The 72,089-nt window shown below is 35.1% G+C and overlaps 3 protein-coding genes, 4 long non-coding RNA genes and 1 pseudogene across 11 annotated transcripts; 5 read left to right on the top strand and 3 right to left on the bottom strand.

The window, feature by feature from the left end:
• Nucleotides 1-4,876: 4,876 nt before the first annotated feature.
• On the bottom strand, nt 4,877-5,680 carry LOC110701539. Its single transcript, XR_002507358.1, has 2 exons — nt 5,331-5,680; nt 4,877-5,233 (listed from the first exon to the last, which is right to left on the bottom strand). It is a non-coding gene; the product is annotated as an uncharacterized LOC110701539 (long non-coding RNA).
• A 3,765-nt stretch (nt 5,681-9,445) lies between these two features.
• Nucleotides 9,446-14,380, top strand: LOC110703105. Of its 3 annotated transcripts, none has more exons than XR_002507648.1 (4): nt 9,446-9,576; nt 12,235-12,287; nt 13,896-14,088; nt 14,233-14,380. It is a non-coding gene; the product is annotated as an uncharacterized LOC110703105 (long non-coding RNA). The 3 variants fall into 3 exon arrangements; XR_002507646.1 differs by lacking the exon at nt 9,446-9,576 and adding an exon at nt 10,038-10,180; XR_002507647.1 differs by lacking the exon at nt 9,446-9,576 and adding an exon at nt 10,038-10,180 and having other exon boundaries at nt 12,235-12,301.
• Nucleotides 12,558-15,382, bottom strand: LOC110703096 (zinc finger protein CONSTANS-LIKE 2-like). Of its 2 annotated transcripts, XM_021880858.1 has the most exons (3): nt 14,154-15,382; nt 13,861-14,063; nt 12,558-13,097 (listed from the first exon to the last, which is right to left on the bottom strand). In XM_021880858.1, the coding sequence occupies exons 1-3, from the start codon at nt 14,602-14,604 to the stop codon at nt 12,738-12,740; spliced, it is 1,014 nt and encodes a 337-aa protein (XP_021736550.1). In that variant the 5' UTR covers nt 14,605-15,382; the 3' UTR covers nt 12,558-12,737. The 2 variants fall into 2 exon arrangements, with proteins under 2 accessions (XP_021736550.1, XP_021736546.1); XM_021880854.1 differs by having other exon boundaries at nt 13,861-15,380.
• Nucleotides 14,500-15,778, top strand: LOC110703112. Its single transcript, XR_002507649.1, has 2 exons — nt 14,500-14,585; nt 15,402-15,778. It is a non-coding gene; the product is annotated as an uncharacterized LOC110703112 (long non-coding RNA).
• Nucleotides 15,779-27,886: 12,108 nt separating this feature from the next.
• On the top strand, nt 27,887-36,827 carry LOC110703075 (annotated as a pseudogene).
• A 158-nt stretch (nt 36,828-36,985) lies between these two features.
• On the top strand, nt 36,986-45,568 carry LOC110703085 (F-box/FBD/LRR-repeat protein At1g13570-like). Of its 2 annotated transcripts, XM_021880847.1 has the most exons (4): nt 36,986-39,236; nt 43,855-44,723; nt 44,837-44,911; nt 45,023-45,568. In XM_021880847.1, the coding sequence occupies exons 2-4, from the start codon at nt 43,866-43,868 to the stop codon at nt 45,191-45,193; spliced, it is 1,104 nt and encodes a 367-aa protein (XP_021736539.1). In that variant the 5' UTR covers nt 36,986-39,236; nt 43,855-43,865; the 3' UTR covers nt 45,194-45,568. The 2 variants fall into 2 exon arrangements, with proteins under 2 accessions (XP_021736539.1, XP_021736536.1); XM_021880844.1 differs by lacking the exon at nt 36,986-39,236 and having other exon boundaries at nt 42,899-44,723.
• A 428-nt stretch (nt 45,569-45,996) lies between these two features.
• On the top strand, nt 45,997-55,963 carry LOC110703067. The gene is made up of 6 exons (XR_002507645.1): nt 45,997-46,261; nt 47,555-47,674; nt 47,763-47,887; nt 54,112-54,969; nt 55,098-55,256; nt 55,345-55,963. It is a non-coding gene; the product is annotated as an uncharacterized LOC110703067 (long non-coding RNA).
• A 5,832-nt stretch (nt 55,964-61,795) lies between these two features.
• LOC110703059 (pentatricopeptide repeat-containing protein At3g02490, mitochondrial-like) lies at nt 61,796-64,121 on the bottom strand. The gene has a single exon (XM_021880822.1). The coding sequence runs from the start codon at nt 63,990-63,992 to the stop codon at nt 62,076-62,078; it is 1,917 nt and encodes a 638-aa protein (XP_021736514.1). The 5' UTR covers nt 63,993-64,121; the 3' UTR covers nt 61,796-62,075.
• Between the last annotated feature and the right edge of the window lie 7,968 nt (nt 64,122-72,089).

Raw genomic sequence — 72,089 nt, 5'->3', positions numbered from 1 at the left:
GTCCGCCACGTGTCACCTTGTGAGAGGTCCAAGGTGGACTAATCAGGCCACGACACGTGGCACACAGATAGCCCATCAGGAAAATGGCCTTCTACGGCCAAAATTCCTAGGCAAAGCCTAGGCAACCCTAGGTTTACTAAAACCTAGTATTGGGCACGTTTTCCAACACCCTATAAAAAGGAGATGTTTCCCTTTGAGGAACATCATTCAGAAACATTTAATTCACATTAACTCACAATCGGAGAAAGTCAGACACCTGACACCTCGAACTGAGCAATTTCACATTGCAGATAACTCTCTTGGAATCCAAGAGAGACCCTTTACTTTCCGCACTTTACTCCTCATACACGTTCTAACTTGATCGTCGGAGGTGGAACTCCCACCCACCGGAGTCTCCGTTGTTTTGCAGGTACAGGTTTCCAGAGGTCAGTCTTGGAATTGTAACTCTCCCGCAGGACATCAAAAAACCCCGAAACAGGTGGTATATTAGAATATGGTCAGCTTTTGCACATTACTTCTGCTATCAAGTTGGCTCCTCTTATTGTTGCAGCTGTAGGAATCTTTGTGGAGTATTAATTTTTGCTACCTGGTCTCTCTTTTGAGAATTGATTATTTTCAAGCGGTGGAATATAATCTTTTCTTGCGCAATTTTATTTGTTTTTCTTCAACTGTGATTTCCCGTAGTAATGTAGTGTCTTCTTCCCGATGATGGTTTGATCCCTTAGCTTCTTCTTCTCTGGATCTACAACTTGGCCCGAGTATATGCGCGACTCTTCTCCTTCTCCGTCATCCGGCCTAGCAGCGCTTATCTCTACTCAATGTAGGTCGTGGTTGTTGCTTCTCATCGTCGTCACCGACACACGTCTACGACTACTCTTTGATCATGGGTTACCGTACTATCCTTACCGTTCGATGCATGATTCAGATCCATTATGAGCATCTGATTTTTTTCCCGCTCCGACTGTGGGGGTGTGATAGAGAATATCCATAGAATATTCTCGTCCTAGGTTTAGGATATTTTTGTATAAGAATATATTTATGATATCTTTACATATCTTGTTAGTTACCTAATATGATTAGGACTCTCATTGTAATCCTATAAATATTGATCAATGGAAATCACTCTAATCAAGGAGTTTTATATTATCTGACACAAATATATATACACTAAACATGGTGATGTATTTTTTAGTATCAATTAAAAAAAAAATTAATGTTCTTTCTTTTAGTATGAAATGTCTTTTCATTTTATATATATAGAGGGATAATATTTCATGTTATTTTTAAGGGTAATAACATATATATAGCCCTAAATATTAAATATACTTCCTAAAATGTCTTTTTAAATGCATTATATTCCGTATCTTCCTTTATTGTGAATTGTGTTTTTCCAGGAGCATATGATGGGTGCATTTAACCATATGCAACACCAATGTGGCCCATTAATATGTATAATGTAAATATGCTTTTTTGATCAATAAACTACTCCCTCCGTCTCTAATTTTTTGCCCCATTTGACTTTTCGCGGTCTCCAACAAGCGTCTTAAAATGGTTATATCTCCATTTTCACGCGTGTAAAAATTATAAAAACTAAATATCAATAAAATGTACAATGAGACGTATCTAACAAGATCTCACATGATTATATTATCACTTATAGATTAAGAGTATTTAATGGTCAAAGTTTATAAAATTTGACCCAAATATTTGCAATGGGGCAAAAATTTAGGGACAGAGGGAGTAATACGGAGGAGTATTACTCTCTATAATTTTCAATATAATTTCAAAAAGCTACCAATTCTTTGAAAATCTAGATATTAAGTTTTTTTTTTTTTTTTTAAAGATTCGTGTTCTATTCGATTATCTATCATTTCAAAACCTCCACTTGGCTTACCCTCACCTCTCCAATTCAACTAAATAGATAGATAAAATAAATTAAATCATTCATTTAGACTATATGTATATGAAATATTTAGAATAACGGCATAAGATACGTACACTTCAGCTTAACTTTTGTTATGTTGCACCAAATAGATGTATTTGTTTAAAATAAAATGTCTCCTAGAATTAGAAAAAGGCAACTACTAAAAAAATATTGTCTTCTTGATGGATTTTAAGGACAAAAGAATCCACCTTAGTTTCTTGTATTGGTGTTGAGAAATTACTAATCTAATTACTAACAAACAACGTACCTTAGCTTTTATCAAAAGCCGTTGCTACTTTCTACCACAATTTCCATATATAAATATGATGCTTTTTATTACTTTGTATTTAATAATAATGTATCGGATCATATCATATACACTTATTCTTAATTAAAGCTTCCATTCTTCTTTTCTTAGAAATAATAAAGCTTCTATTCTCATTGTGTATCTTTTAATAATGCATATGTCAATGCCCAAGCTAAGGATCGAAGATTCTATTAAGTCCGAACTATAAAATTTCATTAATTATAGACTTTGTTTTAAAATCCTTATTTTGTTGTAGAGAATCGTTTCTTTAAATTACCAAATAATTTTAATCTTAATGGTGATCTATCCATCAAGTATCTATTCTCACATTATCGACAATGGCATACACCTCATAATTAAGGATAAATGCATAATTTTACAAAATAGATAATCAATGCCATTTTGCATGTAAATTTAATATTTAATAAGTGATGTAATATATGCAAAATGTTCACAATTTCGCATTAATTTCTATAATGGAGATTAATGACTTAATAATAATAATTTACTAAAGCAACTCACATCACAATTTCTTATAGTAGAATAAGATGTACGTAATAAAACAAAAGTAAAACATAAATTATCTTAGTATGAGATATATAAGTCTTATAGCTAATCATAGTTTGTAGAACATTGAGGAATTAACTACATATAATAACCTAGGTTTAAGGCTTAATTATGCATGAGTTAACTTCAAACTATAGTGAGATATCTTTTGTGGTGGCAAACCCGCTACCACGCACTTTTCCACTAGCCTCTATAAATTTAAAGTAAGATGGTGATTTTAAAGTCCAAATAATCCACTCAATTAATAAAATCATCTCCGAGTTGCTACATCTATATCAATAATTGTACCTAATCCTTCCATTATAAATATAAAATAATTAATATCGAATGCCACCAAAGTGATGGACCAATGGTGCAATTAAGTAGAAAAAAGTCATCATTTCTAGGAATTTAATTTGTTGGCTTTTTTTGATGGAAAATTGACCCTATCACGTACTTGGAGTACAACTTTGTACACACTAATAGACCAATGGTACATATCAAGGTGTTGACTTCTTCATAGCATTGAAACATGTTCCTTGTTCATTGTGTGTAAGCATATACAAGGATTACAAGCTACTTAATTATTTTTGTTAATTTTTTTTTTTAAGATAAAGGATCCTATTTAACTGGATCCTATTTAACTAGCACCTCTCACAAGCCAGCTACACTGGTCAACTTTTGAGAGTAGAGGGGGGAGGTGAGGTAAGGAAATCCCTCACTCTTAATTAATTGTAGTTGACGGGGTTTGAATTTGTGTGACCTCCAACTCCACCAAGCATGCTACTCCAAATTCACTTGGTTAATAAGTTAAAAAATACAGGTTAGCTACATGTTGCTTTGCTTTAATATATTCTTCTAACTCAACATTATACTTTCATTTTTTATTTTTACATGTAGAAACCTTTAATTTAGCTTACTTATCATGCGTTTGAGGAAATTTTTGAAAAAGATCAAATAAACCTCCTTAAGTCTGAAGTATTGTGCGCGTAGTCCTATAAGAGCTAGATGTTTTACAAATTAACCTTACTAGTGTGTATGTGAAATACAAATCGCAATATGTTAGTCCTTTAATCAATCCATCATAGTAGTGTTTGGACTTTGGACCATAAAATTTACAATGAAGCAATGTGTTCGCAATCCCAAATAAAGCCAAATTTGTCGACCAAACCAAATAAACTTTGGCGTCAAAGGGACTTGGACCTATTTTCCAAGTACGCGGCGTAACTTGAGCGTCAGATATATAATTTGCGAACTTCTTACTTAATGTTTACATATAATAAAATTAATATGCTGCCAGCTCGTAGCCTCGTAGTGCACGTATGACCAACGTCTTGATCTGCCTCCGCTCAAAAGAACACTCACCTTGATTAACGTGTGAGTGTATATGTCGTATTGTTTTTTTTTAAAACTAATTATGTCGTATTATTGTTACATTAGGAATTCCCCCGTGAGAAGGGTTTTCTAATGTTTATTTTTCTTACGTTTTAAGAAAAAAAAGTCGGTATTGTCGTTATACCTTTTGTTACACACTAAGTCTACTAACCCTTATTTAATTTTCCATGTTCAAATAATTTTTTTAAAAAATATTTTAAAAAAAATGCCACCGATATTTTATCTGCTAGGAATATTTTGTTGTACATTTATTTTAATTCATGTAATAGTCGAAAATGATATCTGTAATCTGTCAGCATTATTATCTCTAATAAATGTTCCAGCTAGCTAGTGAGTCAATACTCACAATTTCAAAGTAGAAATAATCTGAATGCAATTGCTAATAATAACTTTACTCTTTTTGGTTAAATTCCAGCTGTGTTGCTATGTGTAGTTGCCCTAGCTAGTTGTTTTCTAGAGTTAATCCTTTCTTGGGCCTCAATCATTCTCTTTATCTCGTATATCAACATATCGTTATAAACTAGGTCACTTTCGAACCACATACATACATGGTCATATACTCATATCTCATACTTCATATTAATTAATTAATTTATAATAACTAAGTTAGCTAGTTATATTCACATTATTTCACCTATAGCTATTACACATAATTGTCGAAAATAATTTTAAAGGTGCACATAATATTTGTAATGGAAACAATCTACTACACGTAATGCTCAAATTTATATCAAAGAATGAATACTCCACAAGTGAACATATAATTAAAATTTTTGTTTACATTATACATTACTCATCTAAATCACTATTCTCCTAAACCCTAAGGCTAATAAATAAACACGACGCACTTACGTCGTTACACTCTCCCTAAAACAATGTGTTGATTGCTAGAATAAGGAATAATCATAGGAGAAGGAAGAGGCTTAGCAAAGTAACTAGGGTTATCATCACCGGCCATAATCACAACAAATTTAGACTCATTTTGGCTAGCCGGGGCCGGTAAATTCGACGTCGTTTTTCGAGTTCCATCAACATTGTTGCCATTTGAGGAAGAATATTTTCTGAAAGAACAAGCTAAGATAAGTAAAGCCATAGCAATAAGACATAACATAAGTGCTAAACCACCAAATAGAAATGGTACGGGGTTGTTCCACGAACGTTGTATGGCCATCGCGGCGTCATTTACCGTGGTGTTGTTGGCCTTAGGGGTCGTCATGGTTGCATCCTTCATTATCATTGTCGTTCTCTTCCCTTTCTTAATCGTCTTAATTTTTTTTTTCTCTAATTAATGTGAATAATAAGATGGTATTTTAGGAGAAATGATGATTTTTTTTTTTATGTAATCAAAATGATTTGTTGATGATTACTTTGCTAGCTTTTTATAGAGGGTTTATTTTTAGAATGTTGTACACGTATTATAGACGTGATTATTTATGAGAATTACTAAATTGCCCTTGTATACATGTAAGATCAGATTAATAAGGAAAGGATGATACTTACTTGGGCACTACTCATTCTTTGAAATTAACGACCCAAGGAAATTTCTAGGCAGTTGCCACATTTAATGAATACTTTGAAAAATAATTATCATGCATTTGCAAAAACATGATCGTATCGCCACATTTCTTGTAATATTTTTAGGAATTTATTGTATGGAAAAACACTTAATATGAAGTGTATAATTAATAATAACTATATATTAAAGGCGAAACCTGAAATGACACTTGTCATTTTCTGGTTAAAAAATTTTCCATCTTTTTTTTTCTTTGTTTTTTTTATTTGCCACTTTTTTATGAAATTCATTTTACAACCTATAATAATAGTTATTTCTATTTTGACAACATATTTAATCCAATTATACTCAATTTTTTGGTACATATATTTTATATACTAGAAAACTTTTAGCTACAAAAATACTAACATGGATTAAAAATAAGGTATTGTAATATATTATATTCCAAGATTATTATAGTATTATCAATATCAATTTTTTTCTCCAACTTATCATTTGACAATAAAATTTATTTTAATTAAAAAAAGTAAAATCATTTTGGTAGCATACTTTGTATAAATCTTAAAATTACATAAAGTTGATAAGAACAAAATCGTTTAATTATAATATTCATAATATATATTGGAAAATTAAATCTAATTACTCTAAATATTTATGTGATTATTTTAAAAATAAAAACCTCTACTACTCACTAAAAATATATTTAAAAAAGTTGATTCGGAATACTAATTATCCTAAACTAAAATAAAATCAATTAAATTTTCATATTATGCCGGTCAAAGTGTGTCAAAAATTTAAGGATAAATGTATATGAGTTCGTATGTGGGTACTAACCTAAGCTAATATTTTAATTTTCTTATATAAAACTACCTTATAGCTTCTAAATTTCTATTACTATATATATATATATATATTTTTTTATACAATCCAATTCAATAACCTTTACATATTTGGTATTAGTATAAACTAAAATTCAAGTTATTTTATTATAAATAATATTTTTGGATAAATTATTGGTGAATTAACACCATTATTTATAATTTATTTGTTGTAAAATTAAATTTAATTATGACCGTGCATGGCATGGGACTTAACCTAGTTACGGACTAAATATATGTCTGATTTTTGAAAAGAAAAAAGAAAAAAAAAATCCTTTGTAAGTCAATATTACTCATACTATGGAGTATTAATTATGTGAGACGTATTTAATCAAGATAATACAAAGTACTACTAAAATCTACCAATTTGTGTTTTAAAAAAAAAAAAAAAAAAAAAAAAATCTACCAATTTGACCTTTCTATTTTGTCAATTGATTAACAATTAATATCAATTTAGATTTATCTTAATTATCTCAATCGCTAAACCACGCTCTCAAAAAGTTTATGAAATGTATGTATTTAAAGAGTGCTATATATTTAGCAACTTACTATAATCAGAGATTTATAATTTAACAACCTCAATAATTACAATATATGATACTAACATGAACGGACATTTTTATTATGTCTTGCATGTCATGTGTTTAATACGTCAATTACATTAACCTAACCATTCCGTAGATATTATCTAATTGTATGTTAATTAATTAAGAATGAAAGAAATTTCATGTTGCAAAAAACCAACGGAAAATAATAAAGAGGAATCAAGTATGAATAAATTTTAATGAGGTTCCTAAAAAGTCTAAGAAGCTTGTAGAATTTGCTTTAACCTATACATATCCAAATTAATTGGACCCACTAGACGTGTTTTATGGGTCGAAGCATATAATTTCATGTTGCTTTGCTTACGCAAATGATTTGATTCAATTTTAGATTATAATCCATTTTACAATTCACTACGGAGTACTAGTTTTATAGCACTAAAAGGTATCTTTCATTTTCAATTCCTCAATTTAACACCATAATCGATGTCTTATAATGACAACCCAATTAATTGTTGAAGTTCATTAGATAAGATCATGATAAATTTTAAGTTGAATTATTGTTGAGCTTATCTAATCGAAAAATGAATTAAAAAATGTAACTAATCAATTAAAAAAACTTTTATTTTGACAGTAAAAGCGTATAATAACTTAATAATAATAGGTTTTATATCGACTAGTTAGTAGCTTGGAACATAGATAAACAAATTTGATTTGAGATATTTCTAGGGATTAGTTTTTTGATTTATTTGGCCTTTTGATGGAGTTAATATAATGAAGAAAGATCAACGTAGTAAAATAAATATCTTTTAATATCAAATCCTTAATAACCAAGCTATACTCGACTTATTATAGTAAGATATATGAGGTCTAATTTAATTATATGGCACACAACACCCGCTTTCCGATGATAAATTACGTTAATATCTCAAACAAATATCTATAGCCAAAAGATTGTGCATTTGTTGGTTTTATGGAATCCGTTTTTCATCTTTACTAAAGATGACTTTGAGTATAAGTTTATGCAATATATAGAACAATTAATTGGTGCTCCCATGGGAAAATTGTTGGCCGAAAGTAGACAAGTTGACAATAAAATTAGAGCCTATGATGAACAACAATTATTTGAGTGGAAAAGTGCGTAGGATTTGGGATAAGGATGAACAGATTGATGAAGGTTCAAAAAAGAAAGAATGAAAGTTTTAATTATGATCACCAATTGTAACAATTATAAGTGAGATAATGAGAGTTATTGGATGAGCCCAATATACAATAGGCATATGATTATTTGTTGGGCCACCAGGCACCAACATAGCCATTGCCCATTGCACTAGGTTAGGCTAGCTTAAAGACAATAAAAAATTTGATCATCTAAGAAAGGATCAAAATTTTGGTGAGCACGCATGGGATGACTAATGGATGCATATTTTGTTACACGTTTAGCTTCTTGGTATATATGACCGGAGTTTACTTAAACCTGTTTAATGGTTTATTACGCTAGGTTAGTTTTGATTACCATCATCGAATTAAATTAAATTTTTACTCCAAGATTCATCATATCTTCCTAATCAATCACTTTAGATGTGCGTATCTTTGTCCTTAATTTCCATTATACTTTGTGATATTCTAAAAATAAATAAGAATTTTCAATTATGGAGTACACTACATTGTAAATTTCATAAATAACATACTCCTTATTTAGTATGATTGTGTCTCTTGTATATGGCCTACTTGCATTATTTTGCAATAATATGATAACATAATAGATAGAGCCTATGATAATTCCTCGAATATTAGAGGCTTGAAAGACCCTTTTGGTATTAGTTGAAAGAGCAAGAGTAGTCGAGCAAGTACGAAATGTGCCACAAGAATGAGATAATAACAATATACGGAGTTAAAAGCATGAACGAGACCAAATAAAAGAAGTCGGTCGAGATTAAATAAATTAGGGTATAAGATTGAAAAATAATCCTAAAGTTAATGAAAGAATAATTCAATGAGAGTGAAAGTAAGGCCCTATTCACTTCACCTTAAAAAATAATATTAAGTAAAAATAATTTCAGTTAAGTAAAAATAATTTCAGTTCAGTAAAAATAATTTCATTTCAGTAAAAATAAGTTCATTTCAGTAAAAATAATTTCACTTCAGTAAAATTCAGTAAATTTAAAGAATAAATATAATAAAAAATCAGAAAAAATAATTTCAGTTCAGCAAAAATAATTTCAGTTCAATAAAAATAATTTAGGTTCAGCAAAAATAAGGTGAAGTGAACAAGCCTAAATTCCTAAAACGATGAATTGATGATTACTCATTAAGTCATTAGTCATTTATAATGTGGACAAACCCGCAAACGTATTGTGCATGAACAGCATGACCGATGACTCAGAGTATTCTGAAGGTACTTGCTGATTAAAATTACAATCAAACATTCACAATTCACGAAATCTGAAAAATTCCCTGAAACCCTAAAGGTAAAATCTTTGATCCATTGCTTACTCCAATTTGCATAATCCATGTTTTAGCGATGGTATGTGGAAGTATGAGCAAATTTATACTCAATTGGCCAAAAAAAATAGCTAATTTACTGATTCTGTACTACTCTGATGAGAATTAGATTAAATTTTGTAGAAATTTATGGTTTCTTGGTACTAATCTGTGTTTTTAGATGAAAATTTCAAATGAATCAGCAGCCTCTTAACTGGGTTTGGTTTATTAAATTGTGGGAAATGATTTATATTACATGGGTATTTGTTTATTTATCTAGGGTTTTGGTATTTTATACTTGTATAATCATATTTATTATGTTTGTCGATTAGAATGTTGATGAACTAATTGAGAAATTGGAAGAAATTTGGTAAATTTCTGTTACAAAGTAAGGGGAATAATCTAGTAAGTTGCTATTTAAGGGGGAAAAGAAGTCATAATGATAATGTCAAGCTCAAAGTTTCAAACTCAAAGAAGAAGGGGGTTGATATGATCAGGGTTACTGAAGGGAGCAACTTGATTCCCCTGATGATAACGAATGCAAATTGGAGCGCGTTGAGATCATATATCCGATTTTATATGCTACCTTGTGTAAGATTTTCTTCAGTTTTCAACTTGAAATCATTCATGTTTGATCGATGTTAATTAATGTTTTGAATAGGTAATTTGGTAATAGGAACTAGAAATAGTGGTGGTAGCTTGCTAGCTTGAGATTATTTGCATGTATGGCTCATAGAAGAATAACTTATTCAAAAAAAAAAAAAAAAAGAATAACTTATTCACTATAGTGTTAATTGATGTTTTCAAATAGGTAATTTGGCAATATGAACTAGAAATTGTGGTGTTAGAGTGCTAGTTTGAATTTATTTGTCTGTACAGCTCATAGAAGCATAACTTATTCACTATAATGTTAATGAAGAGCCGCTCCTAAGTTGCAGGAGCAAGCTGTATAATGTCTACATTTGACCTCCTTAAAGTGAGAAGTAAAGAGTCATTGTGGATGATAATCATATTGTATGATATAATCCATACCAGTGAAGAGTGATTGAATTTAGCCATTGCATTTGTGAATAACTTGACAATGAGAAGAATGAATGCTTTTAGAGTTAAACCATTTGTGCTTGAATTTGACATTGACAAGGTTGGATGCGATCTCCCTCAAATTAAAGCAATTTTAATGTTTCCTTTGTGTCTTAGCCAGTTCTTTAATCATGCTTTTTGTTTGCTCGAAATTGGTAAAACCAATCCTGTTATGGCTATCCTCAATTATATATACATGTGCTGCTCCAGTGACCTAGAATGGCTCAGGAATAATTTTGGTAGATAGAGAATAAGAACTTCCCAAATAACACAAGTTTAGTTAAACAATTATCCTTACAGCATATGGGCTAGCAGGATATTAAGTTTGAACTGGTAGTAATGTTTTGTGTATAGATGAAGTTGTCAATGGATGTCCATCTTTAGGCACAGTAGTGGTGAACTTAACTTTAAATTTGCCTCTTTGGTGCATCATCGGTTTTGGATTTCTGCTGTTTTTCCCTTTTGTGGATATTATTCCATCTAGCTTACATATCACTTTGGTTTTGGTATAAAGTTCCCTTTCTTTTCAACTCCTGCCACTTGCTGTAATTGACGGTTCGTATCTTGTTCACCACTGAAAAAAGCCATTGTCCAAAGGCCGGTCACCTGATGGAAAAGTGTATGCCACTTCACAGGTATTTGAGTAAGTTGGTTGCATTGGATGTCCTGGATCTCAAGGATCCTGAATGATTTCCAGCGGCATAAACTTGGTGACTAGGGTGAATATGGGAGCTTAAATGCTCAAGTTGCAAAGTCTGACAGATTGTACGGGTCTATCAGATGGCGATAAAATGCCCTTTATCCATTGCAGTTGACAAAGTTTGAAGTTTGCAAAGCTTAAGCAGCCTTCATATTTTTCGAAAAGAAACATTTTAGTGGAGCATATAGCCTCACCAATTCACCATTCATGCAGATTCTCATCTTCTATACACACTGAAATTGATGCAGCAGTTAATGGTTCTTCTGAAGTCATCCTGGATGTCTGCGACAATATCAGATAGCTTCTGTAGTTTGCTTGACTTGGAAATGCATGCATTGACATATTCTTTTACTATTGTTAGCTAAAGAGGATGGATGCAAATATATTTTCCCCAAACTAGAGTAAGAACTAAGTAAAAGTAAAGTAAAGTGGCCTTAGATTTTCTTGAGGAGGGCATTTGGTGGTTAAAACTTAAAAGCCAAATTTTACAGAAAAGGAAGTCATTATTCCACTGGTTACAGTGAGATGTTTAGCATTATACCTTATCTCCACTGAGTTGTGGATTTTTGTTCCTTTGGATAGTTTTTGGTCATTTGCATTTGCTTCTATTCTGAACATTGATATTGATTATTCTGTAAAATTCAGTAGCAAGTTTTCATAGTGCACGTTATTCTTAAAGCTAATTTATGGCTGTAGGGGGTTAACATGTTTTCTGTAATACCTCTGCTTCTGTTCTCAGTCTTCTCACACTAGTTATTGTCACTTGGGCACTATCTGTTTTAAGACACATATTTTTTTATCAAAGCATTTCTGTACCAATGAAAGAAGAAATTAAATGTAATTAGGTTTATCTGATTCATTGCAGGGGTCTAATATTGAAGGCCTGTTCAGTATGAAGTTTCTTCCGAGCTGTGAAAGGTACGGAGTAATATGTAAGTGAATTATTTCAAGTGCTGCGCTTGTTAATTTTGTAAACATCAACATTAAATTACACCAATTACTCTGGAAGGGGAGTGAAGCGCATGCACACATCCTTACCTCTGCGATAACATCAACACACTCTTCACAACCCTGAATTTAAAAGTAAATATTTCAGGACTCGTAGCTTCATGTATATTGCTGTCAATTAATCCTTTAACTTACTGTCATAACCTAGCTATTGCTTATTCTGTGGCTCCTCTTGAGTGATTGATTTAATGAAGAAAGCATGTTATATATACTTGTTTTGTACAATTTTACACAAAAAAAGACGTAAGGATAACAAGACAACATTTTAGTAACTAAGAACATATAGGTCAAGACTGATAAAAAATAATGAAGATTTAACTGTAGCACAACCAACTCCATTTAAAACATCACCTAGATTGATCAGAAGGATGGCACAATGCCATATCCACCGTCTGACATCAATGAGTTGGTGAACATCTGGTCCATCTCTGCTTCAACATCTGTTCTCTTTGCGAACCTGCCTTTGATCCGAGGTCTAGTCTCTGCATAGGCCTTTCTTGAAGCATAACGGATAGTCTTCTCAAACTTTCTATTCTTCTTCTTTTCTCTGTATCTCATGACCCTGGCCTCTCTGTCCAGTGGTGATAATTGAGTTGGCACTTGCATTGGAGGGCTAGAAAATAGGTCGATTGTTCCTTTGGGGGGCCTTGGATGTGACACAGACATATCACTCATGGTGGATTCTGGTACGACACCCACATCTAGTGAGGAAACTGAAACCTGCAAGTCATAAAATTCTTGGTCAGATTACTGAGAAGTGAAAACTAGCGTCTGTATCTCATGTGAGGAATACAAGGAAATTCTTATTCTAGAGATAAATTCTACTTTGGCTGATTTCTGATGCATTACAATTCATCTTTAATCAAGTTAACAACTAACATAAACTCGTAAAGATCAAGAAGATGCGGGGAGCTGTAACTACTGACTAGTGATATCCTTTTATTAGATCTATTAAGTTTTTATCTTTGAGTTGGAGATATTGACTTAACCCTTTTGTAACTACAGAATATTCTTTTAAAACATCAAATTTGAACTCAGTATTGACACTGAATCTTTCATATGACAGATGTATTCAACACTTGTAAGACTGTCACAAACAACACATAGAGTATGCCTAATTGACCAGTTAGATTATTTCTGCAAGATGTGTTCCTTCAAAGGAACTACAGTGATCAAGCATAATCCTTATCGTGGCTCAAAAAGTAGGATATAAAACAAGATACAGCAGTTCTGTTGACGCTCTATCTTATTTCGTTTAATTAATTGTTTCTCATCTTTTACCTTCTGTGTAATATAATAATTTTATGGTCAGAGCTAATTCTTTTAACTTTCTGTAATATACTTTTAAGGTTGACATATAACATAATGAGTTAAAGACATAATTTTATAATAGAATAATGCTAATGTTAGAAGTTGACTATATATAGATGGCAGGATTTGCAGAAAATGGAAAGCTTTCTATTTAAGCAGAGAATCTACTTACACTGTGACTACTTGGTGTGTTGTAATTATACTCAGATTTGGTCTCACATTCCATCCCAAACAAAAAGTTCTGGTACTGTATTTGGTGATCTTTTCCTTCTCTACACTGAACTGGTACGACGCTGTCGCCTTCACAGCTCTTCTCAGGGACACTGAATTCCTGCTGCTGGTTATACTGCTCGCAGAACTGATTATCTGCAGCACCTGAATTATACTCAAAGAGGTCCAGGTACTCATCAACCTCTCCTCTTCCAGTTAAAAACCCATTTGTAGTTTGGTTGTTGCTGTTCTTACCTGGATTAAGTAGCAACCATGAAGCAGCTTCATCCTCGTCCCCTTCATGATCAGTGGTCTGATCATCTCCCTCTGCCAGGTCCAGGAATCCGTCCTCAGACATCCTTCCATCTGAGGGACCATATGTGCAACCGACAGGCATAATTGGGACCCGGTGGTGGCGGCGAGCCAATGGGTTAGCTGAGTGAATGTCAGCATCACAGGTAGCACAGAGTGATGCTGCATCAGCCTTGCACAAGAAGGCTGCTGGTGCACGTTCACACGCTTCACACACCCAAACCCGCTCGTGCCTTGAAGCCAACTGATTGGCAGCGTGGATCCGTGCGTCGCAGCTGGTGCAAAGGTATGCAGAGTCTGCTTTGCAGTACACCGTGCACGGTGCTGAACGGCACGTGTCACAAGCACGTGCCCAGCTATTGGTATCCCCTCCTGGTATTTCCTTCTTCATCATCTCTCTGTCTCTCTTGCCCTTTTTTTTTTTCCTTCTCTTTATTTGCTTGTTATCCCTGTTGTGAATTCTAAGCAAATGTGTTTAGCTAGAAAAGAGGGGGGGAAGAGACTGTTATGCAATGACTCAAGTGGGAAGGGGAGAATCCAGCAAGCGACACGTGGCGAGTACGTAGTGGCGGTAGAAAGCTGTTGCTTTATCTTGTGGCTGGCTATGCTTTAAGTGGGAGTCACAGGTGTTGGTGTTCATAAGGTCCTACAATTTTGCTAGTATGGCCTGCCTTGTGGAACTATTTGATTATATGAGGACCACAAAAGGCATACTTAAGGGCATGAAAGATGCAATGCTTTATTTTTTCTTTTCCCCTTTAAGTGTGTCTCTTGGACCCTTTGGACTGACACAAGGATTCCTCTTTGTTTGTAGGCAGCTGACTGCCCATACCATATCCTGCATATTGACACTCTCTTACCACGTGGTGTTTAAGGTTTTTGTGTCAGTCGCACTGTAGGTTGCTAGGAAAGTTATGTTAGTTGGACTAAATTTGGTTAAAACTATAATTTTTTAGTTCAATTATTGGAACTTTAGTTGTATTTCTACAATGGTTTGCTTGCAGCACTCATTTCCTCTTCTATCTTTTCCTCTGCAGCATATCTGGTTGTTTGCTGTAAACGGATTGTGTCATAGCTTTTCGAACACATTTATGACTGTTTTGGCCTAATTGATGATCTTTGAATATATATGTATATACACACAGCTAGAATGTTTATTTTTGATCCATATGAATCTCTGTCATGTCACAGGTGAATAATAGATGGTTTCCATAACACGTCTTCAAGCTATGGAGACCGACCTTGTTAGAGAATCTCATCAAATGTTCGAATGGATTGTGGCACATGAGTTCTCATACTACCGGCCTAAAATATAGCCAGGTACACTGTTTCGGGCCAAGACATGATGTCCTTTGTTGGCCGCGGCCTAGTCCATGATCAGCTCTTAAACGTATGTAAGAACTTGGATTTTCTGATTCCGGTCTATGGAATGTCTTATATGATTATATGTACTCAACTCTGCTTCTAATCAGTCACAATTTGTTAAGAGACAATTTTTGTGGTGGAGATTTCTTCTATGAACTTACTGAATGTGATTTACTTTAAGAAAGATGAATTTAATGATTATCTTGAATGGCAACTACCAGATTTTGAAGTTTATGCTGAATTGCTGACAACCTGCAGTTAACCTTCAACAATCACAGGAATTGAGTGGGAATGACTGTTAAGATACAGTTAGTTCTGCAAGTGTTAAAATGAAATAAAAAGTGAGTCAGAAAAGTAAAATAAAGGGACTTAGCTTTTCCAAAAATATGTATGATTTTTATTTTTTTAAAATTTATTTGATTGGAAAAAAAAAGTGTGATTTTTGATACCGACACGACATACTTTTTCCAAATTTGTTATGGAGTAATTTTTTTTTTTTTTTTTTAGTTTTATAAAATTTGTTTGATTAAAAAAAGAGAATATAATAGTGGGATTCGGCAATTTTCTATAACTAACTAGTGCTACTTTGAACATGATAGGTTGTACGGTAAATATCCTTGCAAATTGACAAATAAAAGCGAATTAAATTTTAATAAATAGAGTAGGTGTTGAAAGAATTGCCGAGTCAGACAATTTACTTGGACAAGAGAGGTTTAAAACTAATATTATCATGCCATGTAGGCAACTACAAGATTAGGATTCTTTCTTACCACAAGTTTGTTCATCATACTTTGATATTGACATTCATGTTTATCACATACCCTACCTCTTCTTGACAGCCTGGATAATCATAAATCATTTATCACATTTTTGTTTTTTCTATTTCTATTCCACTTTTCTTTTCTTTTTTTGATTTTTTTTTTTTTTTTTTGGACATAGAAATTTGGTGGTAAATTCACTGATTAATCAATTCTGTAACTCATGATTATTAGGAGTCTATGATATTAAGAAGGTAATTTCCTTGCAAAAAGGGTGAAAAAGGTGATGAATGACTAATCTAACATTTTTGAATAATATTCTTAATTTTAAAATGGAATCTAATTTACATCCATTCTTCAGAAAAATACTCTCATAAGCTAACTAATCTTTACTATCATTTCCTTTTTTGAATAGACATGATTTATCCTTTCAAAAAAAAAAAAAAAAAAAAAAAAAAAAAAAAAAAAATAGACATGATTTATAAATAAAACTATTAGTTCGTATTTATTAATATTATCAATATAATTCATCTGAATTGTTGCCTTCAATAAACGCCAAGCTTGAAAGCTACAACTACAAGCTAAGCATACAACCACATTTTATTAAAGTTCAAAGAAAACGAATTAAATTAATTAAAACATTCATGGAGCTCCTTGTTAATCAAGTAATTAGCTTAATTGACTCCATAATTTGTGAAAAAACTATAAACTTCATATCTCCTAGGCACAAGTTTTGGACTTTTCTTTTTTTCATCTTATTTTATACAAGTCTACAAAAGAGGGAAGATATCTAATTTCATTATCTTTGAGTCAATTTAAGGGAGTTTTGTTTTATTAACACCTGCAAAAAAAGACATGAAAACATGACATTGATAATTGAATCATTTTCATCCATAAACCAGATATTATTACAGTGTAAATTGATAGATTTCTAACCCAGAAAATCAACAACTTGGGAGGTGATTTTTAGACCACAAATATATTTGGATAAGGCTTTCAACCTAAGTTTGATTGCTTGGCACACAATTACCTGGATGGGGTTTTTCATACTTCTATTTATGCTATTGTCAAGTCATGTGGCGTATTAGGATAAGGATCATCCGATCATATAACTTACTTAGAAAAAAAAATGACATACTTTTTTTAGTCGGTAAAATCACGGAATGTCATTGGAGGTGACACACAAAATAAATAGATTCAATTTGTTTTGAGACGGCTCAAGTCATACTTTGTTTATTATCAATTAACGAACCGAATTAAGTAGTTAATTAAATTTCTAATTAGATTAGCTGAGGTCAGTTCAATACGACTGAGAATTAAATCATATAAATTCAAGTTTAATTTAATATTAATTTGAACAATTTTCGAGGTTTAAGGTGGTACCTTTAATTTAAGATTGAATTATGTTCCCACACACTCATTTGTAAGAATCAAAGAATAAAATAGGTACATATTTCTTTCGTTTGGATAATTCATTGTTCCTTGATGCTTCTAATTAATTATAATATATTATTGTGGCATGCACATTAACATAAGTATATGCTTAATCATCTTATATATGCTGGAAATTGTGGAAAAATTACGGTTCATAAAGCTGACAATTACATAACAAAAGAACCATATCACTAAGATAGGCAAGATCTAACCAAAGCTAATTGACCAAAAAGGAACAGAATAAAAAAATTCGAATAGTATTTGTTTTACAATTTTACAATACATGATAAAAGTAAAATGAAACTTCAACTCATGATAAAGGATCCTCAACAAATTAAACTAATTTTATACAGAAAAATTACGAGTAATTTAATAAAAACTCAAAACATAAAATAATTTGTACATATAAATAAGAAATGATACGAGTAATTTAGTCAAAAACTCAAAACATATGAAAATTAAAATCGATTCTAGCTTTTACTCAACAAAATTGAATCTTAGTTTAAAACTACTCCATCTGTTAAGCTTAAGCGTAATTAATGCACCATTTAATATGAATTCTTATGATTTTTAAGTTGATATTCAAAGCAATTATTGTTGTTGAAGTAAATTCTAGTTCTTGTTTCTAGATTAGATCTTTTGTAGTGTTTTCTGCTTTTCTTTGTAGATTATAGTAGGAATGTTATGATATAGGATCTATACATCAATGGTTGAGGTCATATCACTCCTATGCCTCATATATTGCTATCTCTTTATTGTACACATCATCTAGTAAAAAAAAAAAAAAGAAAAAAGAAAGACACAAAAATGAGATAAAATTGAATAACCTTATTGAGGTTGCTACACATTGAATCATCATTCGTATCTTTCTCCTTTTGATTCCCTATTTTTCTTTTGAGAAAGACCATGTAATTCTTACCTCAAATCTCAGAGATAAAGGGTTCAAATTTTTATCAAGTGAGGGTGCTTAGGGATAGAAATTTCCTTACCTTCCCCTTTTACTAAAAAATGTCTAGCCTAAAAATACCAAACCAAAGACCTTGAGAAGGTTGATATCTTGTCATGGCCATTTTCCTTAGCATTAAGAAAATGTGCTTAATTGACATATGGGTATAGTCTAAATATCACTTTCATTCAAGCCTTGCATTTTTATAATCAACTCATAGAAAGATGCTTCGTTGTTTAAAGAGTTTTAGGTATCCAACATGTTAAATGTTTAAAACTTGTCCTATTTTATTACGTACTCGTATTTGATTAAGGCTTCCTTACAATTAGTCAAGGAGGTCGATTGAATAATTGCCAAGTTAAGTTATGAACCTAGAATTATAGTGCAAAAGTATGTGAATTAGATCTACTCTACTATAATTTGCATGGTGTTGTTGGAGCTAGATAGTAAGCTCATAAATTTTCTGTAGAAAATTGGGCCTTGTACGTTGCTGGCCCGAGAAAGTTGCAACCTTACTTTTTTTTTTTGAACTGCTAAACATCGCCCGCAAATTTCCACATAAAGCCCACAAATTAGAAGTGAAATGACACTTTTGCCCTCACACTAAAAAACACACCTTTATCTTCTCTCCACTCCCTACTCTAGTAAAAAACACACTTTCATCTTCCCTCAACTCTCTACTCTCATTTTCTCTCTCTAAAATTATTTTAAAAAATGTCGAGGCGGCAAGGCAAAGAAGTGGCGGCACCGGTGGCCGGAGCAAGGGTGTCTCGAGGTGGAAAGGTGTGTCATTTATTTTTTGAAAAAAAAAAAAAAAAAAAAAAAACCGGAAAAGGTGGCTGGACGTGGCGGCGGCGCCTAGCCCAGACGCCACTGCCATGGTGGTGGCGCCTGGGTCAGACGCCAGTACCACCGAGGTAGCGCTTGGACCAGACGCCACACCCACGGCGGCGGCGCTTGGCCAGGACGCCACTACCACGGTTGCGGCGTCCAAGTTGGACGCCACCACCGTGGTAATGGCGTCCTGCCCAGGCGCCGCCACCGTAGCTATGGCGTCTGGGCTAGACGCCACTCATTTTAATTTTTTTTTTTTTCCGGTTTATTTGTTAATTTTTTTTTTTTAATTTTTTTTCCCAATTATTTTTTTTTTGTATTTGTTTTTCATTTCTTTTTTCAATTTTTTTTGTTTTTTTATTTATTAGGTTATTAAATTTGTTATTGATTAGGTTGTTAATATTTTGTAATGTTTATAATTTTTTTTTTTCCGTTATTTGTATATTGTTTTTATTTATTTATTTTTAATTACTTTTTTTATGTTTATATTGTATGTTTTGATATTTTTTTTTTTGTTTTTGTGTGTATTTTCAATTCTTTAAATTTTTATTTCGATATTGTGTATTTTTTTTTGTAATGTCAATTTGTTAGTATGTTTTTGGTTTATTTGATATTTTTGTTGTTGATATTTTTGAAAATAGATTATTAATATAAATAATAATAATAACAATTGCTATTATTTCTCGTTATTTAAATGGAGTTAGGCATCGTATTTTCGTGCTGGGGCTGGGAAGAGTATGGACATTATGAGAAGTACGATCAACTCAACGGAGAGCTCGGGGCCCAGACACGTTAGATCACGTGGTATTTCGGCCTCGACTCGTAGAGAACGGGTGCACTATTCTGAAGATGATGATGATGGTGATGAGGAGGAGGAGGAGGAGGAGGAGGAGGAGGAGGAGGAGGATGTGGTTGGGGATGTGGACGATCAGAGTGGACCATATGATGATTACGGTCCATTCAGTCAGAGGCTTGATGATATGTATGAGACGCATAGGGTAGATGTGCGTAAGGGTAGAGATGGTAGATTTGTTAGTAGATCTGGCACATCATCTGCGTCCACTGTGTCTGGGGTTAGCAGAAAACGGTCGAGGGCCGTTAATGATTCTTGGGTGGTGAGGGGTGAGGTGGCTGGGGGACCTATAGACGGGAGTGTGATTCCTAGATTTCTAGGACACATCGCTACCCGTATCTGGGAGGACCAGGAGAGGGCTTTGGATAGAGGCATTTTGAAATGCCAAACCCGGGAAAAGACTTGTAGCTTTTTGTGTAGTTAGGCTGATGCTTGGCCGGAGGAGAGAGAGATGGTCGGCCGATTGAGGGGCACTAGAGTGAGTCACCTTCCTGCCACCATGCACGAAAGGATTGACTCGACGCTGATCACGGCTTTCGTTGAGCGATGGCAGCCGGACACGAACTCTTTCCACCTTCCGTTCGGTGAGATGACGATCATGTTGCATGACGTCGAGGCCATCCTTGGGATTCCCGTAGAGGGAAACCGAGCATCTGTTGTCACAGATGCGGATCAGGCAGATTTACTTGCGGAACTGTTGGCGGTAGATAGGGCTGCGCTGTACACAGCGGCACTTGGTGTGTGGGATCACAGCGGTGTTAAGATCGCAGCCGTTTTGCAGCGATGTTTGCACCCCACTTCACGTAGGACGCAGGACACACAGCTGGCTGCATATGTTTTTCTTCTTCTCGGGTGTACCTTGTTTCCGGATAAGAGCGGAAACAAGCTCAGGCCACGCGACATAGTTGACGCGTGTGAGCCCGACAGAGTAGGCCAGTTTTCTTGGGGGTCGGCTACGTTGGTGTATATGTATCGCCAGTTAGGATTCTCGAGTCGGGCTGATGCGGCAGGTATCACTGGATGTCTGACGTTGTTACAGACCTGGATATACGAGTATTTTCCTGCGTTTCGACCACACCGCGACCCGGTGCCATCCACGTGCCTGTGCGTGGAGTCCGCGTGTCGAGAAGAAGTCCATTGACCGCCTGCGATCGATACGGTTATCGCTTGACAGGATGTCCCCATTAGAGGTAACGTGTTAAAATTATTTATATTTTTGTAGTTTGATGCGTTTATTGTATGAATCTTACTAATTTTAAAAAATGTGTAGGTTAACTGGCTGCCTTTCGGCCAGAACCCTAGTAATAGGGTACCCAGGACCCTCTACACGGGACTGATTCAGTATCGTGAGATCGTAGAGGCGTACATGCCGCAGCGCTGTCTTCGCCAGCTTGGATTTGTCCAAGTTGTTCCTCCTCCACCAGCATGGCCTAGTAAGGCGGTCCGATCTGCGTCGTCGAAGGAGTACGTCGTCCAATGGCCGACAAGCATGATTGCCACGTGGGAGTAGTTTCTGATGGTGGTCCGCATATGGATTGAGCAGCTGCAGCGGCCGCCAACTGGGGTGACTGCCATGTGTGACCAGCACTACATGGAGTGGTACAATCGGCACTCGCACCCGAGGTTGATCAGAGACCTCCACGACGCTGATGATGATGATGTGCCACCGCCCACTGCCGTGGATGCGGTATGTCTCAAAAAACACTTGCTGTTGTGTATTTTTTATATATAATACGTCGTTATTGTATTTCATGGTTTTTCTTTGTTTGTAGTGGATGGGAAAGATGACGCAGGTGGCACACAGAATTTTTGAAAAGAGAGACAGCATGACGGATGCAGCAGGCAGAGCGGTTATTGATGATCTGGAACAGGCCCTTGAGCAGTGGCAGTGGGCGTCACAGAGAGATTACTGAGCAGTGCCCTATCACATTTTGTACATTATGTTAGTTGTTTGTAAGATTTGACATTATCTTTGTAGTTTGTAACATTTGAAATTATTATTTTAAGTTTTTAAAATTTAACATCATCTTTTTAGTTTTTATAATTATTATTTTAAGTTCTAATTAGTGTGCATGCAAGATATAAATTACAATAATAAAATTAAATAAATGGAAAAAAAATAGCAATAACAATACAAGGTTATATAGAAAAGGTTGGTGTACACGAGAAATACTACATGGCAACTAGATTGTTCCACTGGTCCACCCGGGCATGATACAGCGCATCCCAACCCTCTACGCTTGTTGTACGAATAGTGTACCACTTTGGTATGATCGGTGGGACCGGAAAATCGGGTGAAAGGTCCAATCGGATGAAATGTCTGTATGACGGCCCCAGAAATCCAATAGCAACCTCTCTTACCGGTCTGGTGACGGTCTCACGCGAACACCAAGGCAGAACCGTGGTACATGGATAATAAGCTCGACCGCTTCAGGTTCCTCATGATCCACGAACGACGAATTGAACATGTCATGAAGTACATGGGTAGCACTACGAATGACTGAAGGGTGGCTGGATGACACTTGGTCAAACATCGAACGAAACTGCTCCAACTCCTCCTGTTCACGATGGACCGTCTGTGGAACAGCATGCTCTCCGATAACGAGCGTCCGCCAGAATGGATGAATCTGATCAACATGTAACGACGCCCTATCTTGCGTAATTACGCGGTGAATGGTGCATGCACAAGGTAGTCCATGGGTCACTGATATAGCACATCCGCACCGAATAACCACTTCATCACCCAAATCCCTCATCCTGTTGTGCTCGCTCAGAATCAACCCTAAGCAGTAGTGTGACACACGACCATGGAGAATCTTAAATATGAAATGGCCATACATCATGCCATGTCGCCGTCTAGAGTCCTCGAGAGAGTTCTTGATGTCATTCCTCTGAGTGTCAATAGCCTTGTGTATTCTCTCGAACAGTGTATCCAGAGCAGAGGTGGAAGAATCAATCCAGTCCTTCAAAGCTCTATGAGCGCTCTCAACTCTACATGTTGTAGTGTTTCCAAAATGAAGAACTTGGTTTGTCCAGTATTTGACAAACTTTTCCCTCTGAGGTACCCACTGCTGCATCACATAGTTTACGATTGCCGGGCACCATTGGTACGCATCCTTGAAGTTATCCAAGGCTCGATCGTACTCTGCCTCCGTGGTAGCTTGCAGGATCTTCCGCCACTTACCATTCACCAATCTCTCTGCTGAATCTAAATTCTTGTTGAAAAGGTTGTAAGCTTTGACTTTCACACAGTTGTTGATGTGCCATGTGCACAGTAAATAGCTCGACTCCGGAAACAGCTCCGCTATGGGGGCAAAGAGACCTCCCTCACAATCACTGACGATGGCCGATGGCTGAACATTTGGGCCGATGTAGTTTCTCAACTTCTCCAACACCCAACGGTAACTCGCAGCCGTCTCATCCTTCATGACTGCATAACCAATCAGAAAGTTCTGGTTCGTTGGAGCCATCCCAACCATCTCAACCAGTGGGAACTTGTACTTGTTTGTCTTGTACGTTGAATCGATCAAAATCACAGATGGCCAAGACGTGATCATATCAGCACAATCAGGATGCACAAGGAACAAATGAGTCACCTCCGATGTGTCTTCATCAGATTCAAACCAGTACAGGTAACCACGTGCTTGTGCCTGGTGTAGAAGCTGCTGTATAGGGTTCCTTCCCTCTGACCGTTCAAACCTCAATTTCTGTCTGACGTTGTAGATGTGTCTTCGGTTTGGCTGATCTTCAGGAAATTTCTCTAACACAGATGCTAATATTTTAGCAGGCTTCACTTGAGCATCATTCATTTCTTTTACAACTAGTTTCGTAGCAGGACTTAGGTCGCTTAACTGTCGATGACCCACTTTATATACTATCATCTCATGGTTGTGATACCCCCACTTACCGTAACCCTTCACTTCCCAACCGTCACGACTTTGCTGTTGTCGAACCTTTACTTTGAATTGACACCCACAACCTTTCCGCTTTGTATCTAACCGAATCGCTTGACTGTAATCTCGTTCCTCCCTTTTGCGATAACGGTCGCATCTCAAAATGCGATCCATTCTACCATCCCGTTGAGATTTATGACTTGCTACCACTAAACAAAAACCTGATCTAATTGCAACCTGTTTTGCCCAATCAATTGCTTGTTGAGCATCTTCGAACAGACCATCATGTACAAAAATCCCACCGTAATCATTTCCGTCTCCACCATAATCCTTCAACAATGACATATATATATAAATTACATAAGGATTTAATTAATACAATTGACACAAAATTAACACAGAAGTAATTTCTAAATTTTAAATTTCTAAATTTCATTTCTATATTTAACGCATAATACATTTAATATCTAAAATTACACATAATTAACACAAAATTAACACGTAATAATTATATATAAAAGGATTCAAACATACAAATTAAAACATAAATTTGTTTATTTTTTGAAATTATTAACACATATTAAAACACAATTTCAAAAAAACTACATCGGCCTTTTTTTAATAAATTATTCACACATAATTCAAACATAATTTCAAATTAAATTTTGTTTTTTTTTTAAAACAAGTTATTAACACGTATTTAATTTAAATATGTCAAAATTAAATTGAACGTAATTCAAATACATCAAAATTTAAAATAAAAAAAAAAACCACAAAAAAAATTAAAAAAATAAACACTAAAATAAAATTAAAAAAGCAAAAAAAAAAAAAAAAAAAAAAACGGAGGTGGCGCCTGGCAGGGAAGCCACCACCGTGGCTGCGGCGCCTGGCCAGGACGCCACCACCATGGTGGCGGCGTCCTGTCCAGACGCCTCAACCATGGTGGTGGCGTCTCGGCCAGGCGCCACCGCCTCGGCGGCGGCGTCCCAGCCAGGCGCCCGCCATCATTCCGCCGTTTTACAAGGGTACGTACCTCGTTTTCCGGCGACGATGGCGGCTCTCCAGTGCATCTCGCCGACGATGACGGCTCTTCGGTGTCCCGGGGCGATCCAGTGCTGCTCCACATTTTTGGTGAGAGAAAATTTCGTTTTCGGAAGAAATTAAAACAAGGGCAAGAATGTCAAACTTTTACAAAATGTGGGCTTTATATAGAGATTTGTGGGCGATGTTTAACAAGTCCCTTTTTTTTTTTGACAAGAAAGTTGAAACCTTACTTTTTTTTTTGACAAGAAAGTTGCAACCTTACTACATTCAATAAAAATAAAAAAATAAACCTTATGTCAAGTGTAGTAGAAAAATAGTAGAACATATTTTGACATAGTCTTTTTTTAACTTTTTTTTTTTTTTTTTTTTTTGGGTATCAACAATGGAATTCTCATAATAGAAGCTCTTTGCTTCAAGAGGAGGCATAATAAAACTTCTCCTAAGCATTAAATCTTACTGGTCACACCGTGTGACCCACCAACATATAAGAATTTCATACGCCTTAATGAATGAATTGTACGCGTATTCTAAATGAAAATGTGCATTTCTTTGCGCTTTTTTTTTTTTTTTTTTTTTTTTTCCAAATATTGTTTCTTATTAATTTTTTGTTATATAAGTAAGACATGAATTATCAATTTGTGTAATTCACATCTATTGATCCATAGTTATTATCATTAATATGGAGTACCTAAGAAAATCTAAATTAAATAATAATAATAATCTTAGAAAAAAAATTAATACTTCATATGTTGTATCATGCACGGATTTTGCAATTGTGATAGAAACGCTTGATTAAATCATAATCAAGTAAGACTCCAAATTTATGTTTTGGATGAAAGACGGTTATAGTTTCATAAAACCATAATATTTACATTTTTTTTTCATAGAAAGTAGTTTTCATATACCCTATTAACCTATCATACAATTCATATTGTTTCTTTTAGGTATCAATATGGATAATTTGCCCGGAATAATCCCACCTTTGAAGCGTCCGCTAAAAATAATCCGACCTTTGTACCCAATCTGCTCAAAATGGTCCCAAGTGACTTGTAACCGGTTGAATAGGATTTTTTTTTTTTTTTTTTTTTTGTTTTTTTTTTTACACGTGTTATTACGTGATTGGTAAAAAAATAAGTTTTAATTTTAATTTTTTTTTTTAGAAATGATTATTACAAATTAACATTAATTATTTTAAAACTAACTTAACAACCACCACCCGCCCCAGCCACCTCTACGCTACCACCATCGGCCCAGACCAAACCCTTCGCTGCTCCCAAACCCGCGCCAGTCGCCGCTCCTCCCCCTACCCCCGTCCGTTGTCTTTAAACCACCACACCCTTTCCCATAACAATGGTGATGGCCGAAATTGATGGTGAAGGCTGAAATTGATGTGTTGGAAGGGGAGGGGGTCGAAATCAGGGCGAGGGTAAGGGGAGGAGGCCGGGAAATGCGACGGGGGAGGGGATTGGGTCGAAATCAGGGCGAGGGTAAGGGGAGGAGGCCGGGAAATGCGACAGGGGAGGGGATTAGGTCGAAATCGGGCTGAGGGGAAGGGGCGGGGGGGGGCGGAAAAGGGACGTGGGAAGGGGAAGAGGCCGGAAAACGTGGTGGGGCAAAGGTAGCCGGTGCTTTTCCAAAACCCTGCCTGCTGGGTTTTCGTGGAGGAGGGAGGAAGGTTGGTGGTTCAGGGGAGGGGCTTCGGGAGCGGCCGAAGCCACTTGATTGGTCGTCGACGCTGGGGTTGGGTTCTGGTTGCCGGAGCCGCGGAGCAGGGACTTCGGTGGTGGCTTGGGTGGTTTTTAAAATATTAATAATTTATTTTTATTTTTTCTTTAAAAAAAATTAATTTTTTGTTAAAAATTAATTTTATTTTATTTTTATTTTTTTGACCAATCACAGGCCACCACGTGTCAAGTAACTTGTTATGATCGGTTGGGACCATTTTGAGCGGCTTGAGTATAAAGGTCGGATTATTTAAAAATAACCCAAAGGTGGGATTATTTTTAGCAGACGCCCCAAAAGTGGAATTATTCCAGACAATTTTTCCTATCCAAATTACTTCCTCTAATCCCTGATTTTTTGTCCCATTTGATTTTTCACGATCTTCGAGATACATTTTAAAACATAAGTATATCTAAGTGGTCGTGAAACGAATTTGATAAGATCCCACAAAACTATATTATTTCTTATAATCGGATTTTTTTTTATTACAGTTTTCAAAGCTTCACTCACACATCAAGTAAAATAATAAAGACGAAGGGAATAGGAATTTACACTTCAGTTCTACTTATCAAACAAGACTTAATTAAATTCTAAAACATGGCCCAACTAGGAAAACTAATGAACTTAAGTGGATTAACAAGAAATTAAAAACCCATAAGTCGAAAGCACATTGATCCAAGATCAAGAGAAAATGCGGCAATGGCAGATGTGGGTGTTTCCGTTTTAGTCACCATGCCGAACTATTCACTGTTCTCTGGTCACAAATATGGGTCCAATAGGTAGAATATCTCTTTCTCTTTATAATATTAGCAATCTTTATGTCATTTTTGTTGATTAATATTGCTAGAATTAGAAATTTATGGTTTTGATTTTGTTAAAAATTTATGTAAATTTGACATGGATTTCGTTTGTGGGGTTTTATGGGTTTCATTGTTTCGTTGAGTTTCTATACAAGTAAGGATTTTGATGCTATATTTGATGATGGGTCTTTGCTCAAAAGATTATGCTGAATTCTGTTTTTATGTTGTTGCTGTTGTGCTCATGTTGTTTGTTTTTGGAATTTTTGTAGAAAAATTAGATGTTTGTTTAAGACAGATAGAGTTGATCTTGGTTATATGCTAGTATGGGTTATTAGTAATTTAATATGGGAATTTAAGTGTTTGTAAAAATCTGTTTGTTGGGATGATAATGTTTTTGACTTGATTTGTGGGTGTTTGAATCAATTATGTGTTGATTGAGAATTAGAAGATTGGTTTAATATATACACTAAAATACCCTTCATGTGATGACGGAGAGATAACATAATGTGAAATTAACCATGTGGATTTCGACTTTCATATATGTTATCAAAGCCCGGAACTTGCATGTTAGATTTATATGATTATCAGAACGAGAGAAGGGTAGAACAAAAAGGAACTGACTGTTGGGTAGTCAGATTTGTTACTAAGAAATACAATTCTGACTTGGTTTATGGAGGATTTTAAAGAATATAGAATTGAAGATAAAATGCAGTGGCTCTTCATCTTGATTTTAAACAACATTGAACATTGCTATTTGATGTTTTTGGCTGATATATGCCGTAAATGGGAAGCAGTATTGGATAAAAACACTCATATTTCTTGTTTTAAGCAGACTTGTTACTATGACTTGGACTTTGTATTATTGGTTGGAATTTCATGATCAGATTTGGTACCAAATTTCAGCTCTTTTGCTCTTTTCGTTGTGAATTTGGTCTCATATAGCATTGGGACTCTTCGAAGTTAGTTATTGTTTAGATTTGTGCTACAGAAAGTGAGTATAACGACCAATAATTCTGAGGTTAGAAATTTTCTATCTCTATCCTTTCCTTTTCAACCACATCCTGATTTCCCAAAGATAATGAATTCATGGGTGAGGTGGGGTGAGATGAGATATTAAGATACAATCATACGAATTCAGCACTCTAATAGTCTAATGAATAAGTAAAGACTTTGAGTCATTGTAATTTGACATGTTTATGATTTAATCACTACTCGTAATTTGAAAGTTAAGAGGATTTATTGGACTTAATAACCCAAGAAGCTAGACATTAATCATTTGTGAGACATTTCCTAAAAAAAAAAAAAAAAAAAATCATTTGTGAGGCATAAGGTCGTTGTGATTTTTTTTTGTGCTATTGGGAATATATGCCATTAATTTCTTGTAATATGTAGACAATATATAAAATTTATATGGTCATCAATGAGAGGATCACTAGTTTTGATGCTATGTTATGCTCTTCTGTTTGAATCAATTTATACTTTACACCAGGTTGTTACTTTGAACACTGGTAATTGAATAGACAAGTCTATTCTTTATTTATTTATTTAGTTATAATAGTTTTTCAAAAAACCTTTGAAAGTTTGAATACATTAGTTTTGGCTTAACTTGTAAATTTTCTGATTTTCAGTAATTTTGATCATTATCTTTTTGGGTGGTTTATGTACATGGAGAACCATACACATTCACTGTCTTGTATGTTATGATTCAAGTACATCTAACAACTATTGACTTTTTTTTTTTTTTTTGAAACAAACAGCTATTGACTAGTTATCTAGTAAATGTTATGTAGTGAAATGTTGAAAACAAAGACATAATTATTAAATTAATTAAACAATTAAATTTATTTATAACTATATTTAATTTTATATGCATTCATTACCTCAATGAATATTAGCAAATAATAGAATTGATTTAAAAAAATAGCAATCCAAATCCGTATATAAAAGTGTGTATATATTTATGAGTCAAGAGTATAAAAGTATGATTAATGAATAATCAAAAATTAAGATGGTAAGACTTCTAATTTATATTTCAGTGATCTTGAGTTCAAACTTATGATAAGCATTTTTAACTTCATTAGAAGATGTTTGTTGCTGAAAGATATTGGAAAGTGCCATATGGCACACACTTTTTTTTTACCCGTTCCAAACTAACACTGCAGCTGATTATTGAAGCATTCAGGTCAAAGAATAAATTAAGGGAGAAGTTTGGCCCATGGATTTCTTCTGTATTCTTTCAATCATCCCAAGTTCAAAAGTATTCTTTGTTTTGGTGAGTTTTTCTTTGTACAAATTTCTTTTGGGAATAACTTTGGCTCTAAGTATCCAATGCCTCTAACCTATGATGTGCAATGTTTTAGGTGTGCTGTTTTGGTAAAAATGAAATATCCAGGGGATTTTGGATGGAGAGTTTCCTCGATGCTACTTCATCACTTATCCAGAAGTTAGAAGGATAAGAGTTGCGCTTGTTCAATCACTAGAACGGTAATATATTCAAACAGTTCTAGTTGCCATTTCTATTTTTTTCATCGTGTATGATAGCACTATTAAAATATGTTATGGTCAGGGTTATCTTACCTTTTGTAATAAATAGAACCGCAATGACAAAATAATTCTTGTCAGATGACAAATTCTACTTTTAGGACAAAATATCAAACTGCAATGTTAGGCAAAGACATTAAGGAATGCTTATGAGAACTCTATTTTCCCCTTTTTTTCATCTAAAATTTTTTACTCCCTCGTCCTGTAATATAGTGTCTGTATTTCATTTTAGGTGTCCCAAAATGATGTGCCTATCTCAATTTTTTTATTTTATTTTTTATTTTTTTTATCACCCCAGTTCTTAATAAATGGTTACATTGCCATTTGAGCGTTCCCCTTCGTTGGTTAGGTTTTAATGATTTCTTGTATTAAAATAATTTTTTTTACACATTTTTCTCTATACATACTTACTTCAATGCAACTATTCTCATTTATCAAAAAATTTCCCTGCTCTTAAAGCAACTATTCCTATTTACAAAGAAATTTACCTACCCCCAACGTAAATATTTTTATTTTACATAGTGACTTAATGCCTTGATATATATGACAATTATTCATTACTTTCCACTATCTCATCTTTCTTTATAACCGTGCTAATTAAATGTAGCAATCTTTCCGGAACGGAGGTAGTACATATTTACCATAATATACCGACTTTTATACCTTTCCCATGTAAAATACTCCGTACGAAGTACCCCCAGCATTTCCGTGCCATTATTTACTTTTTTACTATTCCCATACAAAATACTCCTGTATCCAAAGCTTCATTAAATGCATGTTTGGTTATCTTGAAACAAAAGAAGAGAAAAAAGGAAAAAAAAAAAAAAACAGAAAATGGTACACTTGACCAGATTTTTATGCTATTAAATGTCATTCTAAGAATATTACTCACTTTCTCCACTATCCTTAATTCCCGTGAAAAAAAAGAAAGAAATGGGCACTATATTTTGGGACGGAGAAAGTACTTATTTTTGTGTGTACGGGGAGTTGGCAAAAAGTTGTATCGTGTCGTATTTGTGTTTCAACTCGTGTTCATTTCGTGTTGCTCTTAAAATGTATTAAAGTAAAAATTATATAATTGTATGATTTGACCAATATAATTAAATGGGTTGTGTTCATGTTGGTTTCGTGTCGTGTCATGTTGACTTCGTGTTTTTTCTTAGTAATTTCGTGTTCGTGTCATGCTGGTTTCGGTCGTGTTGTTGTGTCGTGCCAGTTCTAGGGGGGTTGAGGGGTTGGTGGGGCATTAATGGCTTGTGCTTTCCAGGAAAATTATATTTAAAAAGTGATTTATTTCCTTATTTAATTGATTTTTTGTTAATCCAATTAATTATTTCTGTATTATTTTCTTTAGACACATTCTAATAAAAACCTCTTTTGTATGTCTTATTGAATAGTCTTTGAACTTTCATCTCTCTGTCTTACACACACAAAAAAAACTCCTTTCATCACTCTTTGGCATACTTCTTGGCGCATGGTGGTGATACTGAATACCGAGACTGTCCCTTGGTATATCTCTGTTACGATGTAATCTTTTCTCTCGTTGAATTAATTTTTCTTGACAGATTTAATTTGTGAACTTTAGCATGTTTTCTGTGTATATGTGATGGTACGTGTTTATTTATAATAATAGGGCATAGACACCTAATAAGGCCTTAGAAGTGATGCTCTTTATATCGTTGATTGTTTCAGATGATGTATGTTTGTGTAAAAGTCTATAAGTTGGCCTTTAACTAGTAAAAATGTTGAAAATTATCTTTTTGTGCTGTAGTATTTGAATTTGCTTTGGATTGCACAATTGGTTACATAAACACTAAGGTTGGTGTCAGGCTTTTACTGTCCACTTTTTGGAGCTTTCCCTCTTTCTTTTTTGACTTTCCCCAAATTCAGATCGTTTAATTTGCTGATTGCCCGAATCTAAAATAAATTTCTATGGTTGTGACTGAGAGAATGAATCTTTGATGTTGTGGCCTCAGATCTTAATTTATAGAATGATTCCTTGTGCTCCCTTCAACTGTCAGGCTACTTAATTACAAAAGCACATTTGAGTTATATCACAATTACTGTACTCTGGGTTCAAATTGGTTAGAAGTCGATTTTTATTATGTATGGTGTCTATCATCTTTAAGTTTAGAATTAGGGTTGAGCGTTCTTATGTCAAATTTAACTCTTAGTTGATTATCCAGTCATTATTAACCTTTAAGAGATGTTCTTGCTGTGCAATTAAGATTTCCAGACTGATCTATTAGGGTAAAGTGGTTAACTCTAATATTAGCTATACTGAAGTTGAATAAAGATAAGATCTAGGTTGATGTTTAGCAGAATTTCAGTGTCATATAACATCATGTAGTTGCTTTGACTCGGACTGGCAGCCTTACTATAATATTTGATAATTTATTTAATATCACTTTTTTTATGAATGATGTACACAAGATAAATTTCAGATGTATTTACGACTCATTGGAATGTTTTGTGACATTATACTGACTTTGATGTCAGGCTTTTCTTTCAATCTCCTACGACTCAATTATTATTCTAAATCTTCAATCTACTTAATTTTAGCTCATTAATTTATACTTTTATAGTACCATTTCTAAAGTTTCATTTGCAGCCGACACTCTGTACCTTTACCCAGCTAGTAATTCCCTTAGTAGACAAACATCATCACAGCCAAATTCTTTCTCGATATGATGGAATTGCTTTATAAACCAATATTTTACCTCGTTGACAAAGATCCTCTCTTTCCATTCCCTTCCATCAAGTGCTATTCTTTAACTTTAATTTTCTTAGTCATCTTCTTCTAAAACTCCTATGATCCCATCAGTCCAATTTCCTTACCCATGTATCTTCTCTCTTCTTCTGGTTTCCATCTCACATGCTCTTACCATCATAGTTGGTTCTCCTTTATTTTATCATCCCACAGCAGCACTTTCTTATCTGCTCCTCTTGCATATCCATAATCAAACTAAAACAGAAATTATGAGGCAACAATGCTGTGATGAAAGATTCTGTCTTCCCTGTTGGGTGTGGTCTGAGGACAATGTAGTTCAAGCTGTAGGAAGGTTAAAGTAATTGTTCATAAGTTCATGACCATCAGAATGCTCGTGGACATGATTGGTGGGGGATGAGTGGCAAGACACTAAGCCAGAAGGTTAAGAAAAGCAATTAAGGGCTTGACACATCTGTGTTACATGAGGACAACTGCCCTATATGGACTGTGTTGGGGGGGGGGGGTGGGAGCATGTAGGTTGTGTTTTTGTGATTTTGAATTTGTGAGATTGACGTGCTAGTCAGAGTTTACATTCCTGAAGTGTGTTAACCTACCTAGCAGTTATATCCTAATTATAGTCCGCAGATCTAGGGTTTATTAGGATCTTTCTGAATGTAATTGGCATTAGGATGTTGTTTCTGATTGCAATTTGTTTGTAAGACGAGTTGAAATTCATAGGACGTTGATAATAACTCTTGTGAGTTTTAGAAAGGTTTGTGATCTTGTAAACACTATCTACTCATCGTCAATGTCCTACTGCGTCATTTTTGTGATTTTCTCTTGGTTCTTGGATTTCCACCTCAATTTGTATGTTCATTGTATATTTGCTCTTGTGTTTATTTCCACGATTTTATTATTGTTTGTTGGTTTGCAATGTCACTTTAGCACCAACATCCTTGTTAACAGACCTTCTTTAGATTGAGAAAATCCTTCTGAAGATTCTCATTCCTAGACCTATGCATCATAATTGAATGTCGATAACTTTTGCTTGAAATAAATTAGCTCTAAAATACTGACCTTTTCCCCTTCTGTCTCCTCAGAAATGTATATATATATATATAGGGCCTGCGTTTCGCGATAATTAGGATCACACTATGTAGATTCCCAGGGAATTTCTTAGCTTCTTTGGGTAATTTTGGCTCAATTGTCTCCCTCTCTCATCTTTTAATAGGGCGATCTGGTGGATTCCATAACCTTCTCCAATGGTTGTTTCCATTCTTATTAAATAGCTCACAGAAAGACGAATCTATTTCCTCCATCCTCAATGCACCTCTGATGAGTGTCTTATTCTCCTTTCTCCTGCCAGATTACTTAAATTTTTTCTCCTTTTTTTTCTGTCTACTACTCATGTCTCTGTTACATGTGACTAGGGTTGTTATTGGATTACAAACTATGACTGTTAAATTGCTACTGTATCATCTATATGATGAAAAGCTTCTGTCAGATGGCTTCATTTTGGTGATTTGAATTCATTGCGACAATGTTAACGGAGGTTTGAATTGATATCTTTTCCCTCTATGTTCATTCACTTTTCACTGATGAAAAATATTTCTTGGGAAGCCACCAGTTGGTTGACTGTACGCTTACATTGTGGCAGGCTGGAAACTGTTGTGAAGTTGTAACTCTACTGCTGTGTTGTAACTCTATCTCATCAAATGTGTTAATTTGTGATCATGAATTTGTTTCTGTTATTTCAACTTATTTATGGAATAATAGTTTTACGGAAAGATTTCAAAGAAATGTTTATATTAAGAGGTATATACAATAACTTTCCTTTGAGAATTGTGATCTGACTGTTTCCCTTATCTCAATGTGTAGCATTGGATCACCTATTCAGTTTGCAAATCTTTTTCTTGTGATCATATGGAAACAAAATCATGTTTTTATTTGACCACTTTTTTGTTTTCTAAATTTATGTAACCAGTGAGCAAGAAGATAGCAGGAATGAGTTTTCTGGCGAGTTTGGGAGAACAGGTTCCATCTGAGTTGCCTGTCGATAGGATAAGTTGTCTTCCATGCGAAGTCCTCAACATTATTCTTGAGAAGTTGCCATTATTTGATGCTGCAAGGACATGTGTTTTGGCAAAGGGTTGGCGATACAAATGGCTTATGCTTTCTAAGTTCTTTCTAGATTATGAACTTATTTCTGATGATACTAAGGATCTTAAATGGGATATAATTTTTTGTGTCACTGACAATTACTTGCTTAATCACACAGGCACAATCAAAACCTTTTACCTGAGAACATTTTGCTGGCCACACTATCCTGAATTGTATCAGTGGCTCCTATACCTTTCAAAACTTGATCTAGAGGTGCTGTTGCTCGAAGAGCTTGGAAGACAGCCATTTGAGATGCCTTCTTATATGTTTCGTTTCAAGAAGCTGCGATCTTTATTCCTTGGAAATTGCACTTTGCGAACACCATCTACATTTGGGAGTTTCAGCACTCTGTTTGAACTCTCCCTCAGAGATGTTTCAATCAATGACGACGATCTTCATCATTTGCTTCGTAGGTGCCCGTTACTGGTGAAGTTGACATTGTTGAGGATACATGGATTAGATCATTTAAGAATCCATTCCCCTTCACTGACCATGCTAGAAATAGACACCCGAATTGAGGACGTTATTGAATCCTTTGCATGTTTGGTTTTAGTTTGTATCAAGAATTCTTTCGGATATTCAGGGATGGTTCGATCCTGGCGGAGTGTTATTCGTTGCCTATCTGGTCTTGGACTCCCTTCTACGTCTGGTTTATGGAGAATTTATCACGGTAATTTGATATTCTATCTCTTATTGAACCTTTGTGATTCATAAAAAAGGTCTGTATCTTTAGTTGTATTTGTTGCTGACTTTAACTCACTTTGCTTTCACAATTTTAATGGATCTATCCCTTCTTAGATCTTGGCTGCTGATTGTGCACTTGAGAATTTTCCATCGAGGAATGATACTCTGACTTGTCTTTCCCTTTGCGATGTAAGATTTGAGACTATTGAAGTGCTCAGGGTTTGCCTTTCTTTACTAAGCTTCTGCACAAACATCAAATCTTTCCAATTTTCGGTATGCCACTTTCCTTTTCCATTTCCATCATATTACTGTTTCTTTGAAGGTACTTGTTCTGATGTGACTTTTCTTCTTCTGTGCTCTAGATTGAAGCAGCCAAAGCTCCAAAGCTGATCACTACATATTTAAAGGAAATTCGTGGACGATTCTCTTTTCCTCAGCTAGATTCAATTGCAGTGACATTTCCTTCTGGCATGGGATGTGCTGTGAACTTCATCGAATTTCTTTGCGCTCATTCCCCAAACCTCAAGGACATCTGCATTGTAAAGGGAGGGAAGCTGCATACTGACCGGACTCACAAGATGTTCTCCCGGTTTGATAAAATTTGTTCTAATGCTAACGTTAAATATACACAAAAGCAATAAGTCTATCTGTGATCTTCATCTAATAAGTTTATAGTAGGGAAATGAGCTCATGTTTATGAGCCCATTGCTTTTGCAAGCTATCTGGTTGTCAGAGAAACTCTTTGTTTTTTCTTCTAAAAATTTAATCTAGATGAACTTCTAGACAATAGGTTGATCACTTTGAATATTTTGTCCCTTTTGTTTCTATTACTGTTTGATAATTTTCCTTGGTAGGGAAGACAATGTTGTGTTATTGCTGTGTAGTTACATATCTCATATCAAGATTTGTTTACAATACACCGGAGGTAATTGTTTTAATGCGTACCATCAACTGGAAGTAATTGTTTTAAAACTAAATTTAACCAATTTCCCCCTGAAAAAAAGTTCAATCATTTCAATTGTATTTTTTCGATTTTATTATGACATTGCCTTATAGATTAATTTCTTAATTTGGAATTTCTCCGAGAAACTGGCCCAAGATTATGAATAAAGATTAAAGAATTATTGTACCCTTTATTATCACCAAGTTGGCACTATTATCCGGCAACAGATTACTGTGGAGCTCAACATTGATTGTAAGTTTGTCTCTCTCATCATTATTACTCTTTTTGGGGGTGTTAAATAAATTTGCAATCTTTTGGTCATTTTTGTTGGCCATGGCTTATGTTGGAAACTACTATTGGTGGCTCATTATAGACCTTTTTTTGACATAATTTTATGGGGTTTTAGTTTTTTTGCTTGAATTTCTATATGTGATGTAAGGTTAGATGATTGGTTTTTGCTACTTATTATTCCTTCTATTCCTTTTGTTTGTCCTATTTGGAATCTTCAAAGGGAAAATTTAACTATTAAGAATTTTTTATAAATATTCGGAAAAAAAAATAAAAATTCACCTGGGATCTTGTTAGATTCATCATGACGTGTACTTTCTAGATTTCGACTTTTTATAATGCTTATTTGAAGATATAGATATTTAGTTATGTGCATGGGAAATTGTGTGCAAAGGAAAATGAGACAAACATAAAGCAGGAGTGTGCTGATTTGTGTTTTTATTTTACTTTATTTATTACTCTTTCCGTTCTTTTTAGTTCTACTCACTTTTAATTTAGTCTGTTCTTTTTTGTTCAATTCACTTTGCTATATTCTATTTTTGGCGTAACTCCTTTACCATCTTACCATTTCAAGCCCACAATCATTACACCTTTCCACACACTCTAACTTATTTTATTTTATTCACAATTTTGTTACACATATACACATTTTTTACATTCTCTTTAACATTATCCTACTTTTCTTACACCCACTCAAATTATTCAATATTTTCTAAAATTGCATATCCACTAGAACATAAATGAACGGGAATATTATTATTTTTGAGGATTTTGAAGAATATATGAATTAGAGAAGAAACTAGTTTTTGCATGGTTTAATGGTTAAGGCTTTAACACATCCACTTGAGGTCACATGATCAAATATAATGTATAGCATATCTTCATTGTTTTAATTGTATGTTGATGACGTGGAATGCAACATAAATTGTATTGGGAGAGCGCCACGTGTCACATAAACTTTTGTTGGAATGCTTTTTAATATATTATTATAGATTAAAGATTATAGGTACAATAGCTTTTCATGATATTACTACATTTAAGAAAAAATAAATTGTATTGAACAATGTTATTTGACCTGTTTAATAATTTGATCGGTGTAATGGATGTGAATATGACTAAAAGTGCTCCTTTTTTCATTGTTTGCTCAAGATTTCTGTTTAAGTTAGAATAATTGTTGTGACTTAGACTTTGTTTTTTGCATTATGAATTTATTATTTCTCCATATATAAAAATTCTTTAGTAGTTCAAGATTAAGGTTGGTACAAATTTTTTTCTTTCACTCTCTTCTTAATTTGGTGTTTTGTGCTATAGAGAGTGAGTATAACAGCCAATAATATCAAGCTTTATTGGATTTACTAAGCCAGGAAGCTAGACATTAGTAAGTTGTGAGACAATCTCTTACTTGGATGTGGAAGGTTGTGACTTTGTGGGGGATGATGTTCCTAATAGGGAAATGCCATTGTATTGTCAGACGGTGTATAATGCACACATGAGGGAAGCCCTGGCTTGCAACCTGGTGGAGGCTCTAATATTAATGCTAGATTATGTACTTCTGTTTAAATCGGTGTGTGCTATACGAAGTGTATGGTTGTAGACTGGTTCTTAAGTATGGAGCCACTGTGGAGTAATTTGCAAAACCATTGGCTGAAGCTGCCTTGTCTAAATTTTCCAGTTAACACTGCAGCTGGTCAATTATTTTTACACTTCAAAGAATATATTATTGGAATAAGTTTGGCTTACTCAAAAGACACCATGAATTTCCTTAAAAAAAAAAAAAAAAAAAAAAAAAACAAAAGACACCATGAATTTCATCTGTCATCTTTTAAGCTTCTATAGTTTTGAAGCGTTATTTTTTTGAGTGAGATTTTCACAGTCATGTTTTATACGTGATAACATTGTCTTAAGTGTCCGATGCTGTTAACCATTGATGTGCAATGTTTTAAGTGTGCAGTTTTGGTAAAAATCAATGTTTCAAGGATATTTGGATGGATACTTCTTTACTTGTCCAGAAGTTAAAGGATGAGAGTTGCACTTGTTCAGTTATTGGAATGGTAATATACTCACACAGTTCTAGCTGCTGTTTGTAATTTTATTATTATTTTTGAACAATTACCATCACACTACTTCTATATTTAACCTTCTAATCTAGTAGTTATTTTTATTATGAATGTTTGAGGTTAGGATCCCACTCAAACTACTTGGATATCTGGGATAGGTTTACGTCACTCAGGTAGCTGTTCATGTAATCTGCTGTTCGTTACACATGGCATATGTCTGATATAATATTTCTGTTAGTGAATTTGTGGACTGAGTTATGCAATTCATGTTCTTAATCTTCCTTTGGGAATCCTATTTTCTTGTTTGTTCTAAATTTACCCAGTATTGCGTCATCATCTCTGCATGACTTATTATTACGGTTCATAGTTAATTACTTCACCTTACACCTTTCTCATTGAATAGAAAAAAAAGACAAAACACTTGAGAATTTTGTATTTGAAGTGAGAATTTTCTTAAGATGTCAAATTAAAACGCCAGGAGGAATCATTCAATAATGCAATTTTATATTACACTGTGAAATGTTTGAATGATTAATGGCTGAGATTTAGTCTAATAGGTGGAGCTTTTATCACCTGTCTCCTAGCTCCAGTTTACGCTTCAAAGTGAGTGCATGAAGTATCTATGTGCTAATACAAAGCAAACTTTTATTTTTTAAAACTTTTTTTCTTTTAAAAATCTAATCCTATGACTTTGGTGGTAAATTATTTACTATTTAGTAATTTATAATTACTAAACTTATTAATTTATACTCTTTTTTTTTTTTTTTTTGGGGGGGGGGATGGGTGGGTGGCGTGGATGACGTGTGCTTTGCTGGAAAATTACTTCTATAGAAAGTGAGATTTTTTTTGATCTCTTTGATTTCTTTCCTAATCTGATTGATTCTATCCTAATCTGATTGATTTCTTTCCTAATCTGATTTATTACTTTAGCATTACTTATCTCAGGATAATGTCACATAATTTATCAATATGTTTTCTGTTGACTTGAACTTCCATTTCTCTCAGTCAAATCAAATACCCCGTAATAAAAATCCTCTCTTTGGCATACTTCCTGGTGCATGGTGGTGATACTGACAAAGACTATCACTTGGTAATTAGTATATCTATGTCATGATATTATATTATGTTTTCTTGTTGAATGGATTTTTCTTAACAGATCTAAACTGTGGAGTTTAGCATGATCAGTTCCTTATAGATGTATTTTTTTTTTTTTTTTTGTGAATTTATTTATTTATCATGGTGCAATTTAAGGATCTTAATAATGTAGTACGATCTGGAAATGTGTTCATGATGTCATCAATTGGTTCATACTATGTTTTTAGTTAGTCTATAATTTGCCTCTTTAACTAGTTAAGCTGTTGTTAATTGTCAATTTCTGTGTTACATAATTTTGTTTTTGCTTTGGATTAACAATTGGTTACGTGAACACAAAAGTTGGTGTTGGACTGGTTTTGTCCTCATTTTGAAGCTTTCCCTTTTTCTTTAAGATTTCTTGATTTCAAATTATTTAATTGCTGAATGCCTGTATCAAACTATTTACCTATGGCTATGCTTTTGATAAGGGAACCTTTGACATTAGTTTGGCCTCAGATCCTAAAGTAAAATTTCTACTCCTATCTACTTTTGCTTTTTATTAAAAAACATTAATAGTATGCAGGTATTCATAAGATACATAACAAATATGCATGTTCTGGCTTCAAATTTCAATGTTTTTCGTATTTGGTGTCTGTGTTTTTGTGTAACTTGGAGTTAGTGTTGAAAGGTCTTATGTTATGCTTGTCTATTAACTAGGTAATCTGCCACTGTTGTGTGTTGTCCTTCAGGAGATATTCTTGCCTTTTCAATTTAATTCTATAGACCAAGCTCTTTTAGTAGAGTAAATTGTGATGTTAACGAAGTCAAATAATTATAGGATCTAAGCTGTTGTTAAGAAGTATTTAGGTGGGACTATTATGTAAAGATTTTTTTTTTGTGCTCCCACCCATTGTGTTGGGCTGCTCTTTTGCAAATATGTAGGCACAGACAAGATATGTCACAAAAATGCGCGTGTGCTTGTTCCATTATGGTAAAATTGCTTATTTTTCAAATTTAGTGTCCTGTGAAATTTAAAAATAGTGTTGAGATTCTTATGCCTTGTTTGTCTCTTAATAAGATAATCAGTTACTGTTGACCTTGAAGAGATGTACTTGTTTTACAATTTTTTCCTTGACCAAGCTTTTCGAATAGGCTAAGAATGAAGATAAGATCTAGAGCATTGTTAAGAAAAATTTTGGTGGCATGTAACATCATATAGGTGCTTTGGCTCAGCCATTGAGCCTTACTATGATATTTGGTATCCTATTTAATATCGAAGTTTATCTGAATAGTCTTGCTAAGATTCATTGCAGACATACTATAGTATATTCTGTGACATAGTCTTGACTTTCATGTCAACTATATCTTTTGCTCCTATGAGAGTCAATTATTATTCAGAATCTTCTAGCTGCTCGGATTGAAGCTCGTCAATTTTAAGTGTACTTTCCAAAGATTCACTTAAGTGTTGGCTATTCACCCAGATAATATAATCCCCTGGCACACAAGAAATAACACCGGCCTATATTATCCTCTAGCTTAGCCATAAACAAAGATAATGGGTCAAATATGAAGTGATGAGAGGTTCTGTCTTCCCTGTAGAGGTGTCGGAACTCTAAGTAGGTTAAAGGGATTTCTCATGGACAATAGAAGGCTTGTGGGTTTGTCTTGTGGGGGATGTGAGTCAACTGTGCTGTGGCATGGCACTTTCATACCCTAAATGCACGCCCGTGCTTCATGTGAACAGAAGCTCCATGTGGGCTGCACTAGGGGGGTCATGAAGTTGTGTCCGCGTGAGTTTGAATTTGTGTGACTGGCACACCTAGGGGATTTGATGCCGGCATCGTTCAGGATTTATTTACATAATGTGTTAATTAATATAGCAGTTGTTATTAGGAATTTAGGATGTTATTTCTGATTGCATTTTATGTGCGAGTAAAGGAGATAATCTTAGTTCATTAATAATCTTACTGATTAGATTCAGAGAGTTTGTGAGTCTGATTACTGTCTTCTCATCAAGTTCTTATGCATCAGTCATATCAAAGTTCTAGTGTATTGTTGTGAATTTCTCCTGCATTTTGGGGTTCCTAGTACACCCGTGCCTTCAAAACTGTTTATGGTCTTTATTATCATGTATGTCATTATTGTTTGTTGGTTTGCAGATTTGGTGTAGCACCTATCCCCACATTCCCATGGTTCATTGACAGGCTTTGCTCGAATTATACATGGCTCACTTCATTGTTAAAGGACTTATGTAGTGCAGCATTGCTTGTGTAAATTCAATTAACCTGTTTGGACATTTCTCTCTCTCTTTTTTGAAACCGTTTGGACATTTCTGTTGATCTTCTGTATATTGACAGAGGCCGTATGAATAATTTTTCATTCCTAGGGCTCTGCATCATTATTGAATATCAGTATCTCTTGTCATTGGACAAATAAGCTCTTAAAATTTAACTTTTTCCCTTCTTTATGTCTTCTCGGGAAACCATTTTCAGAAGATCATAGTCTGGAATTTTTTTTTTTTTTTTTTTTTTTTTTTTTTTTTTTTTTTTTTTGTGGTTGGGCGCGAGGGGGGGGGGGGGGGGGGGGAGGTCAGGGATTGGTATAAGGGTCTCATGAGCACTAGAAATCACACTAATGAAGGTTATATGGGATTTCTTACCCTCTTTGGGTGACGATCTGGTTTAACAATCCCCCACTCATCTTCTTTCTCATAGGTTTGATGAAAATGAGTCCATAACCATTACTCCCCCTCCCTTCAATGCAACTCTAGAAGTTGAATTTAGTTTCCCTATAAATGCCCAGATTTTTCAAAAGGATATCTATGTTGTCATTCTCATTAAAGAACTTAAAGAAATAATAACCTATATTCTCCATCCTTAACGTACCTCAGATCTTAACCCCCTTGTTCTCCTTTCTCCCACTCGCCAGCTTACATACATTTTTTTACTCTTCTTTTGCTGCCTAGCACTCTTATCTCAAGTACATGCAGCCTGAAATTGTTTTTGGAGCAGAAATTAACATGTTGACTGCCTTTGAAGCATCTAAATGCCAGAAAATCTTCTGTCATTTGGAGTCAATGTTTAGCAGAGAGCATCATTCATTGGTGTCCTGAATTAATCTTGCCTCTGTTCTATGGAGATGTGACTTCCATTTTCTCGTTTCATATTTCATTTCTGAAATTTTTTGTAACAGGAAGCCATCGGTCAGCTGAGTGTCTGCTTAAATTGTGGTATCTGGCTTAAAAAATATCTCCACCTGTGTTGATTTGTGATTATGCATTTATTCACGATTTGTAATAGTTTTTTTTATGGCATACTATTTCTGTGAAACATGGAAAAAAAGTCTTAAATTAAGTTGTATGTCTTTTTTTGTCTACTATATCTACCTATTTTTGCTTATGCCGTGACAAGTCAATTGTGATCTGACTATTTCTTTTTCTTTGCTTCACCTTGTGGAGATTTTATAACACTTCAATTTACAGCATTGGATCAGCTTAGGAGATTTGCATAATTTGTGTTTTCTGAATTTGTGTACCCAGTGAGCAAGACCATGGCTGGCATGAGTCGTGTATCGAGTTCGGGAGAACAGGATCCCTCTGATTTGAATGCAGATAGGATAAGTAGTCTTCCATGGAATGTCCTAGACATTATTCTTGGGAAGCTATCAATAACTGAAGCTGTCAGGACTAGTGTTTTGGCAAAGGACTGGCGATATAATTGGCTTACCATGTCCAAGTTTTCCCTAAGTTCTGAAGAGATTGGTGAAGTACTTAATTCTAGGGATCCTAGGTGGGATTTATTATCTAGTATAGTTAGCAACTTCCTACTTCATCACACCACCACTTCAATTAAGACATTCATCCTGCAATCATTTTTTTGCTCACATTTTTCTGATTTGAGCAATTGGATTGAATTTCTCTCGAAAAAGGGTGTTGAAGAATTAGAACTTATAGAGTTTGGGGACCAATACTTAAAAATGCCCACACATCTATTCTCCTTTGAGAAGCTGAAGGTTTTGGTCATCGAATCATTTTCTTTACAGATTCCATCTTCTTTTAGAAGTTTTAAATTCCTGGAAGAACTTTCTCTCAACGAAGTTTCAATCAGTAGCGGTGACTTATATCGATTGATTCTAGCGTGTCCTCTCCTGCTGAATCTGACACTGGTGACCATTTCTGGAATTCAGAATTTTAGAATTCACTCACCCAGGCTGACTATGTTAGAAGTAGATACCGGATTTGTGGGTATTGATGTTGAATTTGCTCCATGTTTGTCTACAGTTAGTATTATAAATGATTACAGATCATTCACACCACCAAGGGTGATTCTCAACTGGCGCAGTGTTTCTCGTTCATTATCTGGTTTGATTTCTCTTCAAAGTTTGGCTTTATCAGAAATAATTTTTAAGGTAATTTTATGTTCCGTCTCTCAATGAGCTTTTGTGATTACCAGAACCTTCTACTAATATTTTTTACTGACTTGATGTCTTTTCTTTTTCAACTATATCGGATGGTTTCTTAGCTTTTGGTTGCTGAATGTGCACTTAAAGACTTTCCTTTGAGGAACAATACTCTGAAGTTTCTTACCCTTCGGGAAGTAAGATTTGATAATATTGAAGTTTTCAGGGTTTGCCTTTCTCTACTAAGCTTCTGCCCAAAGATCAAAACTTTCAGAATTACAGTATGTGTATGCCCCTTTTTTTTTTAGGTTACATCAGCCAAAGGTCCAAAGCTTATCACATCATTCTTAAAAGAAAAACCCAGGGCAGTACTCTTTTTTGGAGCTCGAAACACTGAATGTGAACTATCTTCCTGGCACTGGCATGGGATGTTCTGTGAAGTTCATCGAATTTCTTGTCACTCACTCCCCAAACCTTAAGTTGTTAAGCATTGAAACGGAAGGAGCATGTGAGTTAAATATCATTCGGGTTAACAAGATGCTCACACAGTTCAGGAAATTGTGTCCTCTTGCTTCAGTTCTGTATACCTTTGATGACCAAGAAACTAATTTGTGATCTCCATCAAACAAGTTTACAGAAAAAAGTTTGTCCCAATCTTATCAGCCATCGCTTTTGCAAGCTATTTGGTAGTCAGTGAAACTTTTTTTTTTTCAATAAATACAATCTTGATGAACTTCTAGACAATAGTTAATTACTTGAAGTGCTTATGTTACTGTGTTTTAATGTAAACTTTTTCTTGATGGAAGACAGTGTCATGTTATTGTTGTGTTATTATGCATTACCTTTTGACTGAATTTGTCTTGGTAATTTTTGTTGCAGTTTTATGAAAGCATTGCTTTTGTATTATGTATATTTTAAACACCGGTCTAGCACAACTTTACCCTTTAAAGCTTCTAGACCGAGTTCTTGTCAAACTTAGTAGAGCTATGTTGCTTTCTTACTCCGTTGAAGACTTTCTCGTTAGGGTTAACATTTACTCCATAATTGTAAGACTAACATTTTCAACCAAAATTTACAATAAAAGTAATGAAATAATTAAAAAGTTAAGAAACATTCAAAACTAAATCACACTTTTTTATCGGTTTTAACTTAGTGATGATAATAATTTGATAAATCAATCAAGTTAAGGTCAAGTTAGTAATAAAATAACCAATTTTATACGATTTTTCAAACTCATTTGATAAATCAATCAAGCTAGGATCGAGGAATTTTAATCCATTTATTATGACCCCCGACCACAAACCGTACTCAATAAATCAATTGAGTTAGGATTGCGGGGTTATAAATCTGTTTATTATCATCCCGGACATAAATCCGACTCCATCTGTTAAAATGTTAAGCACCCCCCACGCCAGGATTATGAAAAAGGAACATAAATAAACCAAGAGAAGTTTGAAAAGACTGCCTTAAACAGGGCGAGGTGTAGAGTTCACTGTTTTCCTTTACCGTCACAAACTCGAGCTTTCTCCGGTCACGAATTGTTGACGGTAATTTCTATATTTTTCTCTAACTTATTACCCTTTTTGGGGTTGATAAAAATAAGCAATTTTTAGGTCATTTTTGTTTGTTATTATGGCTAAATTTGGAAATTATTGTTTTTCTTGTTCATCAAAATTTGACATGGGTTTCGTTTGTGGGGGTTTTTTTTTGGATGTTTTCTTTGAAATTCTAACTATGAAGATGAATTTGATGATGATTTTTTTGCAATTACTATGAATGATATTCTGGGACAATGTGTTTTTGTTGAAAAATTGAAGAATAATTGAGCATGCAGAAAATCTGGAAACAATTTGGTTAAGATGGCAGAATTGTTTTATAAAGTGAGGAGCTTGTTTAACATGAATGAATTTATTTATGCTTCCAAATTTCAATGCTAGATGGGTAGAAAATGTTACAAACAAAATTTATGAAGTGGATGTGATGGAACATTTTCTCTAATTGCTATTCTTAAGTCGAGCTAGATAATCGTAGCGAATTGTGGACTATTATTACTGTGGAATCTGGGAAAGATATCAACTTCCTCAATGGAATTTTTGCATATAAGGTTTTTATGACCCTTACCTTTAATAAAATATATTAGAGATTTTAAACCATCCTCCTAAATGAATTAGTATGCTTGGATTATCTTTAATAAATTTAAGGACTTAGTTAATTTATTTCCGACATCTTGAGTGTAACTCTGTAACGGCCAGTAATCTTGGGATTTTTGGACTTAACTCAAGAAGCTAGACATTAATTAGTTTGTGAGATATTATATCTTATTGAATGGAAGGTGACTTTGTAAGGATGATTGTTTTAATTGGGAAATACTAAATGGATTAAAATGCTTGGACAATGTTTGATATTTGGACTCTAATCCCGGTATAACGGCCTATAGTTTTGGGTTTTTTGGACTTGTGATTTATGAACCAAAGAAGCTAGACATTATAAGTTTATGAGACCAAATGTCTTACTTGAAAGTGGAAGGTTCTGACTTTTTGAGGATGATTGTAAAATCAGGAATATATGCAAGTAGTAATGTATATGACCAATGACCTTCCATGAGGATAGCTCTGGCTCGCAACTTGGTGCGGCCTGGGGGTTCAAACTTATTAAGCTACATTATGTACTTCTGATTGAAACAGTGTATGATACATATAGTTGTCAAAGGGTTCGTAAGTATTATTATTTGCAATTTCTGGGGCTGAGGCAGCCCCAGTGCATTTTACCTCGTATGTCAATCCTTTATGTTTTCTATTCTGTCTAGTAATCTATTTGTTATATATTGCCCCTGCTTGTAGATAATGCAGTCTGAAGAATAAATTATGGGGATAAATTTGGCTTACTCAAAAGGCACCATGAATTGCATGTCTTCTTTCAAGCTTCTCAAGTTTAGAAGCATTCTCTATTTCTCTCCTTTGGTAAGTTTTTTTTTTTAAGTACATATCTTTTATTTAATAACATTGGCTTAAGTGTCTAACACTTTTAACCATCGATGTGATGTTTTAGGTGTGCAATTCAGATAAAAATCAATGTTTCGAAGAGATATTGGATGGAGAATCACCAGACTGCCACTTCTTCACTTGTGTGACAGTTGAAAAGATGGGAGTTGCACCTTTTCAATCACTTCAATGGTAGGATGTGTAGAATATTCAAGGTGTTGTTTTAATGGTTTGTTAATCATCTCTTACAATACCTCTATACCTACTAGGCAAGCAGTGATAGGTTTATTCTAGTTGGGTAGCCACTATCTTACTAGCTGAAAATACAAAAAAAAAAATAAAATTGCCAGTGGATTTATACTGCCTGATTTTTTAAATTATTGGCCAGTGAATTTATGAATGGAGCTGCAAAATGCATGTTTTTGACATCTCTTTAGGAATCCTGTCAATACTTGTAGTTTGTAACAAGACTTACCTTAGTTTGTTAAATATTTACACTTGATTTTAAAAACAATTACTTTATTTGTATGAATAGAACAATATAGATGATTAGGAGTATTTCAATCAATCAAAGTCTTAATCCCATAAGTGGGGTATGATGATTAGGAGTATTTGATGTGGAAATTTTCTTGTCAAATGTTAAATTAAAATAGCAGGAGGTAACATTCAAACTTTCAATTTAAGGCAGTGTTGATATATGTTCCGAAATTCAGATGTTAATGTTTGAAATTTTAGCCCAATAGGTGGGTTTTTTTTTTTTCTCTTTTTCCCTCATCCCCCTCTTACTCTTTTTTCATATCCCAAATTGCCCATTTTGCACGTTTTTTGAGCTTTGGGGTTGTTTAGACATGGGACTAGGGAGTAGGATGATTATGGGTTTTTTGTGTAGTTGGTGACAATTTCGATAAAAGGAATAAGGTATTTATTTGCATGAGATAAGACATGGTATTTACATAAATAGTTTGTTCACATTTGGATTGCATCGAGGGTCTGCATTAAGCCTTTTTCTATTTGCAACGGTTCTAGATGAAGTAACTAGACCAATTTAAGATGAGGTACCGTGATGTATGTTGTTTGCGGATGATATTGTTTTGGTGGATCAAACTAAAGATGGGGTTAATGCCAAATTGGAGCAATGGAGGCAAAGGTTGGAACCTAGAGGGTTTCAAGCTAAGTCAGAGTAAGACTGAATATTTGGTATGCCGCTTTGGTACACGGAGGGGGACAAGCGATGAAGTAGTGAGCTTGGATGGAAAGGATTTGACCATGAGTAAATGTTTTAAATATCTTGGGTCGATCTCCAAAAAAATGGTGATATTGATCAAGATGTGGCTACATACGTTGTGTTATTTCAGAATTTAATCAATTTAGAAAAGACCCAACAGGATTAAGTCGGGGTGGCTTAAATGGAGATTAATGCCATTGATTAATCTCCAATTCATTACAATCTTGAGGTCATATTTGGAGATTAATCATCCCTTGCAACTTTTCACTACTAATGCAACATATTTTCAAAACAGGCACATAGATATATTGGTAGGCACGTCATGATTTCAAACTAACTTATTAACCCCGGTGGACACCCACACATTCATTTCAACCAATCAATCAAAGCCTTGATCCCGGACCTTCACTACAATTTTAGAAAAAATATTTTTCAAAATTTGGACGTAATACGTAGATTATGGAATCCCAACTTAGATGATCCTAGTATACCCCGCACTTTCACTTCAATTTTGTAAATAATTTCCAAGAATTGGCCAGAGAATAACCTTAAGTTATGGACAAATTGTCGAAATTTTAGAACTGAAAAGAACACAAGTTAGGGTGCCTTCCATAGAGCCACGACACTCTAGATTTCCTTTTGGTTAATTGGAACCTTCTTCTTTGCCTTTAATTGCCAAGTTATCCGTTACTACTTTTGACTCACTTCATTAACTAAAGGCCAACACGAGACTATGTGTGATCGATTAGTGCTTATATATGGTTCCAAACAATATCATATGACCTCGAGATGCATCCCCTACAACCTCGAGGTTTTTTTACGCTAGTTATCGAAATCTTTAAAATTGGTTTGATTCCGTGTATTAGCCTTTTTATTTAGTCTTTTTGACAATTTTTTACTTTTTCGCATTTAAAAAGGAAAGAGGTTAGGGTGTTTCCATGGATCTTACAACATCGGGGAGGCCATTTGAGTGATTTGAACTATTCACTTCGCTTTTAAATAGTTAATTTAGCCATTTACGTACAAGCCTTCCTTAATTAATTCAAGGCTAATACATGCCTTTATATGACTAACTAGTGGTCATGTTTGGTTTCAAACAACGTTATATGACCTCAAGATGCTTCCCCTACAATTTTGAGATTGTTTTTACTCTGGGTCCCAAAACCTCGAAAATAATCCAAAAACATGGATTATAGCCTTCAATTTGGACATTTATTTTACATTTCTGGATCTAGAAAGGAAAGAGTTCGGGGTCTTTCCCATGGATCCTCCGACACCTCGGGAGGCCATTTGGCTCATTTGAGTGGTTGGAATCGTCTACTTTGCTTTTGAACAATCAATTTGATTTTTTTTTTTTTTTATTTTTTTTATTGGCTAAGGCCACCTAGGACCTTTATGTGACCGACTAATGTACCTATATGGTTCAAAATAACATTATGTGACCTTTATTCAAAAAAAAAAAAAAAAAAAAAACATTATGTGACCCTCGGATATGTCCCCTTTGTTTCCGTGAGTTTTTGACATCGTGTCTGCCCTAAAATTGATAGTATCGTTGTGTTAAGAACGAGCTATACGACTCGGAGTCCCACCGGGGGCGGGAAGGGGGGGGGGAATAGTGGGGAATCCCTGGTTGTGAGTCGGTCCGCAACCAGAAAAATTCTTTGTTTTTTCAGTTGTTAACCCGTTAGTCCAACGAGGAAGGCGGCGTGCCGAAAAATGTGCAAAATTTCCTCTTCGGCTCGATGGGTACTTCTAGTGGTTTGCCGGAGAAGCATTTTAAACTTCGAGTGTAGTCCGAGAGATCATGGTGGTCTTCTAAGGTCCTAACACGTGTCACGATCATGTAAGGGTCGTGCGCTTCGGAGGTTAGACTACTTGAGCAACGAGGCTTATTAGCAATCCGACGCCCGAAATTGGTCCGATTTCATGTATTAGCCTTCAAATTTAGCTTCCATAGAAAATATTTTCACCCGACAAGTTTATACATTAAGGTGCTTCATGGGGTTCCAAAGGGCCCCATGAGGCTTACTTGGTGTTGGAACCATCTCATTCACGCCTTGGCCAACCCTTTATTATCATGACTTAAGATGTCAGCCTTGTTACCTTGCCTTAGTCTTGGCTTGTGCTACTTGCTATGGCGGCAAGCCAAGATGCTAACCTCAAATAGGTGTTTTTTTTTAAGGATGTGGTATTATTTATACCTTGTCCTTGTGCACATGCCCCAAGCCTATGTGGGAAAGCATCATCCAACACCCCACACTTAGGCGTGATACTTCCTTCGTTTCAAATAGTACACATTGACTTTGGCACTATTTACAAATTTTAATTTTACTAACTTGTATGATATACAAACAATAAATAACATAGTCATGTGAGATCTTCAATTAATCCCGATATGTATTATCAAAATTTCAACTTTTAATAATTTTGATTTATTTATAATTAGAGATTTACGGTTGAATACATGCATTGGAAAACCAAAAAGCACGTAATTAGCGTTTGAGTACATACTATCTACCTATGTTACTCCGATAGCCTATTGTACATCGAGTGTTCAGTGTCGGTACCTCCGACACGACACGACACGACACCCATATATATAGTGGCCTTAAGTGAAATTTTATAAAATCTGGAGTGTCGAAGGATCCGACACGGACATGACACCCAAATCCGAGTATGTGCAACATAGCTATCTACAAAGTTCTAATAACCTAACATGCTCATTTAAAATAAATGTAATTCATTTTCTTTTGTGAGCTTAGGGAGGAGGGGGGGGGGGGGGAGCTTAATGACTGTGATATCCTGGAAAAGGAAATGAGATTTCTTTCCTTATGTGATTGATTATTATCCTAATCTTATTGATTGTTTTCTTAATCTTATCGATTGCTTTCATAATCTTATTGATTGTGTTTACATTGCTTTTCTTTAGACAAAAAATTATGATAAAACCTTTGTTACATTTTCTATTGATGAGCCTTTGAGTTTTCATCTGCTCTCTCTTAAAAAAAAAAAAAAAACTTTCATTCTCTCTCTGGCATACTTTTTGGTGTGTGGTGGTGATACCGACAAAGACTGTCACTTGGTATTTCTCTGTCATGATATGATATTTCCTGTTCTCTTGTTAATTTGGTTTGTCTTTACAAATTATATCTGTGAAATATAGCATGATTAATTCGCTCTTTTTATATATGAATATGATGATGCAAATTGTAAGAATCATAGGGAATTGTCCTTTTTGTGTTATAGTTTATGTATTTTCTTCAGATTAACAGTTGGTATATGAACACAAAGATTAGTGCTAAACTAATATCGTCCTCTTTTTGAATTGTTCCTTTTCTTTTTGTTTGTCCTTTAATTTAGATTGTTTATATGTTGAATGATTTTATTTTTGTGACAGAGGAACCTTTGACGCTTAATGCCCTCAGAATTAGATAAGAAAAGGACTTTTTGTACTCCCATTAACTGCATTAACAGTGTTATGCTGCTTAATTGCAAAATTATAGGCACACTTGAGACACATCATGAATATGTGTGTTCTACTTTCTAAATGGTAAAAGTCCATTCACTTTAATTAGATGTCTATAAATTTGGGGGAAATCTTAGTACATACCCAATATATACATATAAGGGTATGTTGGTCATTTTCTGTAAAATTTTATATTTCAATTGTATATTTTATGTACCATTTGAATCATTCATAGTACCATTGAAGTTTTAATGTACTATCAAATATCCATTAGTACCATTGAAATTTATGTGCTAATGATATCTGTAATACCATTAAATCTGACCAAAATACCCCACGATACTTATGGGTATGTCCTAGAATCCCTCATAAATTTGCAAAATGTAGAAATAGTGTTGAGTATACTTATGAGATATTTATCTCTGTATTAATTTTTCAGTCACTGTTGACCTTCAAGAGATGTTTGTTTTACTGTTAGTTTCCAGAATGTCTTTTCAACTAGGGTAAGCTAAGATATTTGCTTTAATAAAGCTACATGAATATAATATCTAGATCACTTTCAAGCAGAATTTGGGTGGCATATAATACCACGTAGATATTTAGATTTCGGCCAATTAGCCTTACTATGAAGGTGATATCCTTATTCACATCACAATTCACTTTTCTGAATGATCTAGCTATGATACTTTTCAGGCGCATGTATGAACTATCATTGAAGATTTTATGTAATATAATCCTGACCTAGACATAATCCATTTCGGTCTCTCCAGAATCTCAACTATAATTAATCAAGTCAAGATCTTGAATAATAGTTGACTCTTGAGAGACTCTTGGGTCAACTATGATTCGAGATCTTGACCTGATCAACTACATCTATATTGTCAATTTAGAAGTTTAATGTAGTTTTGACATTTGGTACCCTTTTCCAAGATTATATAATCCTTCTAGCACATTAGAAATAACACTATCCCTTTATTTTTTTTTTCATCTTGCTCATTAAAGATCTTATAGAGACTAGAATATATACCCACCACCCTCAAAGGCCTCAATGCACTTCAGATCTTAGTCCCTTGTTCTTCTTTATCCCACTTGTCAGCTTACACACATTGACCTCCTCATAAGCACCTCTATTCTTGAAAATCTTGTGTCATTGTAGCCAATGTTTCAGCATAAAACATTATTTATTGGTCAACTCAATTAATTTTTTGATAACTTTATCCTCTAAGTTAATACTTATTTTACTTCTGAATAAATAATGCAATGTTTAGTCGCCATGAATGTCTGTTGTTATTGCTTCTGGCATAATAAAGTATCTTGTCACTCTGTCCCAACTCTATATCTCCACCTGCATTGATTTGTGAATATTGAATATGCATTTATTCAGTTATTTTTGCGCTAATTAAACATGGCATAGTATTTCTATGCAACGGGAAAAGTAGTACTAAGTTATCAGATATTTTATAAGTATCTACCTTTTTTGCTCTATGTTGTGACTAGAATTTGTTGTCATATTGTGTCCTGTCTGTTTCCTTTTCTGTATTTCACCTTCTCATGTGGACTTTTTAGAAAATTGATATATGTAGGCATTGTAGCATTACATCACCGTTTCAGTTTGCAAATACTATATTGAAGAAACAGAATTTTAGAAACAAAAATAATGAGTATTGATTGCTGAATAATATAGGAGGTTTGGCTAATTTCTGTTGCCTGAATGTGTGTATACAGTGAGCAGGAAAATGGCGGATGTGAGCTGTGTTTTGAGTTCGGCAGAACAGGTTCCATCTGATTTGACTGTGGATAGGTTAAGCTCTCTTCCTTCGAATATCCTTGATATTATTCTTGGGAAGTTGTCGATAACTGAGGCTGCCAGGACTTGTGTTTTGGCTAAGGATTGGCAATACAAATGGCTCAGCATTTCCAACTTTTCCATAGATTATGAACTTATTTCTCCTGCTAGTGGTGCAGCTAACAGGTGGAATACACTTGCATGCATCATATACAGATTCCTACTTCATCACTCTCTTTCAATCAGGAAATTCTACTTGAAAGCATATTGCAGGCCACGTTATTCTGCTATATATTCTTGGCTTCAACATCTGTTGACACGAGATGTCGTGGTACTGTCGATAGAAGAGCTTGGGTATCAACAGAATTTTGAGATGCCCTCGTATCTCTTCCTCTTTGAGAAGCTACAATGTTTGTTTCTCAAATGTTGTGCTTTGCAATTTCCCTCTACTTGTTGTGGATTCAACTCCCTTCGCGAACTCTCATTCTGCAATGTTTTAATTAATGATGATGAGCTGCATCGTTTGATTCTTGAGTGCCCTCTCCTGGTGAAGTTGAAATTGTTTGAGATGTCCCGGTTAGAGCATTTAAGAATTAGTTCTCCAAAATTAGAAGAATTAGAAATAGACAACACAATTGGGGACATTGTGATTAAAGATTCTGCATGTTTGGTTTCAGTTTGTATTAGTGATAGTTCCTACAGTGACAGGATGATGCAAAACTGGCGGAGTGGTTACTTGGAGTTTATCTAGTTTGGATATCCTTCAAACTTTGGTTTTATTTCGAAATTTTATCGAGGTAATTTGATATTCTATTTCTTATTAAACTTATGTGATTTACATACTGCTCCATGTCCATTTATATTTTCTGGTGACTTTACATGTCTTCTTTCTCTAATGTCTAAACATTACTGGATCTTTCCTTAGATTTTGGCTGCAGATCATGCACTTGAAACTTTTCCATTGAGGAACGATACTCTGTCATGTCTTTCCCTTTTCAACCTAAGATTTGAGACTGTTAAAGTGCTCAGGGTTTGCCTTTCTCTGTTAAGCTCCTGTTCAAACATCAAATCTTTCCAATTTACGGTATGCCACCTTTCTTTTTTGCTTCCTTCATATTATTACTTTGTTTGGAAGTACTTGTTTTGATGTGACTTTTCATAATGTGCTCTAGGTTGAAGCAGCCAAAGGTCCTAAGCTGATCACTGCGTTCTTAATGGAAAATCATGGACGATTCTCCTTTCTGCAGCTAGATTCAATTTTTGTGACATCTCCTGCTGGCATGGGTTGTACTGTGAACATCCTTGAATTTCTTTGTGCTCATTCCCCAAACCTCAAAGCTTTAACCATTAAAAAGGGAGGGAAGCATGAGATGAATGCTACTCGGGTTTCCAATGTGCTCTCACGGCTGAAAAAGCTAAGCCCTCAAGCTTCAATTCAATATCAACCATGACAGCCAACAAACCAATCTGTGATATCCATCAAACAAGTTTGCTGAAGATAATTCATCCCATGTTTATGAGCCATTGCTTTTGAAAGCTATATGGTATTCAGCAAAACTTTTTTATTTTAATAAATGCAATCTGATGAAGTTACTAGACAATAGTTTGGTTGATTTTCCATAAAAATTTATTGATTTCGTACTTTTATTTTAAGTTAAAACTTAAAAAGTTTAATGCGTTCCCCATTTCCATACATTACTGTGTTTTGATGTATTTTGTTTCCCCGGTTGGGAATATGGGAAGACATTTTCATGTTACTTTTGTGTGGTTATGCGTTACCTTTTGATTGAATTTTTCTTGGTTATAATTAATGCAGGTTTATGAAGGTGTTGTTTTGTATATTGTGCATGGTAGTAAGCTAGTAGCTTTGAACACCGGCTTAACTTAATTTGACCTTGTTTTTAGGCCTCTAGATCTAGTTCTTCTCAAACTTGTTTAGGCTATTTGATTGATTTCTTAGAAGACTACCTCTTAAGTATATTTCCGTGACATTTTGGAGTAGCATGATCTTAGCCACTGCCCATTTCAATTAGGGCTAATTGGCAAGGGCAAAATTTCTTGGTAGGAAGGATAAAAAACTCAGGCATGAAGAGTAGAGAGAGAAATTGGGATCATTAGGAAGTGTATAGTATGGCGTCATGTCCTTGACTCCTATTACATGAACTTCATAGTGTTCAGTCCCTGTGATTTTTTAGTTGGGAATTTGCCTACATCTATTAATTAGCACAATTCAAAACTAGTTTGAGGATAGTAGTACAAGTTGAGAAAATGGCACATTTTTTACAGATATAGTAGAACAGTATAAAAATACACTAGGAAGCGGGCGAGTGCCCAGTCTTTACAAGGGAAGCAGGAGTGCAGCTGTGCAGGGACAAAGAAATCAGGATGATTTAAGGCAAGATTATCATAAACAGTCGAGCACAAGAAGCACAAGAAGCAAACGATAGATGAGAACATGAGGATATCCATGGCCTTATGTTAGCCTCTTTATAAGTAGGGTAGAGGTAAGTTAGGAAAGGAGCATTGAGTATGTTCTGTTTAATGAGGAATCGTAAAACATCTTGGAAAATATTAGAGGTGTGGGTTCTTTAGATGTTTCAAAACTTCTGTTAATGATGTTCTGCCAATGTAGTTGTCTGTTATGAGTATGACAGAAAGCCCCTGTAGGCAGTTACATGTTCAACGAGTGCTTTAGTGGTTAGTGCTGCTGCCATGGGGTTAGCTCACAACCTCAATATGACTGAACTTGTAAATGGAACGACCTTGTGAACAAACTCGATGCAACGTTATGTCTGAATAGGGCAGCACTGCAGTAGTAATGCTTGTGGTTAGCACAATTAGAACTGCCGCAAATTTTAGTGCATTTGGAATCTGAAACTCTGAGACTGAGTATATTACCTGTGCCCCCCTTATATATTACTGTACTTTATAGATCTTACATCCTTTCATTTACTCTTGAGTCTTGACATGTGATTATCTTAGTTATGTTTCAATATAGTTATAATTTTACGTGCTTTCCATTTCATTCCTTATGTTCTTATATATATATATCATGATATTATTATTAATTAAACGGTAATCGTATGAGCTGTCTGACTATCAGATGCTGATCTTAATCTTGTTAATAAGATTGTGAATGAGTAGTTTAAAAAAAAACAAAAACAAAAAAAAAAAAAAAGAAAAAAAGGCAATTAAAGGCTAATGACGAACTCCAAAGTGAACATATCATAAGAAGTTGATATTTCAATATTAGGCTAACAAAAAATACCAAATTAAATGTTTTCTAACTTAAACAACATAGCTTGATTTGTTAAAAGAGTTTAAAGCTTAGTAATTATTATTTGAACACACATAAAATGCAAACAATACAAGAAATTGATATCTGAAATATGATCGTCATGGAAGGCTCTTGTATGATTAGGGAGTTGAGCATTTAGTACGGAGGAGTTGGTATTGCTTTCTGGGGGATTCTATAACCTCTAAAGAACTAATCCCTTCGCGTTGTATCTTCCGGTTGGCCTCTTTCAAGGTGTTTAACACCTTGATGAATTGACGCCCACACTCCTCGGTGTATGGAATGATTGGTATAGGGAATGATAGGCACTCGTCTATTAACTTTGAAGGCTCAGCCTCAGTAAACTGGGATAACCGGTCTTGACTTGTACCAAAATAGTCGATTTCTAACCCTTTTTCTTCGATATTCAAAGTTTCAAGTGCCTCGTCAATGTGCTTCTGGCACTTTGGTGCAAGCTGGGCATTGGCATTTGGTGAAGGCTGGGCATTGGCAACGCTAATGGTTAGCACAATTAGCACCACCACACACAACATTCCTACGCCCTGCGACTTTGGCTTATGCACAACCATTTTTAAGTTAGTGTAACACTAAAATCTAGCTTTAGGAGTATATAATGGTTAGTTAAACTAGGAGGAATGGAGGATGATTAGTTATACTACATATGAAAACTGGAATTCTACTGATGAAATATATATAGCACATGTCCGATCATTTTTAATTTTGCTACGTAATTTTTAAAGTATTGTTCTAAATAATTTGTATACGTGCTTCCCATTTGCTTACTAACATAATTGTATATAGTTATGCTATTCCATGATTACACTAATAATTAGAGATATAATATCGGATTGTAAAATGATTCACCAGCCGGCTGCAGCGTTTGATTTAATTTGTTATCTAATACAACTGTATCATAATAGAATGTTATGTTAAGTAATGAATTAAGAAATTAATCAACAACATTAATGAAGATAAAAGTCTCCATATACGAATTTACCTTAATAGAATCCCGAGATATCAAGTAGATTATACAAATAACCATCTTGTAACTCTTCACTACCAATACAACATGATTATAAAAGAATCACATAATTGTATTAAACTCATTTTTGGGACTTTATAGACTATTGATAGGACTCTTATGATTCCAAATCAACTTATAAGACTCTGAGGGGATACCCCAAATATTCACTTTAATTTTGTTAAAATTTCATAAAGTTGGCCCCAAAGTGTGGATAGCCTTTAGTTTTGGACTACTTTCGACTTTTTAGGACCTGAAAAGAAAACTGGTCGAAGTGTTTCCCTTGGACCCGAAGACACTCTGGGAGCATTTGAATGTTTAAAATTCATTTTGCCTTTAAAAAGCCAATTTATCTATTTACAACTTACGCCCCCTTCATTATCTCAAAGCCACTACGGACCTTATATGACCAACTAGTGGAGTCATATATGGTTCCAAACAAAATATGACCCAGAAATGTACCTCCTACAATCTCGAGACTTTTTTTACGTCGGGCCCAAAAACTTTCTAAATTGGTTCGATTTCGTGTATTATAGCCTTCATTTGTATAATTGTGGACTTTTAAGGACCCATAAAGAAAAGTGATCGGGGTTCTTTCCATGAACTCCACAATACCTCAGGAGACCATTTAGGTGGTTGAAATCACTCACTTGCCTATAGACCATTAGTTTAGCCATTTATATGTACACCTCCCTCAATTAACTCAAGGCCACCACGGGCCTTTATATAACCGACAAGTGGTTATATATGGTTCCAAACAACATTATATGGCCCTTTAATGCATCCCTACGATCCTAAGAAATTTCAACACCGAGCCCGAGTGCTTCCTAAATTGGTCTGATTTCATGTATTATAATAGCCTTAAGTATTAAATTTTAGACAATTGTGGACTTAACTAGACTTGGAAAGGAAAGAGGTCAAGGTGTCTCTTATGGACCCCTTGACATCCTAGGAGGCCATTTGAGTGGTTGAAACCATCCACTTTGTCTTTTAAACAGTCAATATGATTGTTTTGCACGCCCCCTTTCATTGGGTAAAGTCATCATCGGCCTTTATGTGATCGATTAAAGGTTATATATGGTTCAAAACAACATTATATGATCTTGAGATGCGGTCCTTACAACTCGGTGATGTTTCTAACACCGGGTTTCGAAAGGCGAAAGCCCCGAAATCGACCTAGGGAACAAGGTGATTCCTTGGGTTTCCAAAAGGGCCTCAGGTGGCCTATTAAGTATTGAGTGTCCAAAACCATCTCGTTCATGCTTTGATTCACCCTTCATCACCATGTCTTAAGATGTATTTCCTTGTTCTTATAAAATTAAAGAGTACTATTCAAGGTTATCAGGTAATAATTCGATATTTGTACTATGTTTTGTATTTATGAGAATCTTAAGAAGATGATATTCCGAAATTACATAATAATACAGATCTTACCAGATTTTACATGGATTTTTTTTTTCTTACCAATAAGTCACAAACGACGGTTAAATAAAGTTTGTGAACTTTGCAAAAGATTAAAGTGTTAATTAACTTGTAGATTGAGCCTGGCTTTAGTCCAGATGTTAAGTTTAATATGGGCTGGACTACATGGGCCTAAACTATACTTAAAGTTGAAAACTATTATTTGGACAATAAGTCTTAGCTGCACCCTGATACAGCTATGATAAATGCACCACGATCTATAAAATGAACATGTAGTAAAAAATATACGAACATGTAAAAAAAAATGAACATAAATAAAATAAAAATAAAGTATTAAATAGTGAATACGTTAAAAAAATATGATCATATTGTAAATTAAAAATAAACATGATTATCACATAATCATAGAATTGCTAGACAACGACCTTAAAAATGAACATTAAGTTAAAAATAAATAAATAAATACGTTAAAAAAAAATAATTATTTAATAATAAAAAATGAACACGTATAAAAAATATGAACATTTAGTATTTTACAAATGAACATTTATCATACAATTATTGAATACCTAGACCATACCTAATAAAATGAACACCTTAAAAAAATAAACACGTCAAAAAGAGTTATGAACATTTAGTATATTAAATATGAACATAATTTTCATATATTCATATAGTTTCAAATTCTTTATATATATTAACGAAAATAAAGATAAAATAAATCATTAAAATATGTTCATTTTTTCTGTACTAAATGTTCAATTTTAGTGTATTAAAAGTTCATTTTGTACTACATGTTCATTCTTAAAATACTACGTCTTCATTTTTTTTTTTACGGAAATTATACACAAGTTCGATTGTAATTATTTTAACTCTAAAATTTAAATATCCACCTTAAATATTATTTTGGTTCATCATAGAGAAAATAATTATCGATCTATAATATGATAGATTAAGAATCACAAATACAAAACTGATAAAATTCAACAATTTTATAACATTTACGTATTTGTAAAACCACAAAAAAAAAAAAAAAAAATCAAAATCACCTCACGATCGCGACGAATATGACGACGATGGAGAATGCTACAATGGTGACGAATTGGAGAATACTCAAAGTAGAAGGACAAATAAGAATTATGATTGGAGGAAAGTGAGGTATTTACATACTCATTTTTATAGAGATATTAAAGGAGAGAGAAAGTTTCAAAATAAGTAGAAAACAAAGGAGAGAGAAAATCAATAGAGGTAAGAAAAGAGAAGAGAGAGAGAGAGTTAAGATATAATGAAAGAAAAAGAAACACGTATGTTCATTTTTAAAGTATTATATGTTCATATATATGAAGCTAGCTAGCTGCACAAGGGTGTAGTTAAGAATTTGCGATTATTTGGATGTCTGTGTCAACTTAACTTGTGTATATTGAGCCCAAACGGCAAAAATTCAGCATAAAAAATCAGAATCAAGAGATGAACTACATTACAAAATTTGGAGGATATATGACTAGTTATACCCCAGAAGAAAATGGTGAGTGAAGTTGCAAAATGTATATACATACCATACTGATAACACGATAAGGCAATAGCACAATTTTGTTACCAATGGCATCACAAATGAAACAAGCGCAGCAATGCAAATTTTGAGTTAAAATATTGGCAGGAAAAGCATGAGAATTTTGTAGTAAAGTTCAAACCTAATATTGTAATATGTCATGTTTTGAATATATAGTGGCTCCACAAGCTGAGAACCTTCTGTTGCAAGACTTGCAACAATGAAAAATACAGCTTATTAGGGGAAGATCCGCGATTTAACTAACACCCCATTGTTACTTGTAAATTCGGCGTGGATAATTACTCCAATGTTATGGTAAATGTTGCCCAAACCTTCTAACCAAACACTTGGTAACGGTAATGGTTTAATTAAATCCGTTTCCAACCCAAAACACACTCTTACAAAACATGCTCTTAAAAGGACTATTGTATATATACAGACATACAGCACCAAGTGACTAACTACATAAACTCTAGGAAAATAAAATTTATTGTAAACGAGTCACTGTTTCAGCTCAAATTCTCAACAAAAAGTCCACATGAGCTACACTGCAAAATTTGGAAAAAATTTGCCGGTAAATATTTTTCACAACATATAATCAAATTACTTACCATGCTTATGTAGCCACAGCAGCTGGTTTAGCAGGTTTTTCAGGCTTCATTGAACAAAAGAGATTAAGAACATCTGCATGGTTCCTGATATATTGTGGGCACATGGCCAGCAGATTTTGAGCTTTGCTATGTCTTCCAGCCTTCAAAAGTGCTTCAAATACTCTAAGGAAAACGTTGGTGGATGGGTACTTGTTCACAGTCATAGCCTTGAAAAAGACCATGGCCTCATTCGCAGTTCCTCTCTTCACAAGGTAAGTTATAAATGGATCCAAAAATGGAGGGAACCCATGATTCTTCATCAAACCAAGAAGACTACAGGCTTCTTGGAAACCGTTCTGAACCAAGAGCTTGCTAATTAGAGTCTTGTATGTAGTATGCCCCGGCTTTATGTCCACTTTGTTAGCAATATCAGATAGTACCTTGCAAGCTTCAGCAGCTCTGTCTCGGCTGCAGTAAGCATTTACCAACAGATCAAGCGCATATCCTGCAGAAGCGGCTTCCTCTTTTTCAACCATCTTTTCAAAACAGTCTTTTGCATTCTCAAGATCACCACCAATACAGTGTCCTTCAATCAAAGATACCCATGTCTTGTGATCAGGGGTCATACCACACTCCTCTAGTTTCACCATAAACTCATTTGCTTCATCTTTCATCCTAGAACTACTTAGATCAAAAGCAACTCTATTTTGCATAGCCCCACTTGGTTTATACCCACCTTTAACCATAGCATCTAAGACATTGTTATACATCCTCATCCTCCCAACACTGGTCAATGATTTGAGCACAGCATCCAGCATAGAATCGTCCAAAGCAAAACCCTTATCCGTAAAGGCCTTAACAACTCTGGAAAACAGTTCCATGTCAAGCACCTTTGCAACAGCAATTTTCTTTAAAAGAAACATGCAGTCTCGCCGAGAAGGCCTGTTTGCCCCATTCATCGCAACCTCATATAGGCTAACCGAATCCTTCATCATTCTCTTTCTGACAAACCTTTCCAAGACTTTAACATAAGTCTCCAACTCTATCTCATACCCTGCATTTTTCATATCCTCAACAACAATCCAAAACCTATCCAAGCATTCCTGTCTACCCAATATGACCGCCATCGCGTTATAAGTTTGTTGATCATGTTTAAACAAACCACTCTCCCCCACCCACCTAAAAAAGATCAAACCCTTCATAGGCTCTTCACTAAGCTTCTCCAACACCAATTTAACCAATTCACTAGTATACTCAACACCTAATACACTCAACTCCTTCTCAACATTCTCATCCCAAGCTTCCCTCCTAACAATCTTACTAACCCTAGCCGACGCTGTATCAGCCGACGCCCCAGTTAGGTCCTTTGAATACAATCCCTTCAATTTCTCAACATCAGATTGCAAACCATCTTTCTCAAACCTCTCTAATACCTTATCAAACGCACCCTTTCTAACCCCATAACCCCTTTTCCTCATAGAATCAACCATTTTCCAGAGTTCCTTAACAAGCGCATTACTACCCAGAATCCCTAACATGAAATTATAAGCTTTCGAGCTCAAACTACCATTTTCCCTCTCCAAAACCCAATCAAATAACTTAATTGCAGTTTTGGGATCCGAATTAAGATCTCTAAGCACATTTACAAGCAGATCACGAGTAATAACAACATTATTAGCATCTAATTCGTTCTTAATCTCATCACCATTAATGGGTTTACTGAAGATACTAAGCAAAGTTACAGATTCAGGGGATTTTTCATGAATAGATGAAAAATGACGCAGAAAAGGGTGCTCAAAATAGTTGGAATGAGGGAGAAAAGAGGAAGAAGAAAGAGAAGATTTGGGAGTGGAAGTTACCTGGAAGTGAGAGAGTGGTCTGGAGATGGTTGTTGGAGAGAGAAAGTGATGATTGCGAAGAAGAAGACGCCATTGATTTCTCATTTTGCAGAGCTTCGAACTGAAATTTGAGATGAAATTCTTAGAGAGAGAGAAAGAAGAAAGATGTGTACCGTGTAGGGTTTTTGGGGGAGATTTTAGTTGGAAAGTGTTGGACTATCAGATTTTAATATGGGCCTATTGACAAATAAATGAATTTGAGCCATCGTAATCTCATTCGTATAAAACATTCGGAGAATCATTTTGATCTGATCTAATTTGAATTTATTTTGTCTTTAATTTAATTGTCTAATTTGACCAAAAATTTTACAATAAAAAAATCAATTGAGGTTTATTAGATTTTTATTACTACCTCCGTTTCATATTCTTTACAACAAGTAGACACTTTCTATAAAACGGAGGTAGTATTATGTATTTTATTAAGGAAAATTTGACTTTTGCTACCACCAAAAGACAATCATTTCACTTTTGCTACCCTTTAAATATTTTTTTTTTATTTTACTACCACCTAAAATCACATTTGTTAAAATTTGGTACCAGTTGACGGAAGCCATTAATTTTGCCGTTTGTGGGCCCCACGTAGTTAACTAACCTCTTCTCTCTCCTCGAATCTAATCCTCTTCCAACCTTAACTCTTCCTTGTCTCTCCATTGAATACTCTCAACCCCTAAATTTAACTCCATTGAAGGCTGATTAATTTTATTTTATTTTTGTTACAAATTTTTCTCTCTCCTCTGTCACCATCTCCATCTCTCTTTATCTCCACTTTTCTGCAAATTGAAGCTTGTAATTGTGCGCGTGGAAGGTCTTAATTGGGACAACGAAGCAGGGGAAGACAAACAGCTGCGAGGAAGCGTCATCTCCATTGTTGGAAGCTGAAGATTCGCCTGACAACGACGTATTGGAAGGTACGAAACCCTATCTATTTATAATGGTCCAACAATGGTGGTAATTTCGCAATAATTCATTCTAGTTGGGGTATTTTTGGGAGAATCTATAGTAAACCCTAGATTAGTGAGCTTTGAATATTTTAAGCAACGTTGTTTGACTAATTAAAAAGATGCTTGCACAGTCATGTGGTAGGGTATGGGGGTATATTGAGAATGCTTTTTTTTATTAATCAATTGAATTGTTTTAGTTACAGTTAAGAATAAAATAGTGTTTGATCTGTTTGTTTATTGCTATTTAATTGTAGATTAAAACAAATGGCTGATGGTGATGATAATGTTGATATTAAGTTAAGAATATTTGGGGGTTTTGTGTTTAAGAGCCGTAGGGGAGTCCAGTACCAAGTGTATGAAGCTAGGTTCACTTATTGGAAAACGGATGTATCTCTGACTTACTTGACAGTGGGATATTTAAGATATTTATGTACTGAAGGGATTAGGGACATGGGATGGGATGTACCTAACATATATGTTCTCTGGTACAAAGGGTAAGAGTTGGATGACTGGTAAAAGGAAGATAGAAACTGATGAGGATGTACAAGGGTTATTAAAGCCAAGCACAAGGATGGGTATTTGGAGGTGTTTTGTACAGTTTCTGATGACCCCACCCCTAGTAAGAACCCCCAGAGCACTGTAGTTGAAGATAATAACCCCATCTCAATCCCACAACAGTCCAACCTCAATGAAAGTGCATCCAACTGGACTGCCCATGTGTCTGCCCATACTGTTCTTGGATCCAACCCAAACCAAACACAGCCATCCCAAACACAACAATGCTCTACCCCACCTCAAACCCAAAACAAAACACATGCATAAACCTACTGACCTTGTCTTGAGAAGGAGCCCTAGACTGACTAAAGTACCTGAAACAGAAGCTGGTGTGAGCAAAGTGAGGAGAAGTCCTAGGTTTTCTAGATCTGTTGATAAGGGGAAGGGTAAGGTTATAGAAAAAGGTGGTGATGGTTGTGTGAGGCTGCATAAGGGTAGTGGGCAGGGAAGTGGGAAAAGAAAAGCAAAGAGGGCTCTTAAATTGGGTGATGAGAATGAATCAGGGTCCGGGTCATCAGGGTCTGGGTCATCAAGCTCATAAGCAAGTGATCTAGAGATTGATTGGGGGAGCCTAGGGAAGAAGAGGCAGGAAGTGAGGATGATGAATGACATAGGCAAACTGGTGAAGGCATCTTAACTGAAGTTCACAGAAGTTTGGAGATTGTAAGGCATGGGGCTGTAAATTCAATGCTGTTATAAGAGATGCAAGGGACAAGCCAATACTCACTCAAATGGAGTGGATGAGAAGGTATATGATGAAGAGGCATAATGAGAAATGGGAGGCTGCAAACAAAATGGATGGGAAGGTGATGCCCTATGTGACTAAGCTTTTTGAGAGGATTGAGAGGGTTGCAAGGCACTGCATAGCGCAGGTTTCAAGAGGAGACTCCTATGAGGTTGAGCTCAATGGGGATACAGTGCTAGTTGACATAGGTAACATGACTTGCACATGTTACCATTGGCAGTTAACTGGTATTCTATGTGTACATGGGTTTGCATGCATATTGGACAAGAGGGTGGACCTAGAAGACTTTGTGGATGTGTATTACACAAGGCAGAAATATATGTATGCATATGTGTTAGGTTTTCAAGTAATTCTAAACCAAGAACTACTTTAACAATTGTGGGAACAAAACCTAACTATGTATAATTGATGATGAATTATACAAAAATCCAAATACAATTCAATGTATTACAACCAAACACCAATTTATCAAAGTAATACAGAAAATACAATGAAAAACACTAGTTGTGAAAGATAATGTACTTGCCTCTACTCCAAGCTTTAACAATCAACATGAACATGAGAAATCGGTGACCACTTGAGTCTCAATCCTTGATACACTGACTTAGGCGTATGAATACTTTCCTAAAGAGTTTAATTTCCCCCACAATGGTGCTTGGGTTTGAACCGGAAATACTCTTTGAGATACAAAAGTCAGCCCAATTGTTCTTTGCACTAAGAACAAATTGATGATAAAATGATTCACAAGAAAGACTAAAATCAAGAAGATTTCTCACAAAAGATTGCAAGTTTTTTGAGAGAAAAATGGAGAATTCCTTAGGGAGAATAACAGAGAAAAAATTCTGTCTTCTTTCTTTCGAAAAAACATTCTCTATAAAAATAGAATCAACCGTCGTATAAAACCGCAAAACGGCAAGAAGCGCGGGCGCGAGCGAAGAGGCGCGGGCGCGCCACCACAGCAGCGCGGGCGCGCCACCTGCCCGCGCGGGCGCGCCACCTGCCCGCGCGGGCGCGTCACCAGCTCGCGCAGGCGCCTCCTTCTTTGCCTAAAAACTTTGAATTTCCAGAAAGTTAGCGCGATTTTAGCGCGGTTTATGCGCGGGTCGAGCAATGCCATGGAGCGGGCGCGCCAACCGGAGGCGCGGGCGCGCCTCCAAACTTTTCCAGAATTTTCAGAAACTCATCGCGGTTTATGCGCGGTTTTGTCGCGGGTCGCGCCTAGCTGGCGCGAGCGCGATTCAGGAGCGCGAGCGCTCCTCCGACACTCTAAATTATCAACAATCCTCCCCCATTTAGAGTGTCTTCTTTATACATTCTCCAAATCTATCATTTAGCCACATCTTATGCATCAATGTTAATGTCCCTTCGGATTGAATTAACACCTAGTACAACACACTTAACGATGATCATATCCCATGATTTCTATATGGATTGAATCACACGGATATATCCAACCATTCGAAGGTGAAGCACACATAAGATAAATCGAATCATTCATCACTTGACACTTTTAAACAGCCATGTGTCCGTATCTTTCATAAGTTCATCGAAGTCTATATGTCCTTTTAGACTTCTTGAAGCGGCTAAACTTCGAACTTATATAGGTAGGTTCTCATATACGTAATTGTGCCCTTGTGACAAGACACTTACATTTAGAGCTTCTCAACTCTAAACCTTTGAGAACTTTTAATTGACGCTCCCTCATACATCACAAGTACCATAGCAATATGGGTCATTAAACATTGCTAACAAACATCAAAATTGCGATTCAACCACATTGAATCTAAGACTTGATGTTTCTTCAAGCGTTAGATTGGGTTTCACAAGTTTGTGTTTTTGGACATAAACCCATTCCATTCATAGCAAATATGATGGAATGTCTCGGCATTGCCTTGGTAAAGCAATCCGCCAAATTCATCTTTGTTGGAACATAGTCAAGACTTATGACCCCATCATTGATAAGCTCTTTCACTAGGCTATGCCTTAGTGAAATATGCCGAGACTTACCATTGTACACTTGACTATAAGCCTTTATCAACGTCGAATTGGAATCACAATGGATTGCCACCGGTGGCATTGGCTTTGACAATAAAGGCAACTCTATCATGAGATTCCTCAACCACTCAGCTTCTTTACTAGCTGATGCAAGAGCTATAAACTCTGCTGCCATAGTGGAATCAGCGATGCAAGTTTGTTTCTTGGAAGACCATGAAATGGCACCTCCTCCAAACATAAATACCCAACCACTTACAGAAGAGTCATCCTCTTTGTAAGTGATCCAACTAGCATCCGAAAATCCTTCTAAAACCGAAGGAAATCCACTATAAGATAGACCATAGTCTAATGTACCCTTAAGGTACTTAAGACCCTCCTTATTGCAAACCAATGCTGTGCACCCGAGTTACTAGTAAATCTACTTAGTTTTCCCACAACCAATGCAATATCCGGTCTTGTACTAGTCATGGAATACATCAAGGATCCAATTATCCTTGAATATTCCAATTGGGAAACCGTTTTCCCTGAATTCTTAACCAGTTTAACATTAGGTTCCATGGGGGTGTTCACGGGACACTTATCAAACATATTAAATCGTTTGATCATTTTCTCAACATAGTGAGATTGACTTAGAATAAGTCTTCCATTGTCCCGAATTATCTTGATGCCCAATATGACATCCGCCTCCCCCAAATCCTTCATCTGAAAAGATGAGGATAAGAATTCCTTGGTCAATTCTACTTGTTGTAGACTTGTACCAAAGATAAGCATATCATCAACATATAGACAAATGATGACACCATGACCTTTGTCATCAAATTTACTATATATACACTTATCTGCTTGATTCACTTTGAATCCAAAGGACAAAATCGTGTCATCAAATTTCCGATGCCACTGCTTTGGTGCTTGTTTAAGTCCATACAATGACTTAACCAATTTACACACCTTTTCTTCTTGTCCTTCCAAAACAAACCCTTCGGGTTGTTTCATGTACACTTCTTCCTCTAGATCTCCATAAAGGAATGCCGTCTTGACATCCATTTGATGAATCACTAGATTATATACCGAAGCCATTGCAATCAATAACCTAATCGAGGTTATTCTTGCAACCGGTGCATAGGTGTCAAAATAATCAACACCATGCTTTTGCCTAAAGCCTTGGATAACCAATCTGGCTTTAAATTTCACTATGGAGCCATCCGGTCTCCTTTTCCTAGTGAAAATCCACTTGCAACCAAGAGGTTTGCAACCGGAAGGTAAATCCTCTAAGACCCAAGTGCTATTTCCCATGATGGAATCCATCTCATCATTTATAGCCTCTTTCCAAAATGCACTATCTTGGGAAGATATTGCTTCACTATAAGTTTTTGGGTCACTATCCACATTGAAACAATATGGAGTAGTGGAACTAAGGACATCCCTAGATCCTTCAACCAAATAAATTATGAAGTTATCTAGAGGATTCCTAATTTTCCTTTCTCTAGTACTTCTCCTCAATTGAAGAGTTTCAACATTCTCATTATCGAATGCACTTTCATGAGTTTCAAGTTGATCATTCAACTCTACTATCTCCCTATCATTGGCACTAATTTGTAGATCTTTCGGTCTACTCATTGATGAAAAACGGTTTTTATCAAAAATTGCATCTCTTGACTCTATAACTGAATGAACAGATATATAGTCATTTTGTTCTATTACATAGAACCTATAGGTTTTGCTATGCTCAGCATACCCTATAAATATGCAATCCAAGCCCCTTTCACCGAGCTTTCTTTTCTTGTTGCCGGGCACTCTAACGATTGCCCTACAACCCCAAACCTTGAGATACTTCAAGTTTGGCTTTCTCTTGTACCAAAGTTCATAAGGAGTAGATTCTTTTCCCTTTGTGGGAACCCGGTTAAGAATGTGACATGCTGTCAACATAGCTTCACCCCAGAACCCTTCACTCAAACCTGAGTAAGACAACATGGAATTAACCATTTTTTCAAGAGTTCTGTTTTTCCTTTCAGCTACACCATTTGATTGTGGTGCATAACCAGCTGTAGTCTCATGAATTATACCCAAAGATTGGAAATAACTTGGATCATAGTATTCCCCTCCCTTATCAGTTCTAATTCTCTTAATAAATGAATCTACTTGCAATTCTACTTCCCTTTTATAAATATCAAACTTGGTTAAAGCTTCATCTTTGGAATGCAAAAGATACACGTAACAAAACCTAGAATAATCATCTATAAAAGTGACAATGTATCTTTTGTTCCCCAAAGAAGGCGTACTATGAAAATCACACAAGTCACTATGGATTAGTTCTAAAATGTTAGAACTTCTCTCAACTCTCTTAAATGGAGTTCTAGTGATCTTGTTCAACATGCAAGTAGAACACTTATTAGGAGAAATATCACAACATGGAATCAATTCTTGTTTGGACATGAAAAGCATTTTATTATAATTCACATGTCCTAATCTAGAATGCCACAAGTCAAATAAACTTAAATCAACATGATTATCACTTGCATCAACATTCAAACAAACATCATCAAATCCATACATGACTTTCAAAGAAAGCTTAAATAATCCATTACATAAATAACAACGACCTATGAAATTTGTTCCTCTAGTAATTATACACCTATTAGCTTCAATCACTAGTTTATAGCCAAGACTATTCAGGGAAGGCCCCGATACAAGATTCCGACTAATATCCGGAGCATACAACACATCCCTAAGAATGATTGCATTCCCCGAACTAAACATTAGTTCTACTTGTCCTCTACCAAGGACCTTGATGGTTGAATTGTTTCCCATAAAGAGATCTTCTCCATCACCAACCTTGTGAAAGGTTTTGAACCAATGCCTCATCTTGCATACATGCCTTGAAGCCCCCGAATCAATCCACCATGAGTCATCATCCTGAACCATAAAAATGTTAGGATCCGTTGCATTTAAATCCAAACCGGAATTAAATTCAACCTCATGAATTGGATTACCTTTGGTGGGTTGGTCCTTGCTAGTGCTAGCATGACCTTCCTTGGCTTTCTCCATCCTTTTCTTAAAGGAAAAACAGTCCTTCTTGCGGTGTCCAACTTTACCGCATTCCCAACAAGCAAACTTGTTATTGTTTGCTTGCTTTTTGGACTTTCCCTTGAAAGAGGTATTATTCTTCCTCTTTCCACTAGTGGAAGCACTAGTTTTTCCTTCCTCTACCAAATTAATGGTAGATGAGCTAGGATTCTCATCCTTAGCACTTTCCATGGCTCTTATCCCTTCTTCAACTTGAAGATGGGTGGCCAACTCGGACAAAGACATGTCCTCTTTTTTGTGTTTAAGCTCATGCTTAACACTTTTCCAACTAGAAGGCAACTTGTCAATTATACTTGAAACAACAAACAATTCATCCATAGAAATACCATGTTGTTTCAAGTTCCCATAGATTCGTTGTAATTCATGAAATTGGTCCATTATGGACCGACCATCAACAAACTTGAAATTATTAAAATTACTTACTAGGAATTTCTTGCTAGAAGCATCCTCCGCCATATACTTGCTTTCTAACGATTCCCAAAGCTCCTTAGCCGACTCCACATTTTGATACACATCAAAAAGATCATCTTCCATACCATTCAAAATATGACCCCGACAAATAAAGTCATCGTTGTCCCATTTTGACATTTCCCGAACATTTTCCAAGGATTCTTTCTCATGTTCACTAGGCCTTGGAGTACTAATAACATAGGCAACCTTCAACGATGTAAGAAGAAAATACATCTTCTTCTTCCATCGTCGAAATTCCACACCGTCAAACTTCTTGAGTTTGACAAAGTTTGTGGTCAATTCTTTCACACTAGACATGCTTGATTACTTCTAAATTAAACTCTTTAGATTGTTAGGTTTTCAAGTAATTCT

The sequence above is a fragment of the Chenopodium quinoa genome, unplaced genomic scaffold, assembly GCF_001683475.1.
Source record: "Chenopodium quinoa cultivar QQ74 unplaced genomic scaffold, ASM168347v1, whole genome shotgun sequence".
Lineage (NCBI taxonomy): Eukaryota > Viridiplantae > Streptophyta > Magnoliopsida > Caryophyllales > Amaranthaceae > Chenopodium > Chenopodium quinoa.
The sequence above is the reverse complement of the archived record's forward strand: the minus strand, read 5'-3'. Positions and strand labels throughout refer to the sequence as shown.

What these genes read in the sequence shown, in the direction of transcription:
- LOC110703096 (XM_021880854.1), bottom strand. Translation starts at nt 14,604, where the DNA reads ATGATGAAGAAGGAAATACCAGGAGGGGATACCAATAGCTGGGCACGT. An exon ending in ACACACCAAGTAGTCACAGT is followed by an intron (nt 13,098 to 13,860) that starts GTAAGTAGATTC and finishes TATGACTTGCAG; the next exon opens with GTTTCAGTTTCCTCACTAGA.
- LOC110703085 (XM_021880847.1), top strand. Translation starts at nt 43,866, where the DNA reads ATGGCTGGCATGAGTCGTGTATCGAGTTCGGGAGAACAGGATCCCTCT. An exon ending in TATCAGAAATAATTTTTAAG is followed by an intron (nt 44,724 to 44,836) that starts GTAATTTTATGT and finishes ATGGTTTCTTAG; the next exon opens with CTTTTGGTTGCTGAATGTGC. An exon ending in AGTTTCTTACCCTTCGGGAA is followed by an intron (nt 44,912 to 45,022) that starts GTAAGATTTGAT and finishes TTTTTTTTTTAG; the next exon opens with GTTACATCAGCCAAAGGTCC.
- LOC110703059 (XM_021880822.1), bottom strand. Translation starts at nt 63,992, where the DNA reads ATGAGAAATCAATGGCGTCTTCTTCTTCGCAATCATCACTTTCTCTCT.